This window comes from Lactuca serriola, chromosome 5 (assembly GCF_051521515.1).
Source record: "Lactuca serriola cultivar US96UC23 chromosome 5, Lser_US96UC23_V15, whole genome shotgun sequence".
Taxonomy (NCBI): Eukaryota; Viridiplantae; Streptophyta; class Magnoliopsida; order Asterales; family Asteraceae; genus Lactuca; species Lactuca serriola.
Genome location: NC_136412.1, coordinates 308627080 through 308699168, shown reverse-complemented (window position 1 = coordinate 308699168; position 72089 = coordinate 308627080). Strand labels below are relative to the sequence as shown.

General features: G+C 37.1%; 2 protein-coding genes and 1 long non-coding RNA gene across 8 annotated transcripts; 2 read left to right on the top strand and 1 right to left on the bottom strand.

The window, feature by feature from the left end:
* Positions 1–36079: 36079 nt before the first annotated feature.
* On the top strand, positions 36080–39589 carry LOC145054893 (uncharacterized). Of its 6 annotated transcripts, none has more exons than XR_013684998.1 (7): positions 36080–36287; positions 36361–36467; positions 36540–37047; positions 37209–37340; positions 37696–37820; positions 38598–38689; positions 39421–39589. It is a non-coding gene; the product is annotated as an uncharacterized LOC145054893 (long non-coding RNA). The 6 variants fall into 6 exon arrangements; XR_013684997.1 differs by having other exon boundaries at positions 36081–36287; positions 36571–37047; XR_013684994.1 differs by having other exon boundaries at positions 36081–36287; positions 36361–37047.
* A 6985-nt stretch (positions 39590–46574) lies between these two features.
* On the bottom strand, positions 46575–49158 carry LOC145054892 (putative receptor protein kinase ZmPK1). Its single transcript, XM_079003156.1, has one exon. It carries the CDS (start codon positions 49059–49061, stop codon positions 46686–46688), a length of 2376 nt encoding a protein of 791 aa, XP_078859282.1. The 5' UTR covers positions 49062–49158; the 3' UTR covers positions 46575–46685.
* Positions 49159–67213: 18055 nt separating this feature from the next.
* On the top strand, positions 67214–67837 carry LOC145050741 (uncharacterized). Its single transcript, XM_078998941.1, has 2 exons — positions 67214–67511; positions 67632–67837. The coding sequence occupies exons 1-2, from the start codon at positions 67214–67216 to the stop codon at positions 67835–67837; spliced, it is 504 nt and encodes a 167-aa protein (XP_078855067.1).
* The last annotated feature ends 4252 nt before the right edge of the window (positions 67838–72089 follow it).

Genomic DNA, 72089 nt, shown 5'->3' with positions numbered 1-72089 from the left:
ATGTCCGTATGGCAACCATGAGAGGGATGGAGTACACCGGTGAACACATCGTTCACAAACACCTACAAGTTGCGAGCCTGCCAGCGTTCCACTGGACTGTCTAGAAAAGTCTGTGGTCGTCATCTTTACTTCGCTAGATGACTAGAACAACAACAACAACATCGAGGCCTCTCATCATTTTATCACACATCAACTTATTTCATCTACTAATGTTATACCCAACATATTTGTAGATAATATATATATATATATATATATATATATATATATATATACACACACACACACACACATTTTAAATCATTTTAAACATGTATAAAAAATTCATTCAACATCACCTCAAATAAACATACAACATATATATACATAGCAAACATTTTATATAAAATACTTCATATCTATGTGTAATGTGAAAGTGACTACACACTCACTTGTTAAGACGATAATTGGGTAGCACCTTGTCTCTTAAAATAATCTTTTCAGATGAAACCGGGGTGTTTTCTCAAAAACCGGGATTCACGTGAGTAGAGTTTCGGCTTGAAAATATGATTTTCCCGGGAACTTCGGAGTGTCGGTACTTGCTTCGGGTGTCGGGGATGATACCGGGACCTCGGGGGTTAAAAGTAGCTAGAGAAGCAGTAGAGAGTGAGAGAGAATAGATTTTGTAAACAAAAACCCGGAGGTCTTGCTTTCTATTTATAGTTATTGAAACCCGAATTACGATGGGTGTAATCTTCAAGTATGCTGGGCGTACTGCTCTATTAGCCATTATGATGTACAACTCAGTACGCTGGGCGTACTGCTCTAATAGCTATTACGCTGGGCGTACCCTGATGCGTGGCATTAGACGTGTCGAACCTGTGTGATACGTGTTGATTGCGATGAATAGGCGATGTGGCCAATCTTGGACCGTGAACATGAGTACGTTGGGCGTACTCCCCCGGACCAACCTCAAAGTTTGTGCCGAAAACTTCAAAATTTTGTAACTTTCACATACGAACTCCGTTTTTGACGTTCTTTATATCCACGCGTAGGTGAAATTAAGCTCTACAACTTTCGTTTAGACTCTGTTGGCAAATTTTGAATTTATTTTTAAAGTTATATTTTTAACAGGCCAGGACAGGAAAAGTCTATTAAAAATTCATAACTTCTTCATCCGAAGTCCGTTTTCATCTGTCTTTTTACCATTGTACTACTATCAACAAGATCTTCGATTCTCGTTTAGGTTGTTTCGGCTAAAAATCACTCGATCTAAAATTCGAGTTTCGGGCTGCATATTGTTATGTCAAATCTTAGAAAATTCATAACTTCCTCATACGAAGTCAGATTTTGACATTTTTTTTATGCACGCTCTTGGTTTAACAAATACTACGACTTTCATTTAGATCGCTAAAGCTAAAAAGCACTTTATCGTAAATTCACTTTTTACATCACACAGCGTTGTGCCGGTTCTATCTCGAAACTTCGACAGGTCATAACTTCTTCGTTATAACTCGGATTTCGGTATTTTTTATATCTCTGTAATCCTTGTTTCAACCACTACAACTTCATTCTTAGATATCAAGACTATCTAATATTTATTTTTGACGGTTATTTTTATCCTTAATTCATTAAATCATAATAATTAAGTAAATAAGTACAAAATTCACATAATATTCACATAATTCCTCTTTATTACTTTAAAATGAGTTAAAAGGTTTACCTAGACTATTACATCATCATTTATGCTTTGGCCCAGAAACACGGACGTTACAATTCTCTCTCCCGTAGGATGATTCTGTCCCCAGAATCATACATCAACAAGCAAATATGGGTAGCGACTCATCATGTCACTCTCCATTTCCCAGGTGAGATTTGGTCCATTCACATGTTTCCATCGCACAAGCACTAATTTTACCATCTTGCGTCACAACTTCTTAGTCTTACGGTCAACAATTGCTTCTGGTTCTTCAATTAGCCTCTTGCTTTCATCCAACCTTAATTCAGAAATTGGAATTATGTCGGGAACTTCTCCCGTGAACTTTCTCAAATAACACACATGGAAAGTGTTATGAATACCATCTAGTTCTTCTTGTAGTTCTAGCTTGTAAGCTTGGTTCCCAATCCTCTGAAGAACTTTAAACGGTCCAATAAACCTTGGACTCAACTTTCCCCATTTACCAAATCTTATAAGTCCCTTCCACGGCGATACTTTAAGTAAAACTGAATCTCCAACTTTGAATGTTATCGGTTGTCTTTTCTTGTCAGCATATCTCTTTTGACGATCTCGAGTTGCTAACATCCTTTCCTTAATTACTTTCAACTTTTTAGCAGTCTGATGGACTATCTCGGGTCCCATAAACTGCTTTTCTCCAGCCTCAAGCCAACATGACGCCGTTCGACACTTTTTTCCATACAAATCTTGATAAGGTGCCATCTTAATGCTCGAGTGGAAACTATTATTATAGGAACATTCTACCAAAGGTAAATGTTCATCCCATCTACCTTGGAATTCCAGGGTACATGCTCTCAGCATATCCTCCAATGTTTGAATCGTTCGTTCACTCTGACCATCGATTTGCGGATGGTAAGCTGTACTTAAACACAATTTCGTACCCAATTCCTCTTGTAGACTTCTCCAAAACCTTGACGTGAATCGACTATCACGATCTGACACAATCAGTAGAGGAACACCATGAAGTCTTACTATTTCTTTCACGTAAGCATTAGCAAGCTTATCCATAGACCATTTCTCATTGGCTGCTATCAAATGTGCACTTTTTGTGTAACGACCCAATTTTCAAGTCCAAAAATTTCATTTTTAATTAATTGATTTATAAAAACGTTTATAAGAAAACACCATCTAGTAATAACTTTACATAAATCCACGACTCATGTCTGAAAACCATTCACAAAATAAAACAATGTCAGAGTACAATCCCAAGAAACTCTATGCGAAAAACCAACATGTGTGTGCATGATGTGCTGCTACCGCGCCAGCTCCTTCCCCTTCGCTGAAGAGGTACCTGAAACCAAAACTGTAAATTGTAAGCACGAAGCTTAGTGAGTTCCCCCATCGTACCACATACCATACAATCACATAACATACATATTGTCGGTCAATTCTGGGGTGCCGACCTACCCGTGTCAAGCAATTCTGGGGTGCTGACCTACCCATGTCAAGCCATTTTGGGGCGCTGACCTACCCGTCGGTCCTAACAACCGACCCTCGGGGACTATTCCACCCCTACTGCTACTGTTACATATATCATAACATAAACATACTATCAGACATATCTGGGGTGTCGGAACTACCCTTCAGTCCTAACAACCGAACTTGGGGACTATTCCCCTCCTATTACCGCTATCACATTTAACATATCATGTCAGCATATAAACATATAATCACATATTGTCAGACATATCTGGGGTGCCTGACCTACCCTTCGGTCCTAACAACCGAACTCTACCACTATCACATATATCAAATCATGCCAACATATAACATATCATGTAGTAGCAAACCTAGATGATATCACAAAGACAATCATCTAACATACAACTCCTACTGGTGGGCCAGCATTGTGGCCGTAGACCCACCGCTACTGGAAGGTAACTCACCTCGATCGAGTAGCTGCTGTCGAACTGTGTGGGAAGTCTCTTCCTGCTGCCGCTCCGAAAATCCTCCGGCTACAATCCCCACAAAACACTCAGTCAGAACTGATATCTACTCCTAGGGTAAAATGACTAATTTACCCCCAAACAAAGTCCAAGTCAAAGTCAACTTCAAGTTGACCCGACTCGCCGAGTTGGGCCGTCAACTCGCCGAGTCCCTCACCATTTACTCGTCCCTATCCACGTCCCGACTCATCGAGTTTGGCATCGCCTCGATGAGTTCCTCTCTTATATGAACATTGCATGAAACTCAACCGACTCGCCGAGTTGTATGAACAACTCGTCGAGTTCGCCTTCATCCGAAGAACAATTCTGACCTCCACTCGCCGAGTTGTATGAACAACTCGTCGAGTTCATCTTCAATCTTTAAGGAGATTGCCTTGGACTCGTCGAGTCTGTTCTAGCACTCGTCGAGTCCCATGAACTCCAAGTCTAAAACTAAGTTCAATGCATTAGGTCACCCTTTCTGAACTTCTACAGTCCTTCTAACACCCAACTAAGTTCTTTAGACCCTTAACAGATATGGGACTTCATGCCTTGGACTCGCCAAGTCCCAAGAACGGACTCGTCGAGTCCAATCTTGACCAATTCCATACAGTCGATTTAAATGAGATCTAACACACCAAAACCATAGATCTGGCCTCCTAATGTCCACTTTATACGTAAAGTTCCAAACTTGATGCACATGTATGGGGTTTTTAGCTCAAAAATCCATATAAAGTGTCCTACAATGTGCATGAGGCTCTCATGGCCCTAAAGTTGGCACCTTTATGCCATGAGACCCTTCTTTAGGTCCAGATTTGAAGTCAATACCCACTCAACACTTCCAAATCCGAAATATGACTTAGAAATCCAAATAGATCCTAAGTTAAAGATGAATAAACACATAGATGAGTCAAGACAGGGGCATTATACCTTGAAGCTGTTGAAAATGAAATAAAATCCCTGGATTTACTGGCCCCAACTCAAGTTCCAAGCTCCTTCCTTCCTTCCAAGTTTAACAACCACACATGAACACCAAAAATGGCCTCAACAAAGCACAAATGGCTAGGGTTTCAATGAGAAGTGTTTTGTGGAGCATAAGGGACGACATGGCCGTCATAACATTGCTTAAATCGGGTGCAAACCCTCAGATTAGGGTTTTAGTCCGAACAGTACCTACTCACCGAGTCCGGGACCCGACTCGCCAAGTCCATCACTTAAGTCCTGCATTCCATCCCGCTTCTACTCGGCGAGTTGGTCCTTCAACTCGCCGAGTCCAAGGCCAAAATTCAAAGTATATAAATAGCTAATGAAAGAAATACGTACCAAGAACCAGGTGCTACATTTTGTAAATCAATCAACGACCACCCAAATCATGTCTTGACCGTGTTTTGTTCTGGGCAGTTTAGTCACAAAATCCATGGTGATGTCTTCCCATTTACCCATGGGTACAAGTAAAGGTTCTAAGCTCCCATATGGTTTCTGATGTTGTGCCTTAACCCTCGCACATGTCACACACTCGGCCACATTCTTTGCAACATCAAGCTTCATCGTCGGCTACCAGTTGTAGGGTTTCAGATCCCTATACATTTTCGTGCTACTGGGATGAATTGAGTACATGGTCTTATGAGCTTCTTCCATCAGAAGATCTCTTATTCCTCCCGTTTTAGGTACCCAAATCCTATCTTGGAATACCTTCAGTCCTTGACCCTTTGTATCGAACACTAACGTTTTGCCCAAACGTTCTTCTTTTCGGTCATTCTTCTCTAAAGCTTCTATCTGAGCTTTCTTTATCCTTTCCACAATTGTCGAGACAACTTCAATTCTCAATGCTATTGACCTTTTCTTTTCAAGGTTTACCTTCCGACTGAGAGCATCAACGACAATATTTGCTTTACTAGGGTGGTAAAGTATCTCACAATCATAATCCTTAAGTAACTCTAGCCAGTGTCGTTGCCTCATGTTCAAATCCTTCTGATTAAAGAGATACTGATTGGAGAAAAAAGAGTTCCAGAGGCATCTTCTACTCATCTTTATTTTGGTTTTTTTGCACCATATTTTGATCTCCCTTTTCTTCGATCTAGAATTCCCAACAAATCCTTGACTCCTCGAATACAATGGGATTTCACACCTGGCGAATCTTTCACTCTACCTCCTCTTATTAAGACTATAGAATGTTCCTGCAAATTATGACCTTCCCTCGGAATGTGAACAAATATATCATGTCGATTGCTCAACCGTACTTTGGCTATCTTACGTGGAGCTGAATTTGGTTTTTTCGGTGTTCTCGTTGGTACACGCGGGTGTACCCTTGCTTATGGGGACATTGATCCGAATCTCGAGTATGGTCCGTGTGTCGTTTTTCTGAAAAGTTTGCACTTTGTGCCATAAAGATAATGCCTCCATATCTTTAGGGTGAATACTACCGCTGTCAACTCCAGATCATGAGTGGGGTATTCTTTTCATGTTCTTTCAATTGTCTCGATGCATATGCTATCACCTTATCCCTTTGGTTCAGAACACAACCTAACCCAATTCCAGATGCATCGCTATAAACTGCGAAGTCTTCAACTCCTTCGAGCAAAGAAAGAATCGGTGCTTCACATAATTTCTTCTTTAATTTCTTGAATGCTTCCTTATGCTTCTCACTCCATGTATCAGCATTTCCTTTGTGATTCAAAGCTATTAATGGAGCAGTTATCGAAGAAAATCCTTGGATAAACCTTCGGTAATATCCAGCTAATCCTAGAAAGCTTCGGATCTCCATGGGGCTTTTTGGTTGTTCCCACTTTGTTATAGCTTCAATATTAGCTGGGTCAACCATAATCCCTTCTTGGTTAACCACATGACCCAAAAATTGGACTTCTTGAATCCAAAAATCACATTTGGAGAACTTTACATACAACTTCTCTTTCTTTAATACTTTTAATACTTCTCGCAAGTTTCTACCATGCTCCTTTTGGCTTTTCAAGTAAATCAGAATGTCATCTATAAACACTATCATGAATTTATCGAGGAATGGTTTACAAACCCTGTTCATCAAATCCATGAATGTTGTTGGAGCATTGGTTAGTCCAAACGACATAACCAGGAACTCGTAGTGTCCATATCTTGTTCTGAATGCAGTCTTCTCAATATCCTGCTCTCTCACCTTTAGCTGATGATATCCTGACCTAAGATCGATCTTCGAGAAATAACTCGAACCTTGCAACTGATCAAACAGGTCATCAACCCTTGGTAATGAGTACTTGTTCTTTATTATTACCTTATTCAGCTCTCTATAATCTATGCACATTCTTATGCTCCCATATTTCTTCTTTACGAATAACATTGAAGCTCCCAAGGGCGATGAACTAGGTCTAGTGAAATCGTTGTCAAAAACTCCTAAAGTTATGCCATAAGCTCCTTCATCTCTGTTGGTGCTAATCGATATGGTGCTTTTGCTTAGCAGTTACTAATACCAATAGTCATTCCCATTCTAGCAGTATCCCCAAGGCTACAAGCATCACATATCAGGCCAATCTATCGCTGACTAATCAGCACCAGCATGTAAGCCTACTAGCTCGTACAACACACATACAAAGGCATCTCTCCTAGCCCTAACTAGCATGTGATTCACATATTCGTAAATCAAATCATATCAGATAACACATATGGGTATTTTGGGGTAAACTTACTTGAGCTCGACTGATTGCATACACCACACCCTTTTCAATCCTAACTTTGAGGGGGAGAATGTTAGGGTGCAAAGTTACGCTTGGAGAGTGTTAGGCTTACCCTCTTGTATGTGTAAATGGATTGAGTCTTTTCCTATAATTAGGAAGTGAGTGACTCCCATTATGTAAGGAACCATTTGGAGTGTTAGACTAGAGAGAGAATTTGTACAAAAACCACTTTGTATGTTCTTTCTAGATCTAATATGAGCTTAAACAAATTTATTTACTTGATGTGTTCTTGAGTTTGCATGATAATTCACTATATCTTTTCTTATTCCGCACATGACATCATAATCAACACCACTACATTTGGCATCAAAGCTAGTATTCTTGATTTGATCAAGAATTGATCCATGGTGGCAATCTAGATTTGGTGATTCATTTTTTGATCTTTGATCTTTATGTTTTAGAGAGTTTTTGGATTCTAGAAATCGAATTCATCTTTGATTCTATTCATAATTTGATTTTCTTCACTAGAATTCAAGTGATTATCACTTTCTCTCTCTAGAAAACCCAAGTTCGTATCGTTTGATTCGAAAGGAAAGAAGCAATTATGGAGAAATGGTTGATACATAATGAAACTTTTCTAGGTGAATACAATTTTGAATCTCTTCTTCATTGCTTGACTGTTGGATTGAAACGTGAAGATGAAATCGTTTTAAATGGAGAAAATAATGAAGTTGGAGAATTAATTAGTTGTCCAATTCATCAAACCAAAGATTTGTTAGATCAATTGGTTACAACGTATCAAGAGAGACGAAGAAATAGGAAAGAAGGTGAAGTCATAAAAGGAATTCCTCTTGTTGAATGTAAATATGGAAGCAATAAACTTGAATTTTATGCAAATTATCGTGAAGCTCGGGAACATGTTCTTGATGATGATCATCGTGTTCTTGAAGTTCATGACAAGAAGATTCAAGTTGATTCTCATGAAGATGATTTTTTTTGCTCAATTTGAGTTCAAACCAATGATATTTTGTGTTCTTGTGATTCGTTTGAAGGAATGATTCCTTATCGGAAGCCGGTGATCCAAGAAATTCACAAGTATCAAACTCCAAAAGATATGATTCAAATTCAAAACGTTGAAGTTGTGGAAAGTGAGTTTATTCACGAAATCAAGTCTTCAAGATGCAAAAAGATGAGAAAGAAAAAGAAGAAGAAGATTAAACGTAAAAACAAGCGGGTTTATTCACAAAAATCATCAAGTGTTATTGTGAAACAAATTTGGGTTCCAAAGCAACAATCTCCAATGTTGTATTGAATTTGAAGTCAAAACCCAAAAGTGTCGGTGGTTCTTTTGAAGATGTTCTTGGATCATTGAAGAACACGAATAACGAGTTGTACTTCACGCATAATGGGTGGTACAATGTTCAAATTGGAGATATTCTCGTTCCAACAAAAGAACCAAGATCTTCTAAATTTGATTCGTTTGTTGAAAATGGAACTTGATTCGTCAAAATGGTATCTCAAATTCTCAAATGGATTCCAAAACGTCCATGATTTTGATTCATGTGTTTCGTTTTTATTTTTTGATTGTTTTGAGTCAATTGGATCAAATTTGTTTCAAGCCCAATTGTAGATCCAGTCTATATCAAGCCCAAACCAAGTTCAAAATCATTTGGTTAAACATTTTTCTTGAAAAGAATTTTTTTTAGCCCAAATTTTAATTCTTGTTGTTCATAACCACATGTTCGAGTCCAATCATCAAATTTGTTACTGATCATAAGATTTGAGCCCAAACAAACATTTGTACACTGTTCATCGATCCATCTTATAGTACACATTCTTTAAACCTGATCCATTATTGATTTCTCCTCATATTTTTCTTTTTCGCATTGATACACAACTCAGTTGTGGAATTTGTTTTGAAGTCAATCTCAAAGTCGAAAGCCATATAATAAAATGTGTTTTTGAGTTCACAATAAAAAACGAAAATTGTTTTTAGTTTTGGTTTGATGTCGAATGTCAATTGATTGAAGTCTGCACTGAATTTGAAGTTAAGATTTGAGTCGATTTCGATTGTATACTGTATCGACGGTAGTTTGGGGTTAAATGATTAAAAGTTATTGAAATCGATAATGATTTTCATTTTGAACTTACTCGGAATTGAATGATTCAACTCATGATGTTGTTCTTCGTTCGAAGTCACGAACTTGTTCTTAATTCGAATCAAATTTGATTTTGACTATGTATAGAATCGAGTCGAACTTGATATTTTGGTTTCGGTGGTCAAGGAAAGAAATTCAAAACATTATTTCTGGTCAAAATTGGTGTTCCTAATTGCCGGTTTGAAGAACAGTTGGGTGTTCGAAGTCGATTTTGGAGGTTGTTATCAAAGGTTTAATCTTTGATATGTTGCTTCTGAGTCTCAATTGAGTTCGGATATGAAGACGATTGGGTTTGGAATTTCCCTATGGTAAGGTTTAGGATTCAATTATCTATGTCAACGATTGAGAATTGAGATCGAGGGTAGAGAACTTGAAGTTGGGCTGTGAATCGATATTGAAATTAAAGCGATAATGTCGATGGGTATTTCCTGTAAAACGAAACGAACAAGTGAAGAAGTGAGCTTTTGATGTTCGATGTGTGGGTATCAGGTTGTTTGATGAAGGATTGGTTTTGATGTCTAATTGAATGGAAGTCGACTGGGAAAGAGGCAAATTTCGAAGGGTTGGAATTGGTATCAATGGTCGATGACGATTTGTGTAAATCGATGATTTGGTTTCGATGTCTGAAAAGCGAACCACTGATTTTGATAACAAAGAGTTGATTTTGGTATCGACAATTTTTTTGCAAAAAGCGAGTCGTTGTTGATGATGTAGCTTCGAAGGCCTGTTGGTTGAAGGGTCTTAAAACTTTGATGTCGATGTGATGAAAAAGCGAAGAGCGAAGGGTTGATTGGTGTAACGAAATTGTTGGGTATCGATATTATGAAGACTTCGTTATTGACCGATTGTAGAATTAAAAGCGAATGGTCGTTTTGTTCGTGCTTCGTTATTAAGCATGTAGATGAAAAGCGAAGTGGTGATACTTTGTTGTCTATATAACGAACTGGGAAGAAGAAGAAAACATAAGTTTCGAATTTGGTCTCTCAACTTTCAACGAAGCGGCAGAAAAGGTCCAACTTCGACATTGGAGTAAAAAATTTGTGAAGATGGCAGAATTTCTCTTTTAGCCCCTGCAGTTTCGAAATGTTGGCAGAAATTACCCAACTTCGAAATTGGGCTAGCAAAGCTGAGAAATTGAAGATTTTACAAGTTTAGTCCCTGCAGTTGGTGCGAACTTTCACTTTATGCCCAATTTCACAAATGAGGGAGTGTTTCGCATCTTTAGCTGTTTTTGGCGCAACAGGTCCCTGTAGAATTTAGAAAATGACTACTGTTAAATAGATTTTGGAAAATCTTTCAACTCCCACCCAAAAGTCAAAAAATTTCACAAATTGGAAATTTTTTCGAGGCTTTTTCGTGATTGTTTTTCCGTGCAAGATTTTAAAGGTTTCATTTTTGGCATACATCAAAGGGAGTATTGTGAAGTTCATTCCTCAGGCGCTTCTCACCCTTAATGAGTTTTATAATCATTTTTTTATTATAAAAGGGGGTAGAATGATGGGTATTCGAAGCGAGTTTTTTTGGGTATTCATTTACGGATTTGAAGACCAGTGTTACTTCGAGGGGGAGTTTGGTCTTGATCGCGCGAGTTCGTTGGATATTAAAGTCGGGACATCCAATCCTAACTTTGAGGGGGAGAATGTTAGGGTGCAAAGTCATGCTTTGATGTAGAGTGTTAGGCTTACTGTAACGTCTGATTCCTGGTACACATTTAAATAATAATTCTTTCATTTTTATAAAGCAACTCGACGAGTTGGTAGCCCCAAACTCGTCGAGTAGAGACTAGAAAGGGACGCGGGTTTTAAGTAAACTACTCGACAAGTTAAGAGCCCTCAACTCAATGAGTAGGTCTGCCATAATGAAACTCTAATTTCGGGGTTTTGCACCATATTTAAGCATCTTAATCCCCACTTGTTGGCCTCATTTCCAACCTCCAAGTCCCAAACCCTAGATTCAGATAACCTAATGCAAATTTGAATTTGTGAGCCTTTTGTGAGTGAAACTTTGTGTGTTTTGAAGCTTGTGAAGGAAGGAGAAGCTTATGGATTCAAGAAGAAGATTGTAGATCTAGAGACTTCATTTCTACCTCTTCCTATTATGTTAAGAAAGTCTCAAACTTGCCTAATAGAATCTTAGATCTCTTTATCACCATTTTATGGGGTTTTGTTCCAAGAATCTTGATCCTTGGGACATGGACGTCCCAAGTGAGTATACTTTCAGATCTGGAATCATTAAGGGTTTTCATGGCATAAAGGTGCAAAATTTATGACCATTAAAGCCCCATGCAAGCCATAGGGTGTTATTTTGGCCTTTTAAGCTCCAAAAGGTTATGCATGGAGTGAAAGGTGGAAGCTTTACGTGTTCATGGAGTGTTTAGGGTCTAGATCTCTGTTTGTATACGTTAGTTGGGTGTATGAATGAGTTTTGGACCAAGATCTAGGTCTTAAAGGGTTTGAGCTAACCCATGAAATAGAGATATTAACGGGTAAAGTTGGAAACTTTACCCTTAAAAGGACTTTTTTCAGAGTGTATGAGAGATAAGAAGCTTAGATTTGAAGAGTAGGGGATTAATCCATTAAGAAGGCCCAAACAAGATGAGGAAATCGTCGAGTCCATGGAGGAACTCGACGAGTTGAGTCGATTGTCCCAATTCTGTATCAGGTACAACTCGGCGAGTCCGAGGAGGGACTTAACGAGTTGAATCGCTTTATCACGTCTATGAGTAGCAAGGGAACTCGGCGAGTCAGGGGAAAGACTCGATGAGTTGGATTGTGTGACATCCCCATTTTCACGGCCAGAAAATACTGATTTTGTTTATGCTTTATAAAAATCAGAGTATCTCTTTTAATAAAAACGTTGCGGAATTTGTTCCCAGAAAAACATGATAAATACGTTATCAAATCTTTTCCGAAGAAATGTATTTTTATTCATTTTAAAACATTTGGGATGTCATCGCCAATAAAGAAACTTAAGCATAAACAGAACTTACATTCATTATCACTAGTGGTTTATATCTCCTTAATCTCTCAGTGTAATGTGACTTTGTACCAACACCTGTGATATAAATAAACTGAGTGGGTCAGGTTGGGAAACCTGGTGAGTACATAGGGTTCTCAACCCATAATAATATAATTATTATGTTTAAACATCAAACAATCAAACCAATTAGTCATCCCCATTATCTACCTTACTCTTAAGGGTCTACCCTAAGAGTCATCTATCCTACATTTGTTCATTTCGAAGTCCGTTGCTTCCAGGGTTTATAAAGCAGACACTAATTCCATAGCTGCCAATGCACTAAATCCATAGTTGCTAAAGTTCATTCGTCGGGTACTAAATCCATAGCTACCAGTGTAGGTACTAAGTCCATAGCTACCAACGTTTATCTAACAGACACTATGTCCATAGCTACCAGGTACTAAGCCCATAACTACCACCACCTAACGGGTACTAAGTCCATAGCCACCTGTGTTTACCTAATAGGTACTAAGTCCATAGCTACCAGTGTTTGTCCAATATGCACTAAGTCCATAGTTGCCGATGTTATTTATTAGTCACTAAGTCTATAGCTGTCAATGTTTACTCACATCATCTTTTATCTCTCATTATTCATCTACCCATGTCATACCCAACAAATTTGTAGATACAATATACATATACAGTTTAAATAATTTAAAACATGTATAAAATCGTTCATCCAACATAGATAGCAAATATACAGATAGTATGCACACGTAGCACGTAGTTTATATAAAATACTTCATATCTATGTGTAAGATGAAAGTAACTATGCACTCACAGCACGTAATTTATATTAAATACTTCATATCTATGTGTAAGATCAAAGATACCATCCACTCACCTGGTAAGGTGGTGAGTCGGCACTCGGACAGCACTTCGTTACTCTTAAAACAATTATCCATTGATGAAACCTAGTATCATTACCACTAGAGTTTAGTCTAACGTTTGACGAGACTAATTAATAGTCTGGATATTATTACTATTATATAAGCGTTAAACAATACTTATATAACCCATAATAATAACCCAAATACTCCTTATAAGATCCTAATAACATTACTATATTGAAACATAAGCTATACTAAAGATAGGGTAGGCATAGCTCACTTTACAGCGGGGTTTTCTCGAAAACCGGGCTTCGCTGGAGCAGCGTTCCCGAGCTGAAAGGCTCTTTTCTCAGGGCTTCAGGAGACTCAGGGCTTCCTTCGGGTGCTAGGGGGTTCACCTAGGCTTTTAGGGGGGGGGGGTTAGGGAGCTTAGAGAGAGAGAGAGAGAGTATAGAGAGAGAAAGAAGAGGGTTGAGGGGTGAGGAAATGAGGGAACCTGACACTCCTATTTATAGGGTGAAATCCTAATGGACTCGCCGATTCGGTTCACGGACTCGCCAAGTCGGTGCCATGTGTCATCACCTGATGGCTTTTCTTGGGGAGAAAGCCTTGGCCCATATTCAGCCACGTCACCCCGTTTGGAGCAGCACCCTTCCGACTTCTAAACCCCGTAACTTTCGCATACGAGCTCTGTTTTTGATGTTCTTTTTTTCCATGCATAGGTAAAAAAAGATCTACAAATTTCATTTAGACTCCATCGGCTAATTCTCGATTGATATTAAATTTAACAGTATGAGGAGATTAGACTGTTAAGTGACCACGAAGAATTCATAACTCCTTCATACGGACTCCGTTTTCGTCTATCTTTTTACCGTTGAGTTAATATTAATGAGATATTCAACTTTCATTAAGGTTGCATAAGCCAAAAACCGCTCGAACTAAAATTCGAGTTTCGGGTCGTGCACTGCTAAACCGAATCTTAGAAAAATCATAACTTCCTCATACGAAGTCAGATTTGGGCGTTCTTTTTTTGTATGTTATGGTTTAATGTATACTACAAATTTTGTTTAGATCACTAAGGCTAAAAATTACTCTATCATAAATTTACTATCTACGTCTCCCGGTGTCATGCCGGTTTTGCCGAAAAACTTCGACGGGCCATAACTTCTTCGTTATAACTCGGATTTCGGCGTTCTTTATATGTACGGAACCCTTGAGACATATACTACAACTTGGTTAAGATTATTTATTCTAAATAATCTTTTGTCGAAAAGTCATTTTCGACGCCTATTATCTTTAAATTGACTGGCTCGGATCTACGGGCGTTACAGATCGCGACTTTAGGATTTCTGATTTATAGAACTCGGCAAGTTGATGGGTCAACTCGGCGAGTAGATTCAACCAAGAACGTTGACTTTGACCAGAATGTTGACTTTGACTAGGGGTAAAGTAGTCATTATACCCTAAGAAGGATTATTGGATTTTAACTGTATGATTTTGTGATAATGATAGCCAGAGAGCTGTTGGAGCAGCCGCTAGAGATTCCTTGTGCGAGATTTCACAGTTAGCTTTGCGAGGTGAGTTTTCTCCTGGTGTGAACGGGTCGAAGTCACCAAGGCCAGCATGTATATGTTATATGTATGCTTAGTATATGAGTGTGGTCGGGCCCCGTATCTCATCATTAGCCGAGTGTGGGCGGGGCCCGTATCTCATAGAATTATTTGAGTATGGATATAGCACTGATTGATAGACTTGATTATACTTGTTGTCTGTGTGATACTTGTATGTATGCTTAGCATCCGAGTGTGGGCGGGGCCCGTATCTCATAGTTAGCTAAGTGTGGGCGGGGCCCGTATCTCGTAATCAGCGGAGTGTGGGTGGGGCCCGTATCTCGTAATCAGCAGAGTGTGGGCGAGGCCCGTATCTCCTAGTCAGTAGAGTGTGGGCAGGGACCGTATCTCCTAGTTAACGGAGTGTGGGCGGAGCCGGTATCTCTTAGTAGTATGATTATATGTATGGTATGTGGTAGTTTGGGGAGACTCACTAAGCCTCGTGCTTACATTTTTTAGTTTTGGTTTCAGGTATTTCCGGTAGCAAGAGCAAAAGTTCAAGATAATTGCAGTGCACACACCATTTGTTTTGTAGCACCTGATTCCTGATACGTAAAATTTATCTTAGTAATTGTCATTTTAGCCTTGGACTCGGCGAGTTGTAGGTCCGACTCGCCGAGTAGGGACGCGGTCCGATGGCACGTTTAAGTTGGCGACTCGGCGAGTCCATATTCTGGACTCGGCGAGTCATCGCTGTCTGTTGAAACCCTAAATTTCAAGGGTTTGCACCCTATTTAAACACTCATTTCTGCCCCAACCTCGCCCCCATTCACCCTCAGAGCTCCCAACATCGTCTTTGCCCTTTTCCTTGTGAGATTGAAGTGTTTTGGGTGTGTTTTTGAAGTTTTTTGAGGAGAAAGAAGAGTAGATCAAGAAGAGGAGAAGGAGGCCAAGCATTTTTGTGACATCTCAACGTTTTCCTTGAGGTATAGCTCGTTTCCACTCTGTTTTCAAGCTTGTAGTCCCTAATAGCTTCATGAAAGTCCTTTTTGAGCCATTCTTCAAGTTTGTTTGTGCTTGGTGGGTTGTAATAAGTTGTTAGCCTTTAGATCTAGGCATGATTTAGTCCCTGGAGCTTGGATCTACTGCCTTTATGGAGTCATATTGCACGAAAGTCCTAGATCTACCCCTTTTGGTGCTCTTGGAGCCCTAAAACCTTCATTGGTGATTATCTACATGTAAAGTTGGAAACTTTACGTGTAAACCAGGCCCTAGGAACCCAGATCTATGAATGGCATGGACTGGATTCAAGCAAAATCGTGTGTATAGTTTTTGCATGAGGCAGACTCGGCGAGTCGTTCATCTGACTCGGCGAGTCGGGTCGCGAGTCCCCGGGTTGTTCCCCTTTTTGTGTTGCGAGTTGGAGTGGTGAGTCATAGGGTATGACTCAGTGGGTTGGAAGCCAGACTCACTCATGAAGTCACTCGGCGAGTCATTACAGCGACTCGGCGAGTTCACGGCAATCTCCTTGTCTCAAGAACAACTCAGCGAGTCACAGCTTAGAGTGTTCTTTGGATGAAGATGAACTCGGCGAGTTGTTCATACAACTCGGCGAGTAGGATGAAGGACTATTGGCCTTGGGTATAGAAGGAAGACTCGTCGAGTCTACGCTTAACTCGATGAGTAGAGACGGACTTATGGTCAGACTAAAGGAATGGGACTCGGCGAGTTGGCTAGCCAACTCGGCGAGTCTGGTCAACTGGCAGTTGACTGTGACTTGACTCATGACTTGTTAAGGGTAAATGGACAATTTACCCTGAGGGCGGTTAGCAGTAATTGATTAAGTGTTTGGTGGGAATTACAGTCGGAGGATTTCCAAAGCAGCAGCAGACAGACCATTCCCACACAGATCAACAGCTACTTCGAGGTGAGTTACCTTCCAGTAGCGGTGGGTCTAAGGCCACAATGCCGGCCCACCAGTAGGAAATGTATGATAGATGATTGTCTTTGTGATATCATCTAGGTTTGCTACTACCTGATATGTTATATGCTAGCATGATATATTACGTGTGATAGTAATAGAGTTCGGTTGTTTGGACCGAAGGGTAGTCAGACACCCCAGATACGTCTGACAGTATATGATGATATGTTTGCATGCTGGCTTTTTACGTTATATGCGATAGAGGTAGTAGGAGGGGACTAGTCCCCGAGTTCGGTTGCTAGGACCGAAGGGTAGTTCAGGCACCCCATATATGTCTGATAATATGTTATGTTATGATATATGTGATAGTAGCAGTAGGGGTGAAATAGTTCCCGAGGTTCGGTCGTCAGGACCGAAGGGTAGTAAGCACCCCAGAACGGTGTGACATGGGTAGTCAGCACCCCAGAATGGCTTGACACGGATAGGTCAACACCCCATAATGGCCGTACCGGGTAGGTCGGGCACCCCAGAAATGCCTGGCAATATGTATGATATGTGATTGTATGGTTTGTGGTACGATTGGGGAACTCACTAAGCTTCGTGCTTACAGCTTTCAGTTTTGGTTTCAGGTACCTCTTCTTCGAAGGGGAAGGAGCTGGCGCGGTAGCAGCCCATCACACACATGTTTCGTATTCCGCATCACGAGACCTTCCTGGGGATTTGTACTCTGACGTTTTTATGTTATTGAAATGTTTTTCCAGACATGCGATATCTTTATAAAATGCTATGATCAGTAAACGTTTTATTCGAATGTTTTGCTAAATATATGTTTTCAAAAACGAAATTTTTGCCTCGTATTTTGGGGTGTTACAAGTTGGTATCAGAGCCCTGGTTTGAGGGATTCGGACACACCTTCGGGGGTGTTTGGACTCAAATCGAGGGATTAAAAGATTTTGGAAAGAGAAAATGTTTTCTAAAAGGCTAAGTAAAAGGGTTTTAAGAAAGAACAAAGTGTGTGATGTGCGCGACCAGCCGAGCTCAAGTAAGTATTCCCCAATGTACCCATACAAGTTTATATATGTTTATCAGTTTCTATAGAACAACATGCTAGAATAGGACTAAGGATCTAGGAGTGATGTCTTATGTGCCTGCTTTCTGTGCTTCGGTATATGAAGAGGTTGCATGCTAGAATTGAGTAGACAGTAGTAGGATAGCATGTTTAGGTTATTCTTGATAGTACGAGTTTATCATTGTATGCTAGTCCAGTTTTTCTCTACGAGGATAGAGCTGCTTGAAATTGTTTCCTTTATGTCCAAATGTTGTTGCTTTGTGCTATGTGGGCTTTGAAGTGATGGGAGTTAGCTGTTAGGTGAATACGTTAAAGTCACATATGACCAGGGTTGAATAATCTCAGAGTGTTGGATTTGACCCTATTGCGTAGCTCTTGTTTGAGTCCAAACCGTGGTAGGGATGAGTCCCTCACTCGAAGGATTATCCGAGCCTCGTCACATGTGATTGTATTCAGGTGGTAGCTAACTGGCATCACCAAGAGGCCTTCAGCAGTTGAGGACTGGTTTGGGTGGAGTCAGAGGTTTCCTAGGGTAAGCCTAGGATAAGAGTAGCAGATAATAGTGGTAGTGAAAGGGACCTGGTGGAGTCATGGCAGTCCTTGGAGAAGGTACGGATAGACGTGGAAGGTAGTATGGGCCCGTACTACTGAAAGCAGAGGATCCATACCGAAATCGAGGAATGCCAAGATAAGACCAGGGGACTTGTAGTAGGTGTGATCCATCCAGAGGTATCAGTATCACTAACAATTGTTATTTCTTTTGTATTTCAGAATGGTGGTACTACGTTCGAGGCCAACAGTTGGCAGTACAGGAGAGGGATCGGGTTCGGGATCAGGTTTCGAGCCAGTAGATGAGGGGCTACGCGAGTTCATCGCGTCAGAGATCACCAGAGGCATCCTTGAGTCGACCCCCATTATCTTCGGGTCAATCAAGGAAGGGATATTGGAGATGATGGAGGATCACCTCCGGGCATTCAGGAGTGACATGGCATCTAGCCAGTCAGGATCCCGCACACTGTCCTTCAAGGACTTTCGGGGCAGTGGTGCGCGGATTTTCATGGGGCGAAGGACCCCATGGCTGCCAGACGATGGATTGCAGACATTGAGTCTGCACAGACGATTTGCTTCTGCCCTGAGGGGTCGAAGGTGAGATTTGCAGCAGGATATTTGAGAGATCGAGCTAGGGATTGGTGGGAGTCCGTCGGTGACTCATTGGGAGCCTCGGCTGTCGAGGCTATGACCTGGTCGGACTTCGTGACCAGGTTCAGGGCAGAGTTTGCGCCGGCTGTCGAGCTTCAACAGCTGGCCAGGGAGTTCCTAGATATGAGACAGACGACGGAGACTGTGGCGGAGATCACCGCCAAGTTCTGGGAGAGGGCATTATTAGTGCCCCAGTATGCGGGTGATGAGGACATGAGGAGGACCCGCTACCATGACATGCTCCGAGCTGATATTTGAGAGCATGTCAGTTTTTCAGCTTGCCCTACCTTGGACTCTATGATTGCCAGGGCGAGGGAGAGAGAGATAGATCTGGAGCACGTCCAGAGAGGAAGACGGAGGAGGGATAGACAGGAGGGGCTTCGGGGAAGAAGCCCAAGGGATCAGATGGTAGGCCGAAAGGCCATTCAGGACCGAGCCGCTGCAGGAAATGCGGCAGGTCTCATGAGGGAGCATGTAGATTGGGATCGTCGGGCTGTTATAAGTGCGGCAAGACGGGGCATTTCAGTAGGGATTGTACCGCCCCTGCACCTGTGATTCAGACGTCAGAGTTGCTGCGTTTTCACTACAACCAGAGGGGCCACAAGAAGGCCAATTGCCCCCAGTTGACATCATCAGCGCCGGTTAAGGTGCCAGCTCCAGCCACCCTGCGGATTATAGATGGCCGGCAGGGCAAGGCAGAGGCTCTAGTGGTGAGGAGCCGGGTGTTTCAGCTGACTGCAGAAGAGGCACGCACCGCACCCGATGTGGTGACGGGTATGATTCTTTCTCTCTATTTTATTTTATGATGTTATGTTATTGATTTGTGCTCTCTGTATATGCATTAGGATCGTTCCATGTGAACGGTATTCCGGTTCAAGTGTTGTTCGACTCGGGTGCCACCCGATCATTTGTTTCCCTTGTGCTTAGCAAGAGGTTTACTGAGTCCTCGGGCATGTTGGATTACCCTTTAGAGGTAGAGATTGTCGATGATCGATCGGTGCGAGCATCAGCAGTGTTCAGGGATTGTGTTTTGAGGTTATTTGAGGAGCGTTATTTGGTGGATTTGGTTCCCATACCGTTGCGGGGGAACAAGGTGATTATAGGCATGGATTGGTTGAGCCCTAATGGGGTGGTGATAGATTGCGCATAACAGCTAGTGTGGGTCAGGACCCCAAGCGGGGGAGAGTTGGTGATCCACGACGAGAGGCTACCGCGTGGACCTATAGTATGTTCAGCAGCGAGAGCTAGGAGCTACCTTCAGCAAGGATGCGTGGGGTATGTCGCGTATGTTATGGATACCCGGGAGACGGGTAAGGCGACGGTGAGCGAGGTTCCAGTGGTACGAGACTACGCTGATGTGTTCCCGGAGGAGCTTCCTGGAATACCTCCAGAGCGCCAGGTAGAGTTCAGGATCGACCTAGTTTCTGGTGCAGCTCCGATAGCCAAGGCACCCTATCGGTTGGCTCCTCCCGAGATGCAGGAGTTGTCTACGCAGCTGCAGGAGCTGCTGGACAAGGGATTTATTCGTCTGAGTAGTTCACCCTGGGGAGCCTAGATCATGTTTGGGAAGAAGAAGGATGGGTCGCATCAGATGTGCATAGATTATCGAGAGTTGAATAAGGTAACGGTGAAGAACCGTTACCCACTCCCGAGGATTGATGATCTCTTTGATCAGTTGCAGGGAGCATCTTGGTTCTCCAAGATCGATTTGCGTTCAGGCTATCATCAGATGAGGGTTAGAGAGGAGGATTTACAGAAGACCGCGTTTCGGACGCGTTATGGCCATTATGAGTTCGTGGTGATGTCGTTTGGGCTCACCAATGCTCCTGCCTTGTTCATGGACCTCATGAACCGCGTGTGCAGGCCGATGCTGGATCGGTCTGTGATAGTTTTCATTGATGACATCTTGGTTTATTCCAAGACACAGGAGGAGCACGAGGAGCATTTGAGAGAGGTTTGGAGACCCTGAGGAGGGAGAGCTTGTACACCAAGTTCTCAAAATGCAAGTTTTGGTTGCGTGAGGTGCAGTTCCTTGGGCACCTCGTCAACCAGAACGGGATTTCAGTAGACCCGGCCAAGGTGGAGGCCGTGATGAGGTGGGAGGTCCCGAAGTCTCCATCTGAGATTCGGAGTTTCTGAGGATTAGCAGGCTACTATCGGAGGTTCATTCAGGATTTCTCCAAGATAGCCGTACCCCTGACACGGTTGACTAGGAAGGCCATGGTCTTTCGATGGGGGCCTGAGCAGCAGGCAGCGTTCGAGACTCTGAGGCAGAGATTGTGCGAGGCGCCGATCTTAGCCTTGCCCGAGGGCGTGGAGGATTTTGTGGTATATTGCGATGCGTCGATCTCAGGTTTAGGCGCAGTGTTGATGCAGAAGGGGCATGTCATTGCTTATGCCTCGAGGCAGCTGAAGTCTCACGAGGCGAACTACCCGACGCACGATATAGAGTTGGGGGCGGTGGTCTTCGCCCTCAAGATATGGCGGCATTACTTTTACGGGGTTTGTTGTACCATTTACACGGACCACAAGAGTTTGTGGTACCTCATGGATCAGCCGAATCTAAACATGAGGCAGCGTCGGTGGTTGGACGTGGTGAAGGATTATGATTGCGAGATCCTTTACCACCCCGGGAAGGCCAATGTGGTGGCCGATGCGCTTAGCCGCAAGGCGGCGCCGATCAGGGATGTTTGCATGAGAATGACTGTGGTGACTCCCCTGTTGGAGCAGATTCGGGAGGCTCAACAGGAGGCTATGAAGGAGGAGCATCGGAAGAGTGAGCGAATAGTGGGTCAAGTCACCTCCTTTGATTATGATAGCCGGGGGTTGTTGACGCTACACCGTAGGGTGTGGGTTCCGTATCATGGAGGCGTGCGCCAAATCTTGATGGAGGAGGCGCACAAATCCCAATTCTCTATTCATCCAGGGGCAACGAAGATGTATCGGGATCTTCGCCTGGACTATTGGTGGCCCTGCATGAAGCGGGATGTGGCGTGGTACGTCGAGCGGTGTTTCACCTGCAGGAAGGTCAAGGTCGAGCATCAGAGACCGCACAACAAGATGCATCCGTTGGACATCCCGTTGTGGAAATGGAAGGATATTACGATGGATTTTATCACGAAGCTTCCACAAACGGCGCGAGGAGTAGATTCGATTTGGGTCATCGTGGATCGGTTGACCAAGAGCGCCCATTTTATTTCGATTCCGGAGAGTATCTCGGCCGAAAAGTTGGCCGATATCTATATCAGCGAGATAGTGGCGTGGCACGGGGTGCCAATGTCAGTTATATCAGATCGAGATGTGCGGTTCACTTCCAGGTTTTGGAAGAGGTTTCATGATGAATTGGGCACTCATCTGCATTTTAGCACCGCTTTTCACCCGAAGACGGATGGTCAGAGTGAGCGGACCATCCAGACTTTGGAGGATATGTTGCGGGCGTGCGTGTTAGATTTCGGTGGTAGCTGGGATACCTATCTTCCTTTGGCTGAGTTCTCATACAACAACAGCTATCACGCGAGTATTGATCGTCCCCCATTCGAGATGTTGTACGGTCGGAGGTGTAGGAACCCGATATGTTGGGGTGAAGTTGGCCAGAGGGTCATGGGGAGCACCGAGGTGGTGCTCAAGATGACCGAGAGAATCCAGTAGGTTCGGAGCAGGCTTCAGACTACGCAGAGTCGGCAGAAAAGTTACGCCGACAAGCGTCGATCCGACCTGGAGTTCCAGGTCGGGGATATGGTTCTCTTGAAGGTGTCGCCTTGGAAAGGCGTCGTTCGATTCAGGAAGCGGGGCAAGTTGGGCCCGAGATTCATTGGACCGTTCAGGGTTGTAGCCCGGGTGGGCAAGGTGGCATATAGGTTGGATCTGCCAGCCGAGCTCAGCCAGATCCACAGCAGCTTCCATGTCTCCCAGATGCGAAAGTGTCTCGTGGATGATTCAGCGGTGGTGCCATTAGAGGATATACAAGTTGATGACAGCCTGAATTACATTGAGCGCCTAGTCGCAATTCTCGATCGGAAGTCAAAGGATCTAAGGAACAAGAGGGTGGAGCTAGTGAAAGTGCAATGGCAACACCGCAAGGGTTCAGAATGGACTTGGGAGCCGGTGGAAGAAATGATGGAGCATTACCCCGAGCTGTTTCAGGATCGAGCGGCAGACTTCGAAGACGAAGTCTAAAATAAGTGGGGGAGATTTGTAGCACCTGGTTCTTGGTACGTAAAATGTATCTTAGTAATTGTCATTTTAGCCTTGGACTCGGCGAGTTGTAGGTCCGACTCGCCGAGTAGGGACGCGGTCCGGGGGCACGTTTAAGTTGGCGACTCAGCGAGTCCATATTCTGGACTCGGTGAGTCACCGCTGTCTGTTGAAACCCTAAATTTCAAGGGTTTGCACCCTATTTAAACACTCATTTCCGCCCCAACCTCGCCCCTATTCACCCTCAGAGCTCCCAACATCGTCTTTGCCCTTTTCCTTGTGAGATTGAAGTGTTTTGGGTGTGTTCTTGAAGTTTTTTGAGGAGAAAGAAGAGTAGATCAAGAAGAGGAGAAGGAGGCCAAGCATTTTTGTGACATCTCAACGTTTTCCTTGAGGTATAGCTCGCTTCCCCTCTGTTTTCAAGCTTGTAGTCCCTAATAGCTTCATGATAGTCCTTTTGAGCCATTCTTCAAGTTTGTTTGTGCTTGGTGGGTTTTAATAAGTTGTTAGCCTTTAGATCTAGGCATGATTTAGTCCCTGGAGCTTGGATCTACTGCCTTTATGGAGTCATATTGCATGAAAGTCCTAGATCTACCCCTTTTGGTGCACTTGGAGTCCTAAAACCTTCATTGGTGATTATCTACACATAAAGTTGGAAACTTTACGTGTAAACCAGGCCCTAGGAGCCCAGATCTATGAATGGCATGGACTGGATTCAAGTAAAATCGCGTGTATAGTTTTTGCATGAGGCAGACTCAACGAGTCGTTCATCTGACTCGGCGAGTCGGGTCGCGAGTCCCCAAGTTGTTCCCCTTTTTGTGTTGCGAGTTGGAGTGGTGAGTCATAGGGTATGACTCAGTGGGTTGGAAGCCAGACTCACTCATGAAGTCACTCGGCGAGTCATTGCAGCGACTCGGCGAGTTCACGACAATCTCCTTACTCGGCGAGTTGTTCATACTGTTGGGTTTTGAGCATTCTAACTCTCTTAAGTGTACATGCAACCCTAAATACCTTGGATCTATGTTTTCTCTATTATACATACAAATATGAACATCCAAGGTATTATCCTAATCTAGCATATAAAATAATGAATATAACAAGATAGAATACATACCTCTTTCATGTAGAAAGTCTTCATGAAGCTTGAGTGCCAAGTGCCTCAAGTGTGACACCTCAAATGGTTCACACAACACCAAATACACATGGAATAACTTGAGAGAAATCTACACTTCATGAAAATCGGCTAGCCCTTCTATTACTCACACTAAGTGGCCGATTTTGTCAAGAATAAGATCTTTATATAGTGTTACAATTAGGGTAAACCCTAATTGTCATGACTTTCCATTTCCTTGGATCCATGGGTTCAAATACACCATGGATCATCCATGGACCATCCTATGGATTTTAGTCCAACTTGATTATCCATGGAGCATTAGCCCACTATACAAGTATGGATGATTTACACAATCAACCCATATATTTAATTAGTCTTCTTTTGATCACTTAATTAATCCTAGATTAATTCTTGATCAATACTAATTAAATAATCTTATTATTCTTATTATTAATATACTAGAACTTATAATATATTAATAACCATAAGTGTCTTATTTCTCTCATTATAGTCTATCCAAGTGCATGATGCCATGCAACCCAAATGGACCATGCCGGGTCGGGTCAAGTCTTACCAATTATAGTTATGGACTTAGACATTAATCTAATAGTCTCCCACTTGGATAACTCTAAAACTAATATTGCGTATGACTTCAGGAACCGACTGGCAATCGTAGCTCTGAAAAGCTTCTGTCGAACTCTGAACTTTGTCAGTGACTTGTCCATTAGATAAGGGATCATATATTCCTCCATTCTAGATATCATATGGACTGAGACATGGATTATGATCATTCTCTCTGTCCATTTGTTGTTTCCCGATTTCCGATTTATGACGACTGACTAATTGAACAAATCAAATCAGTCCTGGCCTGTCCGAGCACTTCTATTTGTCATCATCAAATCATTGAGGGGCCCACAAATATCACTTTTATCCCGAAGGTAAAAGGAATGGATAAACTTCGACTCGTATGGCTTGTTCTACTACTTGTTGAATCATACACAAAGGCACGTTTTATAGCACTGAGTTACCGAATGCGTTTTCGTGCAATCAATGTACAACCAACTCATAGTAACAACTCATATCTCTAGGTTTCAAGAATATAAGATATTATCGTCTCATGATCACTCGTGATAAAATCCATGAAGTGATTCCAATGAGCGCGGGTTGAATCCAATACTCAGAACTTATGAGCACTCATGAGTGTTGTAGCCCTTTGTCCAACACCTTAGACCTCTACAAGCCAACCCATGACAGTCTTAATTCATATCTACTTCCAACAAATGACCGACTGTGGATGGTTTGAATAACTTAGTCATTCCGGAAGAATAACCTAGTTTATTCGGGAAGTCAAAATATGCAAAGTGAAACACAATAATAATTGAATCCAATATGGTATCAAAACCTATGAACATAAATAAAACACCTTTTATTTATCACCATATGATTACACATTATTCATTGTATACTGTTTCAGCTATCAACTTTATTCTTGAATTTAAAACAATAGTTGTCCCATGCTCCAAGCATGTACACTATGTTTTTCTAAACACTAGTCATGCCACACACCAAGTATGCATACTATGTTTGTCTATGATCTTTACTTTGTGAACTAGATCAATCGAACATAACTTCAATGATTCTCTTTTCACACTCCCAAATCCTTACTACAAATGCAAGAATTCCAAATTCATGCAATTTACTGAAATCTGTTAGATTCTAAACTTATATGCATTGAACCTCGTGTAATGATTATGCACAAAGTCAGAAGGACTTGACAACAATCATTACAGAGCATTCCAAAGGATATCAGCTCCTTGGGAACATCCTTCTTGTATTAAGTTTCCTAATCTTAAACAGATTGAAAATTCTAACTTTGAAACATTTCTAGATTCCATTTTGACTATCACTTCTGAACAAGAGTTGCCTCCTTCTAGATTATGTCAATATGGTCCTTCCAGAATTATCACTATACTTCCAACTGTCCTTGAGCAACCAATCTTTGGTGAACCTTAGATTGTCCTCGACAATTGTTTAATCCTTTTAGTCATATCCAGTTCTAAACCTTTTCCCTTCTTAATGCCCCAGGCATTTGGAAAATTTTAGAAAGGATGAATATAGCACATGTAATCGATCCTATATCCGAAGCATATGGGACACAATTCGTGATGTCTCACATAAAGACTAAACCAGTCTTTTTCTATAACATTTCCATTTCAATTTGCCAAATTCTCATAATTCAGATTATGAAAAGGGATGCCATAATCATAATAGAATTTTAGAACACAAATAATGGACCCATATACAAAATTTCCTTATGTTGAGCCATTCCAACATGAAATTCATATATATATCCTTGACTAAATGATTAAACCTCACGATCTAAGCTTATAGATTTGAGATGAAGTATAATTTCCTCTCCCTTAATTATAGCAAAACAACTTTTCCCAATTGAAACCTTTTGTTTTCTAAAATTAACATTGCTAACTTGCAATACTTATCGTAATTATCATGCTCCCACTAACATGATGATTATTAGCATAACACTTATGCTCCCACTAGCTTTGACAAGTACTCAGAAATGAGCAGGACTTCTAGAAATCAATACTTCATTGACTTTCTTACCAAAGTTCAGATTTCTGATGCTAGATTGTTTTGATAAAACTTTATCAAAATCATACACCTTCCCTTAGATAGCATACTTGTGTATCTAAACAATTATGAAGAGGGATGTCGTAATCATAATGGTTAGACCTTTTTGCCACTTCTCACAAGTCCAGGTTAGTGTGCCGGTAAACCACACATGCTCCACTAACGACTTTAAGAATGCAAATATCACAATTGCTATCTAACTAAAATCTACTTAGTGAAAGTGTTTCCTCACCATCATTTTCATGAATCGGAGAGAAACCTTATGACACTTAGATTTAATGGTGTATTTTTCTTATCCATGTGAATTTTTCAAAACCATAGTCACAAGACAAGGATAATGACAAATCCAAACTCATATGGATTGAACTCAATCTTAATTTCTTGCCACCTGGCAGCTCAAGGGCCTGCCATTGCTTCCATGTTGTTATGCAACCAATTGAGAACTCTAAGAACTCATATACAAAGCCAACTTTAACTGGAATGGGCACAGAATATGTCAGTACGATAGGTTATAAACCTCGAGTCATGTGCTAGTGAAGAACTTCAGGTTTTATTCTTGATTAGTTCTTGAGACTTTCAAGACCTTTAAGACTCCCACTGTCCTATTGACATATAAGACTCCCTTGTCAAACATCCAAGAGATAGTGCGGATTCTAATCAAGACAAACACTTCACACAATTGGCCTTAGTTGGTCTTTGTTTTATCCAAAACATCACAACTTACCAATTTCAAATGTACAAGAGTAGAAAACTTTTACTCTTACATTTAACAAGTGTTTTAAACCTTCTTTAAGACATGTCACTCAAGTTACAATCTTGGAGTATGACTCTAAGAATTGTTTTTGGAACGAAGTATGAATCATCTTTTTGATTTAACCATTTCAACAATTCAAGTTCCTCTTCTTAGTCATAAGAATGCCCTAAGATTTCCTTAGAGAACTAATTTTTGATATGGTTTCTTAATCATTAAGATGATCACAAAACCTGATACTAAAGTACTCTCCCATCTTTTCAGATTTGAGAAACTTTTATCTTTCTGCCTAAGTTGATTCTTCCTATTCGCTCTGCCTTACATTGGAACCTTTTCCAATGTCTTAGAGTTACACTTAAGCTTGTAAGTATAATCATATTTACTAAGCTTTAGTAAACTATGACGAATAGTCTTATCGATCTTTTATGGTGGACTTGACCAGTGCACAAGAATGTGTACTCAATCCCTTAGTCCTTCACATTACTCACACATCCATGTGAAAACTAATTTGTCTTAATTTTCCAATACTTGAAAGTTCTCATTCATCATGCTATACAACTTGCATGATTCCAAGTTCCGGTCCAATTGAAACTTGGGTGATGAGAATCTTTCCTTATTTGGTAAATTTAGACATTACCACAAATGAAAGAATCAATTTCATACTTCTACTCTTGCTATTAATGGAATCTTATAAGCAACAAAAATTTCCACAGATGCCATTGTAAGGATATTTTAAAATAAATAAAATCAAAATTTTCCTTTTATTTTAAAAAACTTTGCGGAAGAAATTGTCCTTACAATCCATATGAAAACTTGTTGTTATCTATTCCTAAGCAATATCTCATAACTCCTAAGAAGTAGCTCAAGAATCCAATCTTCAAACTATGCGATAGAAATCCATCTACGCGATCAGATTCAACATATTCTTTCTTTAAGTTGCTTTACTTTTCTTTGATTCTTAAAACATCTCTATGTGACCCAGTCACATCATGTATCAAGAATCTCAGAATAGAAACTTAGCAGAGTTAGATAGTGGAATTTTTACCTGAAGTAGAGTCAAACTTATTGACTTTAACACCCTTAGGTAAATTGGCAGCTTCGCAACCAATGCCCCTTCCTTTGGCAATATAAACATATGGACCCTTTGGTAATGGTACACAGGACTATCACAGACTTAGCTTTTCTCTTTACCATTTGGTCAACCGAGTTGACTATGGCCGATCCCTTTCCATTGGGAAGAGAGAGCTTTACTAGATATCCAATGTCATCATTGTCAATGTCCATAAAGTTTTAGGAAGTTGATCTTATCAAATAGATAATATCATTAAGGGTCTTGTCATAGTCTATTTCATAGGAATCCCAAAAGAACTCACTATATGACTTAGATGGTGATTGAGCCACCAACTTTCTCAAGACTTTGACACCCAACTCTCCCGGCTTGTCAATATGTTACTACATCTCCAAGATGTGATCACACCTAGACCTTGCCTTGCCAATTGGGCTTGAGTGACCTTGAACTTGTGGGTTAGGGAGAATAATTGGAGGAGGTTAAAGAAGTATGATTTCCAAAGGACATCATCTTCATTTAGGAAACCTTGTTTCAAGAGATTTGGGAAGATCACAGATGTCTAAACCAGACATCTTTTGGGAGATATTCAAGATAGTTGATCTTAAGTCCTTAATATGACACCCAATATGAAATATTAAGGCTAGGACCCAACAAACTATTTTATAACTTAGAAGAGGTATGCCGTAATCCAAGCTATAAAATATTTGAAGGTAGGTGAATGACGATTCACCAATTTCCACCAAGATAAACGAAATGTATTATTTGGTTTTAATTGGTTTTGAAGCTCCTAGATCTTTTGAGATTCATTGAACTGTTCAATGGCATGTTTCAATCTCGAGCGTGCCCTTCAGGTTTTGTGACTGGGATGCCGAGGATCACAAAACAAGGTGTGAAGTAACCATGCAAATTACTTGGTACCCTTAAGTGTTTACCCCTCGATCGATGTGCCGGTTAACCACACACACTCCATCAATACTATGATAAACATTAAGTTACCCTTTGCATACCTTGTTAAATATGAATTAGTGTGCCGGTTAACCACACACGCTCCACTAACCGACTTAAACAAAGTGCAAAGTGTAATTTCATGGATTAGCACCTTATTCACATTTTCCTAAGTAACTAAGATTGGGTATTTATAAAAGGTTTAGTTACTTAGTATTTATCATTAATACTTTTAATGAAGGGAGAATTATAGTCCTGTCAAACCCGTTCGGCTAACGACCCTCCACCAGTCAAGCAAGCGGTGGGTGAGAGTAGACACTCATTAAGTTGCCATTTTATAGGCAACAACCTTATACCCACCTTATAGACCAGCTTCGTGAATGAGGCGTACTAGCGGTAAGACTAACTTTACTCTTATACATATATATATATATATATATATATATATATATATATATATTATTAACTTATAATATTATAAAGTATAAGGGTTGAATTTTAACTTTTAAAATTCTAAGGGCTAACTTGGAATTAAAGTATTCATAAGAGAAAACTTTACAAATTCCAAAACTTGAGGGCAAGTTTTGAAACTATTCAAAATTAATTAGTTCCATAACTTATGTGTTTAAAGTAGTTTTAATCCAAAAACTCTTCAAGTTCCATAACTTGAGGACAAGTTATGGAAGACTTTAAACTAATAAAAGAATTAACTTTTCTTTATCTTATAACTTATGGAATTAATTAAGGTTACACTTTTTATTTATTTATTATTTAATGAAGAGACTCTTGGTCCTCCATAACTTGAGGACAAATTATGGAGTCGTAACACCATTTAATTAGAACTAGACTCTTCATTTTGTAACATTTGCCAACTTTGTATGACTTTTATGAAACTTAAATGTGACTTTTCATATAACTTGAGGACAAGTTACAAAAACACATTTTAGAATCAACTCTTAGATTAATTTGGATTGAAAACAACTATTTCACTCAACTTTTCTATTAATCTAAGCAACTCATAAGAACAAGATAATTCAAATCAAACTTTTTCATGGAATTAGTCTAAACCTTAAACTAATACAAAACATGAATCTATTGACAATTATCTTTGAAATTGGATTAGCATGAACATTACCACATCAAAAACAAGTTTATAAGTTCAAAAACATCTTAGGGTAATGTTCCTAGTCCAATTCCAGCCAAAAAGTCGAATTTATGCTGTCTGGGGGTCCAACTTGTCGAGTGCACGAACCAACTCGGTGAGTTGGATGCTTTTTGCCTTGGACTCGGCGAGTCTGCTGGGCAGACAGCATCAAAACTCGATTTTCCAGCTTCTTTTGCAAGTATAACAAGAAAACAAGCCTAGGCTCTGATACCACTGTAGGGTTTTGAGCATTCTAACACTCCTAAGTGTACATGCAACCCTAAATACCTTGGATCTATGTTTTCTCTATTATACATACAAATATGAACATCCAAGGTATTATCCTAATCTAGCATATAAAATAATGAATATAACAAGATAGAATACATACCTCTTTCATGTAGAAAGTCTTCATGAAGCTTGAGTGCCAAGTGCTTCAAGTGTGACACCTCAAATGGTTCACACAACACCAAATACACATGGAATAACTTGAGAAAAATCTACACTTCATGAAAATCGGCTAGCCCTTCTATTACTCACACTAAGTGGCCGATTTTGTCAAGAATAAGATCTTTATATAGTGTTACAATTAGGATAAACCCTAATTGTCATGACTTTCCATTTCCTTGGATCCATGGGTTCAAATACACCATGGAGCATCCATGGACCATCCTATGGGTTTTAGCCCAACTTATTATCCATGGAGCATTAGCCCACTATACAAGTATGGATGATTTACACAATCAACCCATATATTTAATTAGTCTTCTTTTGATCACTTAATTAATCCTAATTAATTCTTGATCAATACTAATTAAATAATCTTATTATTCTTATTATTAATATACTAGAACTTATAATATATTAATAACCATAAGTGTCTTATTTCTCTCATTATAGTCTATCCAAGTGCATGATGCCATGCAACCCAAATGGACCATGTCGGGTCGGGTCAAGTCTTACCAATTAATCAATTATAGTTATGGACTTAGACATTAATCCAACACATACAACTCGGCGAGTCACAGCTTAGAGTGTTCTTCGGATGAAGATGAACTCGGCGAATTGTTCATACAACTCGGCGAGTAGGATGAAGGACTATTGGCCTTGGGTATAGAAGGAAGACTCGTCGAGTCTACGCTTAACTCGACGAGTAGAGACGGACTTATGGTCAGACTAAAGGAAAGGAACTCGGCGAGTTGGCTAGCCAACTCGGCGAGTCTGGTCAACTGGCAGTTGACTGTGACTTGACTCATGACTTGTTAAGGGTAAATGGACAATTTACCCTGAGGGCAATTAGCAGTAATTGATTAAGTGTTTGGTGGGAATTACAGTCGGAGGATTTCCGAAGCAGCAGCAGACAGACCATTCCCACACAGATCAGCAGCTACTTCGAGGTGAGTTACCTTCTAGTAGCGGTGGGTCTAAGGCCACAATGCCGGCCCACCAGTAGGAAATGCATGATAGATGATTGTCTTTGTGATATCATCTAGGTTTGCTACTACCTGATATGTTATATGCTAGCATGATATATTACGTGTGATAGTAATAGAGTTCAGTTGTTAGGACCGAAGGGTAGTCAGACACCCCAGATACGTCTGACAGTATATGATGATATGTTTGCATGCTGGCTTTTTACGTTATATGCGATAGAGGTAGTAGGAGGGGACTAGTCCCCGAGTGCGGTTGCTAGGACCGAAGGGTAGTTCAGGCACCCCAGATATGTCTGATAATATGTTATGTTATGATATATGTGATAGCAGCAGTAGGGGTGAAATAGTCCCTGAGGTTCGGTCGTCAGGACCGAAGGGTAGTCAGCACCCCAGAACGGTGTGACATGGGTAGTCAGCACCCCATAATGGCTTGACACGGGTAGGTCGGCACCCCAGAATGGCCGTACCGGGTAGGTCGGGCACCCCAGAAATGCCTGACAATATGTATGATATGTGATTGTATGGTTTGTGGTACGATGGAGGAACTCACTAAGCTTCGTGCTTACAGTTTTCAGTTTTGGTTTCAGGTACCTCTTCTTCGAAGGGGAAGGAGCTGGCGCGGTAGCAGCCCATCACACACATGTTTCGTATTCCGCATCACGAGACCTTCCTGGGGATTTGTACTCTGACATTTTTATGTTATTGAAATGTTTTTTCAGACATGCGATATCTTTATAAAATGCTATGATCAGTAAACGTTTTATTCGAATGTTTTGCTAAATATATGTTTTCAAAAATGAAATTTTTGGCTCGTATTTTGGGGTGTTACATGTTTAGTTTGGGATGTTATACTCTGATATATATTTTGGTAGATGTTATGATATTTTGTGATACACCGCTTATGATTTTTATATGATAAATGATATTTATGGTTTTATTAATGATTTGAAAATGAAAATTTTGGACTGTATTTTTAGGATGTTTCACTTACCCTCTTGTATGTGTAAATGGTTTTAGTATTTTCCTATAATTAGGAAGTGAGTGACTCTCATTATGTAAGGAACCATTTGGAGTGTTAGGCTAGAGAGAGAATTTGTACAAAACCCACTATGTATGTTCTTTCTAGATCTTATATGTGCTTAACAAGATTTATTTACTTGATGTGTTCTTGAGTTTACATGAGGATTCACTAGATCTTTTCTTATTCCGCACATGCCATCAGAATCAACACCACTACAACTGATACATAACAAAGTATAATAATTTCCAACTGCTAAAGAGTCTATGAGATTATCACCTTATAACTTCCATCTGTCAAAAAATTTTCTATGTTCAACAATAATTTCCATCAGCCAAAAAAATAAGCATAACAGTTCCCCTATCTATATAAACATCCTTCTTGGTCCAAGAATATCGATATCTAGCAGAAAATCTAACCATATGTACCAAGTCTATTAACAATAACCCAATAATAGGAACCAAAAATGCTATAAACCAATTCTCACCAATACAATTACCTCACCCTCTCACCCATCATTTATAAGATTGAAAAAAACTAACAAGGGTAAAATTATCCATCTAGCCTAATATCCAAATTATTGGATAAATATCCCCCGAAACAAGTGTCAACAAACGTGTGAACTCCAAATGCTTCAATGAAAGTGGATGTGTATCTTATGAAACACATATTTACCAAATATTATCAACTTTTGAAAAATATAAGGCAAATTCTACCAATCAAATTTGTGATAAAGTAAAGGAAAGTGGAAGTAATGATTTCATGTTAACATTTTGCACAAACTTTTCTACTTATGTTTAAAAAAATATGAATTACCTACATCAGATGCAAACTCATAATAGAGAGTTATACAATCATGCGAACCAAAAGTTTAGCAATTAAGACAACTTTGATTTTCTAACTTTACAGATTAAAAATAATAACAAACTCCCTAACCCAACCACCATTTCATTTATAGTAATCCTAATTCATATTCACATTGTCTATAAACTCCAATCACACCTGAACATATGTCACTATTCCAACCTTTTAAATTTTCATAGAAAAGTTCAAACATACATATAGACATTATATTAAACAGATAGGGTGCCTAAACTAAAAGTAAAAAAGAAAGACCAAATTACCCTTAGTCCATAATTTCTTCCCATTTCCGTTCTTGAACATTCATCTTCAACAAACGACCATGTAAGGGTGATATGATGCTTGTTAATTAATGCTTTTTTGGAACTCTACAATAACCAATTTTTTTTATCAATAATGAGAGAAATAAATGTCAAAGTAGAAGACACGTGGTTTTTAAAAAGCTAATTATAAGGACAAACCAGTTGCAATTACTATGAGCTCCAGTTATGCTAATGTTTATAATAAAAGCATCATAAAGAATGAAGACCTAATATCATTAATGACTTGTCTGGTGTCAATTTTAAAGAGAAGAAGAGTCGTATAGTCTTTCTGGTGGGCTAATGGTCGATTTTCGGTGAGTAGAAGAGGCGGGTGAGGAGGTGAGGAAATAGAAAGGAATGTATTCAGAGACAGAGGAAAAATTAGGGTTCGTTGATGGAGAGTGAGGTTTCCTACCATTCCAAGAACCACCACATACATAAGAAGATCCAAAAAATCAATTTTGTTGGAAATCAAGGGTGTCTAGGTAAAAAATGTTACCTAGAAGTGAACCAATGAAAACACTTTCTAGACATATCTGGAACAACGGAAATCTGATCATGCAAATGTTACAAAATAAACCAAAAAATCACAAACAAATTGAGCATATGTTTAAATGGAGAAGAGATACACAAAATCTTGAAGTTCTACCATTTGATATGTAGTAACTAACAACTCTAACACAGTTTTGTGTCCGGTGATGGTGAGTGGTCCAGTAGGTGGTTGTGTCGGTTCCTTATCTTTGAAATTTAGTTGTTAAACATAAACACACACACACAGTAAACATATTTTATATACACACCTGATCTTTTATGTAAAATGAATAGACGAAAAGAAAAAGGAAACGCATACCAAATTTATTTTTTCTCTGAACTGGGATTTTGGGCTTGTTTCGGAAGAGTGATGGTGCCATCACTGCTGTCATCATACCCACCACAAAAACCACCTTATACCACCACCATCACAACCCGCCTTAATCACCACCAACCACAACCCATTACAACCTCTACTTGCAATTCTCTAAGCAATAGAGAGAGAGAGAGAGAGAGAGGGAGAGAGAGAGAGAGAGTATACCTAGATTTTATCAAAGCAAGCTATAGAGGACGATAGAGTTAGAAGCCCCATACAGATCCACTTCTTTGTCTTCTTCATTATCTTGATGAATCGACTCGCTTGTGGAATACATGCAATCAGTAGAGTAAAAAGAGCACACAAAGATTGAGTAGAGAGAAAGAGTAAAGTATTGAGACCTTAGCGAAGAAAACGGCGATTTCATCCATCTGTGTTTTAGGTCTCCAAATGAGAGAATGTGTAGAATCCTTGGGGGTGTTTGACGAAGCTTAAAAATAGAGTTTTTTGGTTCCACACCAGTATAAGCTAAAAAGGGTGTTTGGATAAAAATAGCTTATATCAGTGCCATACCGGTAATAGTCAAAATCAATAAACAAGAGACCCCTAACTTATCAACTTATAAACTACAATGAAATAGCTGTCTTTTTGGCAAAAATAGTCCTTCTTTTATGGGGCATGGATTTTTTTGGCATTTGTTTCCCGATTTTGTGTTCTGGGGTTTATGCCATTTGAACGATTATTGATGCTCCGTGTTTTTCGCCTGTTCTCTTCACCGCTTTTCCACCCAATCACTTTTCGATTGTTGGCATTTTTTTCAATCTTTATTTTGACGAATTTGCTTTTCTTGCTCCGTTTCGATCTATCGTTACGTTCCTTTTCTTCCTTCTCCGTTTCCTTTTCTAATTGCAGGTGAGAATGTTCCACTATCTTTTCATGAACCCTAGATGAATGTTGATATTTCTGCTCTAAATTGATGTTGCAGGTTCACGATTGATGTGGTTGTCGGGTTCGGTGGTGTCACCGCCATTAGCTCCAGCATCCTCTACCTTCTACTTCTTCATTTTATCCCTTCTTAATCGCCGGTGTCAGGTCTAATTTTTGCCTGTCCATATCTCCTCTATCATCCTATTTGCTTTTTTACATAGCTTCTCCACCGTCCAGATTCTCCGATCTCGATCGATTTTTCTTATAGGTTTCATCAGAGATAAGAGGTGGGATTCGATCCCTATAAACACCATGCAGTGACAAATGACGACCATTGCCGGTTGGTTTCAGGTGAAACATCGACTTTCTATATGCCTCTCTTTCTACCGGCTTTCTGTACGTCCTCTTTCCATAATCGACATTTTCTTGGAAGAGGAAGCCCTCGATTTCCCGTCGTAGGCGTTAGGGCTTTTGGGTGTTCCTTGATTTTGCGTCTTCCCTTCCTACTGATTTCCTCCATTTTGTGTCTTCCACGATCTCTTCGTGGATGGAATGTGTAACTCCTTGATTTCCCATCACCGACATCAGCTCCCTAACTTTTGTTCCTCTTCAGTTACTCTTCTAAAAAGCCCTAAAATCGGTAACTGTCTCTTCAAACGTTTCCAGGATTTTGCTCATCAGTTTTTTCTCTCAGAATCGCATTCATCTGTTCCTCCACTTATATCCTCCAATGGTTTTCAACCAGGTATGTAACATTTCAATAGGTTTGCATCTATCACCACTGGCAGTTGCGCTGGTAGTGGTGGGTGTGGAGAATTTATGCATCGAACATAAAAAAATTAATGTTTTTACTTAGATTAGTAGTTAAAACATACAACCAACCAGTGTCTGTAACTTTGCTTTTAGCGAGAGAAGGGTTGAACGACGAGGAAGATAAATTTCTGAAGTCGGGTGGTTCTGATTTGAAGTTCACAAAGCTTGCACTTGGAGCTTTCTCATGAGGCCGTACCAGTTATTGGAACAATTTCAAATAGGATGGTAAGTTTGATTAAATATTGAAAATTTAAGTTTGATTAAATATTGAAAAATTGTCCACCAGGTGTTCGTGAAAAGTCCCCAGTGAACTTTTTTAAGCTTATGTGCTCTATTATCTATTGGTTTTTGACTGAAAATGATATTGGGACCTGGTTTCTCCTCTGGCGATTGCATATAGGAAAATGAAAGCTTGTAAGAACGCACTTGATGCAAGTGTAGATAATGCTATAACTTGGTTCCATCCTGCTGAGTTTTATGGCTCGAGGCTACGAATAAATTGCATTATTATCCTCATTTTCTTGATTTGTTTTCATGAAAAACTCTACGTTACTAAAACTTCAAACTTCTGTGTTTTCAGTTCTCATTTGGTACAAAAAATTCTGAAGCACTACTAGGAAGGTAGTAGGATTTCCTGCAAGATTTTAAGTCAGAGTTTAATATTTATGAGGATGTTATGCTTCAAAAGATCAAAGGTTTGATAAGGTAATGGCTGATTATTGTAATGATTGACTTTTCTTATTTTTGGTTTCCTATTTTTTTGGCTCAAATTAATCTGTTAACATGTATTTTGGGTTTCACATAGCTTTTCTTTCCTGTTGCATATCTATTTGCTACCAGTGGAGTTGTTTCGATTTGCTAAATATAATATGATGGTATGTGGTATATTGGAATCAAGGAAGGAATTGAATGGTTTATTCCATCGGAATGTTGGAAGGAATGGAATAGGCTGTTCCGATTCCTTTTGTTTTGTTACTTTCATTCCTTAGCCAATGTTTTTCTTTTTCATTCCTTCATGGAATGAAAAATTGGGATATAAACTATTTTTATTTATGTCTGTCATTGTTGAATTACATTCCAAGTTGAGCTTTTGAAAGAATATGACAACGTATGCACACCCCGAGCTCTCTACCAGGAAGTGGGGAATGTTTGGTAAAGTAGCTTACTATCATGATATTTGTGTTATATGTACGATGTGAATAGTAGCTGTGATTATTCATCTTTCACTAATGGACCTATGGTAATGACCATTTTACCCTTCTTTCTTTTAAGTGTTTTGTATGGATCATTTGATTTTTTGGTAAAAAAAACAATTACATTCATGGCTTGACCCTCCCTGATAAACTTTTTAGGCTATCCGATGGTTATGATGAAATCTAAAAGTAGATTTCAGACCATGATGCTGAAAAGTTATGCGTTCTTTGACATCCATTTTACATTTTTTATTATTTAGTTTTTACTTATAATGATCTAAAATTGCAGCCATCAGATTCGGGTGATGACGAAGATGTTGAGTCGACTGTTCCAACTATTCAAAGCCCTGATTAAAAGGGTTCATGGAAACTCATATTAAGGTAATTTTAAGGTCATATAATATTGAATAATCAGATTACTTGAACAATGTAACTATTTCTTCTTCTCCCAAAAGCCATAATAATATTTTCCAATTTGATGGTTTGTTGTAATCTCTCACTCTGAGTTGTAGGACCGGGCCAAGAACGTCATTTGGAGGCCGTAAAAACATATTACAAAATTAATACTATTTCCAAAAAAAAAAAATATCAAAATCGATTAATAGTTTTCTGAATAAATTTGCAAAAACAAAAATGAAATTATTTAGTATTGGGCCATGTGGTCATACTTTGTATTGTCATAACTAATTTTTTTATAATGCTTACATAAAACTTTTAAATTCTTCATAACAATAATTTAGAGTTGTTTATATTTTCCTCATTAAATTTCAAATATATTTACTTGATTTGTTTAAGATGAAATTTATAATACAACGTGTTTTGGTTTTTGGTAAAAATATAAATAAATTGCAAGAAACAAAAACAAAAAAAACGTAAGCTCAAAGTACAGTGCTATTTAGTATATATATATACCACCTAAATATGAAAAAATATAACAAATAGCAATGTGCTTTTGTTTTTGGTAAAAAAAAGTCAAATAAATTGCTGAGAACAAAATTCAAAAGGTGTATACTGAAAATACATTGTTAATATGAGATATTAGGAAACACCTTCTCACAAAAGTCACATGAATATTATGATAGCTTCCATTAATGCATATATTTTTTTTGTAGGGTATCTTGTGTTAGAAGGTGTGGATTTAGAGGAGAGATGGTTAATGTCAAGCTTTAGGTCTTTAGTCAACTATCTAAAGTACCATTTGCATTGTTTTTTACAAATTACTTATTTATTTGTGGATACTAATATTTTTAAACTTTAATCTACGTATATAATCATATTTCATATTGTTAATATACAACAATGGAAATTAACTTTTCATTGAAGGCTTCGAACCCCCGCAATGCGGGGCACTTCTCTAGTTTGTAATATATTCATATCATAATAAATAATTGAAAATGAATGTAGCACAAGATACTTTGCTGAATCGATTGCATCATCGAAAACCACTTTACTCTTTGAGTCTATTCACTTTGAGGTGAAACCTTTCTTTCTAGACAACTTATTGTATGTATTTAGTTAGATGAATTTATACATCCTTATTTTTGAATACCAAGTGACTATGGGTCATGTTAATTAGGCACACGATGCAATTGTCCATAGAGACATATACGAGACAACAAATGTAGTTTATGAACTGTTGTTGCGTCACGTCCATCAACATTTTTAACGTCACGATGTAATTATTCATAGAGGTAGATATTGGTGATATTAGTATTAATTAGGTATATCATCTTATCTTATTTTTTTATCTTAATTAACTTGGGTGTTTTGTGACATGCATTTTTTTTTGTTGTACCCTCCAATGGGGGAGTTTTTGATCCTATAGCCTGATGCAAAAGTTTCCCCAAGTCACGAGCTTCTCCTAAGAGAATGTGGATTGTATGTTTTGAGGTGTGAATGTGATGATGCAAACAAGCAAACAATGGCTGACCCTTTAGAAATTCAAAGAGACTAATGCACGTATGGGTTGGAGGGAGAAATTTAGCTTGATCATGACATCGAGAACTACCTAATATCCGTTCATAGTGTCATATGTCAGGAGGAGGCAAGAACTTGTTTGGTGGCAACTTGTGGGGGTGAATCAATGTGTAGTTTGTATGCGACTTTTAAAGAATTTCAAATTTGGTAGTAGGTTTTGCTAAACAATTGTAGTATAAGTTATTTTAATTGTTATAAGAGTTCATGATTTTTTTAATGTTTTTGTAGTTATTTTATTTTATTATTTTTTTTTTTTTGAGAAAACTGAAAAAATAAACAAAGATCGACACTCTAGCGAATGAGGCAAAGATCTTTACCGTGAAGTCATTATTGAACATCTATGAGAAGTTTCTATATGCCTGGTTGTGGGACAACATGTCGTCGTTATATGTACATCTATGAGGACAAAATGGTGCCTGCATAGGTCCAACTCTATATACTTTATTTAATATTTTTTTTTTTTAAATTTTGTAAAGACAAACTCACGAACCAACAACGATGATATGTTGTCTCAAAAAGAATACCTATGGTGACGAAAAAATTATCAATTGTGACAAGGCTATGGAGATGACTTTTCGTCGCGGACACATGTAGGGACGATATTTGAACTTACGGTGACCACAAATGTCATCTCTATAAGTAGTTTATTATAGTGAATACTTATGATAATAAAAGTTATTTTATTGACACATGACATGTTTTATGTATAATGATGACACATGTCATTATTTAGTATTTTTTTTTTTAATTCCTAAAAATCCCAAATTTTAAGGAGTTTAAAATTGAATGTCATATGTTTTCCATATATTTTTCATAAAAAGTTTTATTTTGTTATTATTTTTATAATGCTTTTAAATTCATTTGATATATACCTTAAATTGAAGAAGTTTACTATTGAATAAGAATTTATTCTAAGTATTCATCATACAATGATTTATACATATTTAAAAATAAAAAATTTTAATATATAATATATAAATCCCTATATACAAAGAATTAGTTTCATATTTATAATTTATATATAACATTTTTTTATTATTAAACTTTTTTTTGTATGCATCTCATCCGTATAACCTAATATAATAATAAAATTGAACAAACAATTTATTTTCTATGAGAAATTAAATATCCTTTTATTTTTATTCACAATTATCCTTGTATCTATATGAATAATAACAATCGTTTCATAAAATATTACTTAAATTTATCAAAATATAACACTTATGATAATTTTACTTTGTACGAGGAAAAAAAAGGTACAAAGATATTTAATTTCTCTTCCTATAATTGTGAGACACTTTAAAATTTTTTATTTTCTTATAAAATTTTGGAAAACCGAAAAAACCAAAAAAATTCGAAATTTTTCTAGAAAACTGAAAAATTTTCCACAACCAAATGCACCTTAAATCCTTAATTATTCTAGGGTTTCATTTTTCTACGGATTGTATACATATGTACTGTTTAATTTTGGGAATTCGATGAATTGATGGGAATGTATTTATATTTTCTCTTTCAAATTGTTTAGGAAAAAATCCATTTATGTTAAATGAACCCTATAACTATTGGACTCACTGCATTCGACAATTTTGCTTTAATCTTTGTGGGTATTGCTTAATTGTGCATTTTTTACGGTATCACCATAATTGTTAAGAAATTAGATGGATTTTTAATCTTTAAATTATGAGATGATTGAATTCCAGACATGATTTCAAGTTGTATGCTTATTTTGTTAGGGTTTAGAAACTTGTGGATAATGGGTGTTTGGGTGTACTTTTCAAACTGATAACCATGACAATAATCAGTATAATAATTAGATTATAAGATGATTAAAGTCACTAATCTTACGGTTATCTCAATAATCTATCTTATCGCCTCTTTGTTTTGATTTTTTATCCTTAGACCAAAAAATCCATTTTCTGTCTTCTATTAGTTCAATGGTGAATAACAATGGATGGGTGATGCTACAATTTTCTGCAAGATACGTAACTGCAGGTATTCTCCAAGTTTCTTCTTTAATTTGTTAGAATTTGATATGTACTTTTATACATTGATTTTTGAGTATGGATTCCTTAATATCTCCTTCTTTCAAAAAAGGTAAATTGAAAATGAACAATTACATTGGTAAGCTAGCATAGTGTCAAGGGAGCAAAAAGGGAAAACTATATTGAATTTGACTTGATTAAATTTTACCTAAAAAAGGGGAAACTATATTGAATTTGAGTTGAACTATTCCATTGGTAAGAGATTTTGTTCATTGTTAGGTTATAGAGGATAAAAAACGGTAACCTTTTTTTTTTATTCATTCAGACAAAGAACTTTCAAAGAAACTAGTCACTCAAGAATCCAAAATCAGGAAACCATAATAAAATAAGCCAAAGCTACAAGTAATATTACTGCCACTTCACACATTCTTATTTACATTTTTTTTGTGGTTGCTTCTGCCCAAAATGAATCCATCGACTGTAGTGAGTTGTTGAGTAGGTTCTTTTTTGAGTTGATTGTCTTTGAAAAAGATCTATATTTCAGGCCTAATCAACTTGGAAGGTAAAACCCTAACATCTCTTCGGTTATGGTTATCATTATAGTCTACCTTAATTACAAATGAAACTATTGTGAATTGCGGTTTATTTTTGCACAACATAATTTAGTCATATTTTAAGTTTTATTTTAATTAATAATATGTCATGTGTGCAATTTGTAAGGTAGTGAGATTATTTGCTCTTCGTTTACAAGAAAATCAAATAATATGTATTGGAAAAGTTGACCTTCAATCTCAAGTTGTTTAAGGTGATTGAATGGTGTGTGAGAAACTACAAAGGTGGATGTGATACAGACCTCAATAGTGATGCGTGCTGGTGCTTCGAGAGTCTGTTCTTACTTCCTTAGAACAATCGGGTATGTAATTTATACATTTCATAACATTCCCTTATGTCTTTTCAACTTTTATTTAATACACATTAGCGAACTAGGATTAAACAATTGGAAAAGTAGGTTGATATTTCAATAACTTAACCCTAATAATTCATCTATATTGTTGCTAATGTGCAAGGAGTCCAAGATGTTATTAGTTTCATGAATATGGTACTTCCCAACTTCCCATTCAAGTCATATTCATTTATGTTAACTCCATGAATTGAGATTTATTATTTAATAGATAAAAAAGGATTATGAATTTTTGTTCAACTGGGACAAATCGAGTTGAAGAGAGAATTGCCAATTCTTAATGTTGCCTAAGGTACCGTTTAGCAGAAGAACTAAGTGGAACATAAGACATAACTGGACTGGACTGTACTGTACTCAACTGAATTAGATTGGACAAAAAATTTGCATAGCGTTTGGTAAGAATGGAACAGAGCATAACAAGTTGTCTAAAACTGTTTGGTAACAATAGAACGAGACAAAATAAAATGTAAAAATGACCATACTACCCTTTTGCAAAAAAATATTCATAATAACTCTAATTAACATACATAACTTCAAAATAAATATTTTTATTAAAAAAATTATTTAAAATTCTCAAATTAAAGCAATTTCTAATACCAAATAATCAAAATTGATTTAAAATTAACAAAGTTCTAAACCAATACGGTTTCTAAAATCCATAGTTTTAAATAAAAAAATAACAAACCTCAGTTGTCTTCTTCCAATATAGTTTTCGCAAAAAGTAGTTTGGTAACTGCATCCTAGCTATTCCATATCAGTAACAAATTCAGGTTTTCTGTAAACTTTAAACAAACTCGCATGATTTTTGAAGATGACAACTCCATGGTCTTCAAGTCTTCATGTATATTTTTTTAACTCCGTGAGGTCATTAGTAGAAGACGTAACTTCGGATTTCCTCAGATATGGTAGCTATATTGAATTAGATGTGATACTTCTTCAGATGCCGCTTTTCTTTTTTTATTTTGCACCGAGTCTTTGGGATTTGGATCGGAGGAAGTTGCAGTGTTTTGAGGATTAGACATAGACGATGAAAAACTTTCTCCTTCATCGTTATTAATATTTTGAGTTTTTGCCACATCAGCCGACGATTCAGCCATACCACCTGTAGTAGCTCGATCTTTACCAAAAACATTTGTTAGTCGCTTGTATCCAGGGAATGGTTTGATCGCGACATAGTTTTTTGATTGGATGATTCTAGTAAAACAAACAAAGTTACATGTGAAATCATATATTTAATACTTAGATATGAAAACTATATATATATATATATATATATATATATATATGTATATATATATATATATATATATATATATATATATATAATATATATATATATATATATATATATATATATATATATATATATATATATATATATATATGGTAAAGTGAATATACCTAACAACCTTATATAAGCTTAGGTACCTAACCTCATCAAACTACGTCATTTTGCATTAAATTTTCATTGCAATCATCCAAGGTTCTTAAAGTTTATCCCTAAACTTGATTTACTTCAAAAAATTTTGGAAATTCTTCATTATATTTCTCATACATCCTTTCATTTGTAGCGGTAGGATATGAAGCCCATCAGATGGTATTCAATAAAAAGACGTGATGTAAAAGTAAGATATTGTTGAAAATCCAAAGATTTTGGAAGTAATCAAGTTATAGGATTGAAGGTTAAGAACCTTAGGCAATTACAATGTAAATATGATACAAACTGATGTAGTATTATTGAGTTAGGTACCTAAGCTTATATAAGGTTGTTAGGTATATTCACTTTACCCATATATATATATATATATATATATATATATATATATATATATATATATATATATATATATATAATCACTAACATTTAGATATTTCTCTAATATCTCAGAAGAATCAACTACTACACATTTGCGAGCATCGTCCCAACCAAACCCACTTGAATTTTGCATATCATATGCAGTAAAAAATTCATCCTTCAAATATTTGATTTTGTTTCGTATGTGCTTTGCTATTATATTAATACCGACGATCTTTTCCCTCAACTTTAGAAATCTTAATCATAGATTTCAGGCCTAAAGCTTCTATTATCACATCTACCACCGATAACTATAACTGGAAACTTATGACCCTATGAGTTCACATTAATATGCCTTTGAATCTTTGATGCATCCCTATTTGTCTCATTCCTTTTTAATTCTTCTTCACCAGCTTACATTATCTCACTAATTCATATAAATACAACTTTTAACGTTTAAAAATAATATAAAATCAATACAAATCTTTCATTAATAAGGCATGATCAAATTGAAGAAAAAGAACGGGTCAAAAGTGATAACATAAAATTCCATAATGGTTGTTGGTTAGTAAATATTTAAATTTACTCGTCGAGTAATCAAAGTATGAAAGTAATTTTTCACTTATATAAATCGAATAAGGAATTTCAATTTTATCAATTATGCATTCTAGAAGTTCACTTGTTAGTTGTTACAACCTAAAAAATTGGAATTCGCCATCTATACTAACCTCATAAGAATTATAACCACCAAATAAAACAAAAGGATTTTTGTACACATAATTATAAAGTAATCAAGAAGGATTCAAGAAATCAAGTAATTAAAGAAGGCAAAACACATAATTAAAGAAACATATGCAGATGCACTTAATGAAAGGTAGATAAAGAATAAAAAAAATCAGAATCGGATTTTCATTATATAGAAAACTTCAAGCCAATCAAATTTAATACATATATCTAAGAACAAATAGATGTAGCTGGTAAGGTTAGGAGAGAAATAATCAATAATTTGTTCAAGTTAATCAACAAATTACGATACTACTGAAGTTTGAAAAGGAGTTATACATTGGGATGTTAAGCACAGACGACACATATGAGATTGTGGATGGCTTCAGAGTTCATATGACACTAAAATTGATAATCATTAATCTAAAATGAGTTTTTTTGTGCAATTAATATAGGAAGTCGATGATATCTATTTGAAGAACCCGATAATTCCATAAGACTATGAGAATGGTGGAGACGCAAGCTAAGACCCGTTCTAAGGGTTAATTTCGTCAGATTAAAAAAAAATGAAATACGTGTTCCATTGAGTTCCATCTTTTTGGATGTGACTATTTGTTTAGTGAATTGTCCCATTGCACTTGGTTAAATCTTGTTCCAAGTATGCAAACACTCTCTAAAAAATTATAGCTCTAGTAACAAATATTTACCCTTTTGTATATTTAGAAAAATGAAACAACCACAAAATACCATATGGAAAAATTTTAATTCAAATATCCATAAAATGATATATAACCAAATCAATAAGAAGGTGAGAAGTCCCAAAAAAAATTTTAGAAGTGAAAGAAGAATGTAACAAGAAAGTAAAATAAATTTATTGTTTTTACATAACACTGGTTTCAAAGTGTGAAGAGCTCGATCTAATTAATATACACTTGAAAGTCAGACATGGAGAAGCACATCGACTACCTGTCTCATTGAGGGTCTTGCCTCTCTATCTTCCTCAACACATTGTAGTGCAATTCTAACCAGATTCTCCATCACAGTCTCATCATTATATTGATCCCTTATCCAAGGATCCACAATTTCATCAAACCCTTGACTCCTATCTCTCACCCTATTTATTAGGGCATGCTTAATCTCCTCATTTTCATTCTCGCTTGCTGGACTTCTTCCTGTTATCATCTCCAATATCACCACCCCATAGCTAAACACATCAACTTTTGAGGTAATCGGAAGGTTTAAAACCCATTCAGGAGCCATATAACCTCGAGTCCCTCGCATCACGGAGAAGTTCCATTCGCTGATACCACTTCTTCTGTCCAACAATCTGGAAAGACCAAAATCTGCGACTTTAGGGTTGTAATTCGCATCCAACAATATGTTATGGGGTTTCACATCACAATGTAGAACCCATTCCAAGCATTCTTCATGTAAGTAAGCTAACCCTTTTGCAATACCTTTCGCTATATCAAACCTAGTCGCCCAATCAAGTTTATGACCAGAGCTTAAATTTTCAGCCAATGATCCTTTCTCCATATACTCATATACCACAAGCCTATGCTTTCCTTCAGCACAATAACCCCATGTCTGTATCAAATTCATGTGATTCAGTCTCCCAATCGTGCTTATTTCAGCTTGAAACTCAGCTTCTCCTTGGCGATTAGTGTTCGTGAGCCTTTTAATTGCTGCGATCCTGTTGTCTGCTAACCTGCCTTTATACACGATTGAAGCACCACCTCTCCCAATCTCATCACTGAAATTGCGTGATGCCTTTTTCAATTCGCTGTATGTGAATTTCCGAAAATCTGTAGCAGCTGGAAAATAAGTTTTCTCTGTTGCGGATGGGTGTTTACTGCTACAATACATGAATATCACTACACAAACGATCTCAATGAACCCTATCATGCATCCGAACACTAGCACGAACTCAAGCAACTTCGAATTCATATCATGTTTTGTCTTGTAAGTCCTCATGATGGGGGAGAGCACAGCGTCTGGACAACTGAAGCTTGATTGGATGATGGGTTTCTGAGTAAAAGATGATACTAATCTCTTTGGTAGTTTGATATACATCAAATAATCGACTCCCATTTGATACCCATTATGCAAAGAAGTTTTTATGAAGCAATAAGGGATGTCATTCCTCCATCCGAGTTGAAACCCCCTGCAAGTGTCATCCTTTAAGCAATCCTTCTTGCAAGCATCAAGAGTGCAGTTGATGATCAATCGAATATCATAGCCGTAGAATTCTACATGACGAAGCTCAATGAAATCATCACACCCATCTTGCGTGCATAGCTGGAATTCTGGTTCGCACCCATAACTCCAATCATTAGAATCCACCTTCTTGTATCCATGTAAACAAGCGCATGTTCTTCCGAAATCTGGAGAATAAGAACAGAGACTGTTTGGACCACAAGCACCATGAATCTGGCAAGGGTGAGAAAGAGCTTGCCATTGAACTTCCCATCTCAATCTTCTTTCATCGAAGCTGTAAACTCTTAAGTTACCATCTGTATCGATCTTCATAATTCTTTGCGTTCTCATTCCAAAATCAGAAGATCTGAAACTAAAACCATCAGATGAGTTGAATTCACCATTGGAGTCAAGGCTTGCTCTTCGAATATCAATATACTGGAATCTCCCAACTTCCCAAGTTCTTAAACTCGGATGAGGCCAGAAAACAGTAGTTGTTTGTGGGCCATCATAAAGAAGTCGAAGAATGCTATCGTTATCAAAAAAGAGTTTATAGAACCCTGAAGAGTAATTAGTGAAACTTCTTGAAGAAACAAGTTGGGTTTTCTTAGTGAAGAGTTGATTTGGAAGAAGGGTATCGGTGGGATGATCAAAGCTTTGCCAAAGAGGGTTTTCTTCTCCTCCATGGAGCACAAGGTTACCTGTGTTATGTAGTTGTAGTTGCACTAAAGAAGATGTTGACTTCGCCTTTGTTGACCAAATGACGTTTTGATGATCACCAGCATCTGTCAAAACGAGATTCCCATCTTCCGATATGAACAGCGTCGAGTGTTTTCCGTTTACGGGTGCATCTCGATTAGCCATCCAGACCACTGTACGACTCCGGGATGCGGGTTGCTCCGAGAACCAGACAGCAAAGCCATAAGCATTCTCTCCGACTTGATGGAAACCGGCGGTGAAAATTCCGTTGGGTGAAACTAAAATGTCATCGTCGTTATCAACAGATAGAGATGATCCTCGAGTTAAGAAAGAAGAAGAAGAAGATGATGATGATATTGGTATCTGGGAAAGCGTTGATATTGTAAGAACAAGAACATGAAAATGAAAAGGTACAGCCATGATTTCAGCTGTTGGAATAAGTAGAAGCAAATGTTCTAGCTTGATAAATTTTCAGAAAGATATTGGGTTTTTGTACTATAAATAAAATAAAATATTTTGTTGACGCAAATAACGACTTTAAACATGATTTCAATTTTCAGCTGTTAGAATAACACTGTTACATATTTGTATATAACGTGGGCAACTAATTTCTATATTTGAAAGGGCAAGAAAATAAGTGGCTCTAAATTATTGGTATTAATTGTTTTTTTTTTTTTAATTTTCTTATTATATTTCAAAGGGGACAACATTTGTAGTTGCTATAGGTTCAAATGTTGTCACCATAGGTGGCTGCAACAAAAAGTCATCCCCATAGCCTTGTCTCCATAGCCTAGTCACAATGAATACTTTTGTGGTTATATGTAATCTTTTTGGTTGAACGGTGTCATAATGGTTTTACTGTCGACATTCCTAGGTGGCATATATTACCAGCCCCTTGGTCCATTTTTTTCCGGTGGCAATATGTTATGGTCAGAATATTTTTGCCGATGAAAACAATGTGTGTGCATTATGAAGCCGCATTAAAGTGTTGTACATGTATACATTAGAAAAAAAATATAAGAGTTGTATATGGTTATGGTTTGGAAATAATTTTATAGGCAAAAATATTAGCACATCCTATCATATGTAATCCTATCATATGTAGAGGTTGGTAAGAAAAACAAATACTTACCCAACGCTTATGTGATTCATTTTTACCATTAACAAAAAATATCACACTCTTTAGCCTTAGAGACAACATATTATCGTTGTTGGTTTGTGGCTATATATCTTTAAAAAATTAAACGAATATTAAATAAAGTACATCATAGCCAAACCTATAGCAATGAAATATCCTTCCTATAGATATATAAAATTTACATTTTGTTCCAATTTTTTTATAGTTTTTTTCAAACAAAAAAGAAAAACAATAAATTTAACTACAAAAACATTAAAACATCATACAATTTCAAAACATTTACAACATATTATCTTATAGAGTTGTTTACCAGAACATACTATGTAATTTAAAATTGTTGTAAAGTTTTGTACAAATTATACATTCATTCACACTCATAAGTTGCCACCAAACATGTTCTCACTTCCTCCTAACACTGTTAAGATCTTGTCGGATAACACACTGAATGGATATTAGGTAGGTATCCATGTCATGATCATGCTGAATTCTTTCCTCTAAACCATATATACACCAGTCTCTTATAAATTCTAGAGGGTGTGTAGCATTTAAGAAAACAGATTGTGCAACCATTTTTTGCTTGGGTTGATGTGGGGATGAGTGCTCCCTTTGCTTAAGATGAGGCTTATAATAGAAGAAGAAATGGGTAGGCACAAATCAAATTAAACATCTCCTCTAGTACGCAAAACCAACCACCTTACCACTAAGCTCAAACTACTTGTGCGTATGTGCGTGTGTGTGTGTTTATATATGTGTGTGTGTCTGTATATACAGAGAGAGACAGAGAGAGAGAGAGACAAAAAAACACGGACAATTAATTGTTAGATGTTAAATTCACCAAGTTAGTCAATTCGTCTATGTCTGGTTTGAAAATAATGTATAATCTTGATTACTAGTATATGCCTCAACCTTTAAATATAATGTATAATCTTGATTACTACTACTATTATTTTGATTTTGATTTTGATATCCATCTTGATCTTTATTATTATTATTATTATTATTATTATTATTATTATTATTATTATTATTATTATTATTATTATTATTATCTAATTTTATTATATATGCTATATTTTTTTTAAATGTATAACAATATTTTAAAGCTAAAAAGTATATTTTCAAATGTATAAATATATATTTATGGTATTTATTTGTTTTAAAAAAGTATTCATACATTTAAGTATGTATTTAAATTTTATATATTTGAAAGCATAATCATACTAATACTTTTAAAAAATCTTATTTATTTGTATTTAATAGGTATGAATATGTATTTATTTCATATAAAAAATAATATATTCATATAAATATGAAAAACACCTATTAATATGGTTTATATAGTATTAAAAAACATTTATACGTGTACAATACTTATTTATACATAAATATTTGTATGATAAAATATATGTAAAACTTATGTTGTTTAAACAATATAATTCATATTAATAAGTATTTTTCATATCTATATTTTATTCGGCATATATATATAATATATATATATATATATATATATATATATATATATATATATATATATACCTATTAATTACAAATAAATACAATTTTTAACATAAAAATAACCTTTTGAATGTGTAAATATGTTTTTAGTGGTATACATATGTTTTTTAAATATATAAATATGCAGTTAAATATATAAATATGTTTTTTAAACATATAAATACCTTTAAAATATATTTGTACATTTAAAAAGTATTTTTAGCTTTAAAATATATATTTATACATTTAAAAATATATGCAATACATTCATAAAATATATAATAAGAAGAACAAATATTTATAATAATAATAATAATAATAACAATAATAATAATAATTATAATAATAATAATTATTATTATTATTATAACAACAACAACAACAACAACAACAACAACAACAATAATAATAATAATAATAATAATAATAATAATAATAATAATAATAATAATGTAGTGTTATGGACATTGTATATTAAAGTCCATGAATGTATACAAAAAAATTCTTTTTAGCTTAGCGATAAAGTTTTTGCTTTGTGTATCGATGGCAGGGGTTTTGAATCCTGCCACTCCCTTTTGACTTTTTTTAAGTAATGAAAAAAAATATTTGTCATATCAGCGGCTGTAACATCCTAAAATCCTAGACTAGGTTCTTAAATTAATAAATTAAATAATTGAAATATGATCTATATAATTTAATAATTATGGGTTAGTCATATCATTAACTGATATGAAGTTTAGAAATTTGAAAGTGAAAATGATAACATATTAAAAGTTTAAGGGCCAAAAGTGTCAAATTGGCAAAGTGAGTTGACCAAATGGTTGACTCAATTAGTGCAAAGGACTACCAAAGTTATAAAAATGGATGAAAGAGGACTCTACATGTCAAAACTAAAGTTAAAAACACCAAATATGAGTTTGGGGTGGAAATGGACAAAATAAGCAAACTTGAGGGGCCAAAAGTGAAAGAGTTAGGAAATAAGATGCACATGATCCTCTCTATTCTCTTCAAATCGTGTTTTGTATCCAGTGGACTTATTCAATGGTGATCCTTCATCTTTTTCCCATCTAAGGTTCGATTCATGAGGGGAATTGAGCAGTCAAGTAAAGAAGAGAAGGAAGAAAGGCTTACAAGTTAGAATCTTTTCTCACTTAACCTAGACATTCAAATTTGTGAAGTGGGTTTAACCCCAATATTGATTTTAGCTTGTCATGAATGTTAGGATTTGGTTTTCTAACCTCCCTTAAGTATTTTTGATGATTCTAACCTCAAACCAGTCACTATATTAGTGGATTACTGGATTAGATGATTTTGGTGAAAACCCTCATAAACCCTAGAAAACCCACATTGGGGATATTGCAATAGATGATGAAATTAGATTGGATTCTATGACCTAGATGATATTTAATAGCAACAAATCCAAGTGGAGTGCTCAAATTCATCCACGATGGTATAATCAAGCATAAGCTGGTTTTGGGGAAAATTCATGATGAAAACGATAGAATCCTTTGCATATGAGCATTTAATGAGTAAATGATACTCATAAACATGAGTTGATACTAATGATATGATTTGAATGCAATACCATGAAGGTTTGAGTGATATATAGTTAAATTAATGGAATAATTGGTCATAAGAGCATTATGGGAAATCTAGGGATAACTAAATGATGATTGACATATTAGAAGCAAATGGCATTCATGAATACGAGTTGATACTCTAGAGATGATATTGGAACATAAACATGAAGGAATGTTAGTGAAGTTATAACTCTAGTGATTCTTTTAACCCAAAGGGCAATTTAGGAAATATAGAATGGAATTGAGGATTCCATAGCTGGATTAAGTATTTACAATGAGATTAATTATGGTTTTATGTACTTGACAACACCCAATAATATATTAAATGATTTGGGAATAAGGCATATTGGTTAAAGAGTGTTTTTGAGTAACTTGAGCTCTTAATCCTTTCATTTGATTATTTGCAAGCATTATGAACTTATCATTTTGATTCAGGACTTAATGAATTAAGTTGAATGTTTTGACATGATAAAACATCCTCTAGTAGTGCTTTGAAACCTTTAAAAGTGTTACAATTGGTTACCTAAAAGACCAAAATCATCCAAACAAGTTTAAGACTAAAAGAATGCGTTTTTTGGGGGTGTTTGGGCTGCTACGGGATGCCATCCGTGTGGTCAGGCATGCGACACATGCACAAACATCAAAGTGCCCAGTTAGACCAAAAATGTAAACTTTAGTATTTTTCTGATAACTTTTGCATGCGTACTCGGATTTACATGCAGTTTTCGCCTACGTTCATAGTTTTTCATAAGGAATGAGTTAAAGTAATAAAATTTAGTAATGGAATCTTTGATGGGTATTTTGGTCATTTTGATTGACCTTTACTTACGTGTTATGTAACACCCCGAAGTTGAGGTCATTTCAATTTTAGCCATTTTTATGAATAAATATTGCATTTTAGTCCTTAAGTATAAGAAAGAGTGCAAAATGACCCATAGTGGAATTTTGGTGATTTTGGGCAATGGGGTAGTACGTTGAGTGTACTAGGGCGAACTTTAGTACGTTGGGCGTACACTTGGTACGCATGGTGTACGTGGAGAAACTCCAAACCCTAATTTTTAGAGTTTGGTCCATATAAAAGCATCCTTATGGCCTCATTTATCACTCCCTCATCAGCCTCCATCTGAGAAAAACTGTCACACCCCCGGCTACTGGCGGAAATGCCGAGGTGCGCGACGTAAATTAGTGATCATAGTTATTGAACATACATTGAACCGTACAAATATACTCTTCTGTTATTACCAAAATAGAAATTACATTGAAAATAACTATCGTTAAATCGCGACACACGCCTAACAACCGACGTTTACAAAGGTGTAATAAAACAATGGAAAGTATTCTATCAAAATCCTTCCAACTTGCTAATAAACCTGAGAACACATGCATTAAGATACGTCAACAAAATTGTTGGTGAGTTCTACAGGTTTTGACACAAAGTATTTTTGTAACCAAAAGTGTTTTATAAAATTATTTTGATCACCCAGCTTTTATAAATACGTACTTTTCTATCAAAATTATAAAATAATTGAGTTATAAAAATGTATTTGGACTCATTTATAAATACCATTTGTTCAAGTCTAAAACTACAAATTTTGACAAAATACACATAAGTAAAACAAACTTATATCAAACTTTACGGTTCCCATTACCAAAATGTATTTTAAATAAGGATTTTGAATATCAATTTATATAAAGTAAAGTCATATCACCCATTGTGAAATCATAAAATGTCAAATTTTACTCATGAACCCTTGTACAAGCGTTCATATAGTTTATAGGTAAAACTCATAAGTTTCGAATTTATAAACTTTGTAAAATCGTACGTAGTATTAATTGAGTGTTATCTACTGTGACATCCCCAAAATCTCGGCCAGAAAAGACCGATTTTCATTTATGCTTTTAAATATTTTCAGAGTAAATCCTTTTGATTTGAAAGAGTTGCGGAATTTGTTCCCAAAACAAAACATGATAAAATAATATTTATCAAAGCATTTCATCAAGAGATGCATTTCATTATATAATCAAAACTTGGGATGTTATGTTCCGATACAGACCATAAAGCATAAACGATAAACATTACAAGTCATTCAACAAATATATACATATACAGACTTGTAAACAAAACAACAAGATGATCCATCCATCTTACGCCCTTGTGCCACTTCCTGTAATACAAATAAAACTGAGTGGGTCAGGCTTGGGAGCCTGGTGAGCATATAGGGTTTTCAACCCACAATAAATAAGTTATATTTAATTTCACCAACCAATCACTATCCCGATTACCCATTCCCGTTATCCTCACTTTACGTCCCTAAAACAACTATCTCAAGGGACCTAATCTAGGATTTTCATCGGGACGGACATCACTGCGAAGGGGTTTCCTCAACAATAGATATCCTAAAGGCAACCATGAGGGGGATAGAGTACACCGGTGAACACATCGTTCACAACACCTATAGGTTATGAACCTGCTAGCGTTCCACTGGACTGTCTAGAAAGAGTCCGTGGTCGTTATCCATACTCCGCTGAATAACTAGATCAACAACAACAACAACATCGAGGCCTCTCATCTGTTTATTACACACTAACTATCTACCCATGTTCTACCCAACATATTAGTAGATAAAATATATATTTTCATACGTAGTTTAAAGAAAACCTGTATAGCATGCTTTAATCAACACATATATCACATAACAGATGAGGCACACACACACATAACACCTATCTCATAAAGAAATAAGCAGATCTATAAGATAGAAGAGAGTGAATACTCATTCACACATAACACAACCAAATATATACACATAGCACGTGTTTTTATATAAAATACTTCGTATTATTGTATTAGAAGAAAATAACTACACACTCACTTGATCAGAAGACGATCCGACAGCACTACGGCTTATAGAAGTAGTAATCCACAGCAAATCTGGAAGATCTCCTCGAAAATCAAACTTCTCGCGGGCAGAGCTTCGACTCGGGAACCGCGCTTCTCGGGATCTTCGGGATCTCGGGACTTGCCTCGGGGCTAGAGTATGATACCGGGACTTCGGGGTAGCTTCGGCACGAAAAACGATGCAAAAGACTAGAGAGAAGAGAAGAAAATGAACAAGAATTATGGCTGCCTTCGGATCCCCTTTTATAGAGGCTGGAGCCTCGGAGTACGCGGGGCGTACTGCGTTACGCGGGGCGTACTGCCCAAAACGTCATTGCTTACGTATCCGAAGTGCTCGAGTGCGAGTGTCGACATCCCTCGGAGTACGCGGGGCGTACCTCGGATCAGATCGGTGACTCCTTCGGATAATGCTTCCGAATTTTGATTTAAATTTAAATACAAAATGATTAATAAACTTCGGAAATTCATAACTTCTTCATACGAACTCTGTTCTCGCCTAACTTTTTATCGCTTCGATACCAACAACGAGATCTTCGATTCTCATTTAGATTGCTTCGGCTAACAACCGCTCGATCTCAATTCGAGTATTTCAGGCTGTATACCGCTAAGCCGGAACTTCGATAAATCATAACTTCCTCATACGAAGTCAGATTTGGGCGTTCTATATATATTCGGAAACCTCGTTCCGACTACTACAACATTAACCAAAGATATTAAGTTTATTTTACACTTAAATTTTGACGCTTATTTTTATTCTTAATTAATCAGACCACATAATTAAGCAATTAAGCACAAAACACATAATACTCAAATAATACATTCTTATTATTTCAAAACGGGTTACAAAGGTTAACCTAGACTATTATATTGCTAAATATGGCAAGCCCGGAAACACAGGCGTTACAATTCTCTCCACCTTAGAATGATTCCGTCCCCGGAATCACACATCAACAAACAAATGCGGATAGCGACTCAACATGTCACTCTCCGTCTCCCAGGTGAGATTCAGCCCATTCGTGTGTTTCCATCGGACAAGCACTAACCCAACCATCTTGCGTCGCAATTTCTTAGTCTTTCGGTCAACAATTGCCTCTGGTTCTTCAATCAACCTTTTGTTCTCATCAATTCTCAATTCAGAAATTGGAATTATGTTGGGAACTTCTCCTGTGAACTTCCTCAAATAACACACATGAAAAGTGTTGTGAATTCCATTCAGTTCTTCGGGTAATTCGAGCTTGTAAGCTTGGTTCCCAATCCTCTGAAGAACTTTAAACGGTCCAATAAACCTTGGACTCAACTTTCCCCTTTTACCAAATCTTATAAGTCCCTTCCACGGCGAGACTTTAAGCAAAACCGAATCCCCAACCTCAAAAGTTATCGGTCTCCGCTTCTTGTCAGCATAGCTCTTTTGACGATCCTGAGCCGCTAACATTCTTTCCCTAATTATTTTCAACTTTTCAGCAGTTGGATGAACCAACTCCGGTCCCATAAACTGCTTTTCCCCAGCCTCGAGTACGCGGGGCGTACCTCGGATCAGCTCGGTGACTCCTTCGGATAATGCTTCCGAATTTTGATTTAAATTTAAATACAAAATGATTAATAAACTTCGGAAATTCATAACTTCTTCATACGAACTCCGTTCTCGCCTAACTTTTTATCGCTTCGATACCAACAACGAGATCTTCGATTCTCATTTAGATTGCTTCGGCTAACAACCGCTCGATCTCAATTCGAGTATTTCAGGCTGTATACCGCTAAGCCGGAACTTCGATAAATCATAACTTCCTCATACGAAGTCAGATTTGGGCGTTCTATATATATTCGGAAACCTCGTTCCGACTACTACAACATTAACCAAAGATATTAAGTTTATTTTACACTTAAATTTTGACGCTTATTTTTATTCTTAATTAATCAGACCACATAATTAAGCAATTAAGCACAAAACACATAATACTCAAATAATACATTCTTATTATTTCAAAACGGGTTACAAAGGTTAACCTAGACTATTATATTGCTAAATATGGCAAGCCCGGAAACACAGGCGTTACAATTCTCTCCACCTTAGAATGATTTCGTCCCCGGAATCACACATCAACAAACAAATGCGGATAGCGACTCAACATGTCACTCTCCGTCTCCCAGGTGAGATTCAGCCCATTCGTGTGTTTCCATCGGACAAGCACTAACCCAACCATCTTGCGTCGCAATTTCTTAGTCTTTCGGTCAACAATTGCCTCTGGTTCTTCAATCAACCTTTTGTTCTCATCAATTCTCAATTCAGAAATTGGAATTATGTTGGGAACTTCTCCCGTGAACTTCCTCAAATAACACACATGAAAAGTGTTGTGAATTCCATTCAGTTCTTCGGGTAATTCGAGCTTGTAAGCTTGGTTCCCAATCCTCTGAAGAACTTTAAACGGTCCAATAAACCTTGGACTCAACTTTCCCCTTTTACCAAATCTTATAAGTCCCTTCCACGGCGAGACTTTAAGCAAAACCGAATCCCCAACCTTAAAAGTTATCGGTCTCCGCTTCTTGTCAGCATAGCTCTTTTGACGATCCTGAGCCGCTAACATTCTTTCCCTAATTATTTTTAACTTTTCAGCAGTTTGATGAACCAACTCCGGTCCCATAAACTGCTTTTCCCCAGCCTCAAGCCAACAAGACGGCGTACGACACTTCTGTCCATACAAAGCTTGGTAAGGTGTCATCTTAATGCTCGAGTGGAAACTATTATTATAGGAAAATTCTACCAACGGTAAATGTTCATCCCAATTACCTAGGAATTCCAGAGTACATGCTCTCAGCATATCTTCAAGTGTTTGTATCGTTCGTTCGCTCTGACCATCAGTCTGCGGATGGTAAGCTGTACTTAAACACAACTTGGTACCCAATTCTTCTTGTAGACTTTTCCAAAACCTCGATGTGAAACGGCTATCACGATCCGACACAATCGTTAATGGAACACCGTGAAGCCTCATAATTTCCTTCACGTAAGAATTCACAAGCTTCTCCATAGACCATTTCTCCCTGGCCGCTATGAAATGCGCACTCTTAGTGAATCGATCAACGACCACCCAAATCATGTCGTGACCATTCTTTGTTCTGGGCAGTTTAGTGACAAAATCCATAGCAATGTCTTCCCACTTACCCATAGGCACAGGCAATGGTTCTAAACTCCCGTAAGGTTTCTGATGTTGTGTCTTGACTCTCGCACAAGTCACACACTCGGCCACATACTTTGCAACATCAAGCTTCATCGTCGGCCACCAGTAGTAGGGTTTCAGGTCCCTATACATTTTAGTGCTACCGGGATGAATCGAGTACATGGTTTTGTGAGCTTCTTCCATCAGAAGATCTCTGACTCCTCCTGTCTTAGGTATCCAAATCCGATCTTGGAACACCTTCAGTCCATGACTGTTTACACCGAACACCAACGTTTTGCCCAAACGTTCCTCCTTTCTGTCATTCTTCTCAGAAGCTTCGCTCTGAGCTTTCTTTATACTTTCCAAAATAGTCGAGACAACTTCAATTCTCAACGCTCTTGGCCTTTTCCTATCAAGATTGACTTTCCGACTGAGAGCATCAGCAACAACATTTGCTTTACCGGGGTGGTAAAGTATCTCGCAGTCGTAGTCTTTAAGTAATTCTAGCCAGCGTCGTTGCCTCATATTCAATTCCTTCTGATTAAAGAGATATTGGAGACTCTTATGATCAGTGAAAAGTTTACACTTCGTGCCATAGAGGTAATGCCTCCATATTTTCAGAGCGAAAACTACCGCTACCAACTCCAAATCATGAGTCGGGTAATTCTTTTCATGCTCTTTCAGCTGTCGAGACGCATATGCTATCACCTTTTCTCTCTGGGTCAAAACACAACCCAATCCAACACCAGACGCATCGCTATAGACAGCGAAGTCTTCAACTCCATCGGGTAGAGAAAGTATCGGTGCCTCGCATAGCTTCTTCTTTAGCTTCTCGAATGCTTCTCATCCCAAGCATAAGTAGCTCCTTTGTGGGTCAAAGCTGTCAACAGAGTAGCAATCGAAGAAAAGCCTTGGATAAACCTTCGGTAATACCCGGCTAATCCTAAAAAGCTTCGGATCTCCGTGGGACTTTTCGGTCGTTCCCACTTTGTTACAGCTTCGATCTTCGCTGGATCAACCATTATCCCTTCTTGGTTGACCACGTGACCCAAGAATTGGACTTCACGAATCCAAAAATCACATTTGGAGAACTTTGCATACAACTTCTCCTTCTTCAAGACTTCTAACACTTCTCGCAAGTGTCTGCCATGCTCCTCCTGGCTTTTCGAGTAAATCAGAATGTCGTCTATGAACACTATCACGGATTTATCAAGGAACGGGTTACAAACCCTATTCATCAAATCCATGAACGCTGCTGGAGCATTGGTTAGTCCAAACGACATAACCAAGAACTCGTAGTGTCCATATCTAGTTCTGAATGCAGTCTTCTCGATATCTTGCTCTCTTACTTTTAGCTGATGATATCCTGACCTAAGATCGATCTTCGAGAAATAGCTCGAACCTTGCAATTGATCAAACAGGTCATCAATCCTCGGCAACGGATATCTATTCTTTATTGTTGCCTTGTTCAGCTCTCTGTAATCGATGCACATTCTCATACTTCCATCTTTCTTCTTCACAAATAACACCGGAGCTCCCCAGGGCGATGAACTAGGTCTAATGAAACCTTTGTCCAACAACTCCTGAAGTTGCATCATTAGCTCCTTCATCTCCGTCGGTGCTAATCGATAAGGTGCTTTTGCTATTGGTGTGGTTCCTGGTAACAAGTCTATTCTGAACTCCACTTGTCTATCAGGTGGTAATCCAGGAAGATCTTCGGGAAATACTTCCGGATAATCACACACCACTGGAATGCTCTGCATCACCTTCTTTTCCTTCTTAGCATCAATCACAAATGCTAAATATGATGTACATCCCTTGGTCAAACACTTTCTGGCTTTCATTAGAGAAATGATCCCAGAATTCACTCGTCGTTTGTCCCCATACACCATAAACGAATCTTTTCCAGGCGGGTTTACTTTAACTATCTTTTTCTTGCATAAAATTTCGGCATCATTGACGCTAAGCCAATCCATTCCTAACACGATGTCGAAACCATTTAGTTCGATAGGCAATAATTCCTTGTGAAACTTATTCCCATTCAGATCAATTAAGATGTTTTTCATGCGATAGCTAACAGGTACAAACTTGCCACTAGCAACTTCGACTAATAAAGCATTATCTAGTCTAACAACAGGAAAAGCTAGCTTTCTACCAAATTCATGCGATATAAAGGAGTAATTGGCTCCAGAATCAAATAAAATTTGGGCAGGCAATTCGTTAGCGAGAAAGGTACCTGAAGCGACATCAGCTTCATCTTTAGCAGCTTCCAGTGTCATCTGGAATGCTCTCGCCTTTGGCTTTGGCGGAATGTTGGGTCTAGCTGCCTCCTTCTTCTTCGGGCAGTCCCTCGACATATGACCCTCCTCACCACAACCATAGCAAACTTTCTTTGTGAGGTTACACTCATTGGCATAGTGCCTTGGCTTTCCACACTTGTAGCATGTGTTCGCCACCTCACATTTTCCATGATGCTTCTTCTTACATTTGTCGCACCATTTCGCTTCACCTCCACCTCCCCTCGAACCAGACTTCGAGAACTTGATTTTCTTGTTGGACCCTGAAGTTCCATCAAACTTCCTCTTCTCACCAACATCTATTCTTTCCAGACCCTTTTCCTTCTGCTGGGCCTCCACATTCTTAGCTGCACGAACAGCCGTTTTCAGAGTGGTTGCCATTTTGACTGTCGGGCCAAAGTCCGCAGGCAGTCCGTTAGCAAACCTCTCAATCTTGGAGAGTTCCGTCGGCACTAGGTACGGAAACAACTTCATCTTCTCAGTAAATGCAGTAGCATAGTCATCTATGCTCATCTTCCCTTTCTTCAAGTTTTGGAACTCATTGTTCAGATCAATCAAATCTATCTCTGAACAATACTGCACCCTCAGCTGTTCCAAGAACTCCTCCCATGACATTTTCAGGGCTTCTCCTCGTGGCATAGTATCTGCCAACAACTTCCACCAACTCAAGACCCCAGTCTTCAGTTGTCTAACCGCAAAGACGGTTTTCTGTTTGTTGCTACAGTCGCAACTTTCAAATACCATCTCCATTTCGGAGATCCAATCCATTATCTCAACAGGCTTTGGGCTCCCAGAAAGACTTGGCGGTTTGGCGCCCAAGAAGTTCTTGTACATACGCCCATCCTTGTTGTTTCTCCTTTCTGGATCGTTCCTTCGTTCCTCTTGAGTCCCAACTTGACTCACCATGCGACTATTGTTCCCTTCCTCCGATTGCTCGGGAATCAATTTCGGTTCCTCAATAGGTATGATAGGTTCATCCCTATTATTATGCAACATTTGTCGCATCTCCTCCCTTTGTTCGGCTAGCATAGCCCGAATCATGGCTTGCACCGCAGCCATTGTTATTGGTTCTGGTGCTGCTGCTACAACAGGTATCTGCTCAATCACTGGCGGTTGATTCCTGTTTTCATCCGCGTTTCCAACGCCACTCCTTGTTCTCACCATTTTTGATCTACACACCGAATAAGGTGAAATTAGATCCTCATTCACGATAGATATTCAAATCATCCTTATCACTCCGAAACGTTTACATGCTAGTTCTAATAACGTAGGCATACGCTTAGAATCCTACACACATAAGGTTTCCAGATCTGGTCGGCAACAGACCGTAGATCCAAACAAATAATATCATATATGGCAACATATAACATTTAGCACATAAAAGCATTTTAGGCAACTTTCCTAAAATAAACTAGTGCTCGTGTCTAAAATCCAACAGACACACATCTCAAAATTCCACTTAGCATTCTAAGTTTAAGTCTAGAAATCCTTCAAATTCCTAGTTCGCTTAAACTAATGATCTGATACCAACTGTGACATCCCCAAAATCTCGGGCAGAAAAGACCGATTTTCATTTATGCTTTTAAATATTTTCAGAGTAAATCCTTTTGATTTGAAAGAGTTGCGGAATTTGTTCCCAAAACAAAACATGATAAAATAATATTTATCAAAGCATTTCATCAAGAGATGCATTTCATTATATAATCAAAACTTGGGATGTTATGTTCCGATACAGACCATAAAGCATAAACGATAAACATTACAAGTCATTCAACAAATATATACATATACAGACTTGTAAACAAAACAACAAGATGATCCATCCATCTTACGCCCTTGTGCCACTTCCTGTAATACAAATAAAACTGAGTGGGTCAGGCTTGGGAGCCTGGTGAGCATATAGGGTTTTCAACCCACAATAAATAAGTTATATTTAATTTCACCAACCAATCACTATCCCGATTACCCATTCCCGTTATCCTCACTTTACGTCCCTAAAACAACTATCTCAAGGGACCTAATCTAGGATTTTCATCGGGACGGACATCACTGCGAAGGGGTTTCCTCAACAATAGATATCCTAAAGGCAACCATGAGGGGGATAGAGTACACCGGTGAACACATCGTTCACAACACCTATAGGTTATGAACCTGCTAGCGTTCCACTGGACTGTCTAGAAAGAGTCCGTGGTCGTTATCCATACTCCGCTGAATAACTAGATCAACAACAACAACAACATCGAGGCCTCTCATCTGTTTATTACACACTAACTATCTACCCATGTTCTACCCAACATATTAGTAGATAAAATATATATTTTCATACGTAGTTTAAAGAAAACCTGTATAGCATGCTTTAATCAACACATATATCACATAACAGATGAGGCACACACACACATAACACCTATCTCATAAAGAAATAAGCAGATCTATAAGATAGAAGAGAGTGAATACTCATTCACACATAACACAACCAAATATATACACATAGCACGTGTTTTTATATAAAATACTTCGTATTATTGTATTAGAAGAAAATAACTACACACTCACTTGATCAGAAGACGATCCGACAGCACTACGGCTTATAGAAGTAGTAATCCACAGCAAATCTGGAAGATCTCCTCGAAAATCAAACTTCTCGCGGGCAGAGCTTCGACTCGGGAACCGCGCTTCTCGGGATCTTCGGGATCTCGGGACTTGCCTCGGGGCTAGAGTATGATACCGGGACTTCGGGGTAGCTTCGGCACGAAAAACGATGCAAAAGACTAGAGAGAAGAGAAGAAAATGAACAAGAATTATGGCTGCCTTCGGATCCCCTTTTATAGAGGCTGGAGCCTCGGAGTACGCGGGGCGTACTGCGTTACGCGGGGCGTACTGCCCAAAACGTCATTGCTTACGTATCCGAAGTGCTCGAGTGCGAGTGTCGACATCCCTCGGAGTACGCGGGGCGTACTCGAGTACGCGGGGCGTACCTCGGATCAGATCGGTGACTCCTTCGGATAATGCTTCCGAATTTTGATTTAAATTTAAATACAAAATGATTAATAAACTTCGGAAATTCATAACTTCTTCATACGAACTCTGTTCTCGCCTAACTTTTTATCGCTTCGATACCAACAACGAGATCTTCGATTCTCATTTAGATTGCTTCGGCTAACAACCGCTCGATCTCAATTCGAGTATTTCAGGCTGTATACCGCTAAGCCGGAACTTCGATAAATCATAACTTCCTCATACGAAGTCAGATTTGGGCGTTCTATATATATTCGGAAACCTCGTTCCGACTACTACAACATTAACCAAAGATATTAAGTTTATTTTACACTTAAATTTTGACGCTTATTTTTATTCTTAATTAATCAGACCACATAATTAAACAATTAAGCACAAAACACATAATACTCAAATAATACATTCTTATTATTTCAAAACGGGTTACAAAGGTTAACCTAGACTATTATATTGCTAAATATGGCAAGCCCGGAAACACAGGCGTTACATCTACTTAACTTGCGAACCGACACTTAACCAGTGAGGTGAACTCCTCCCACATAACTATGGTATTTTCGTATAAAAACAAAGGGTTTATATAAATAACTTATTAATTGTAAGTTATTAAACCTTAATCAATCGTGTCATGATATTAATTAAGTGTTATACTACTTAATTTCTGGTATTAACACTTATCGTTTTGAGTCACGACCTATCCAACTACATATAGTCTCTTTCAATGAGTATAAGGGAACACAAATCAGTTGTAATCCCAATATCAATTCTATACGGTAACAAGGCAAATACGGGATCTATAATGAGCTCATAATCGAACTATGACGAACACCTCTGCACCAACACTGAAAGACTGTGTTGAAAGCCCACACCACGTTTTTGATGACATGATGAAATAATTAGTGAAGGAAACGCCAATTCCCTTACTCGACTCGTCAATCGATAGTTTTAGCTAGCAACCGATAGCGAGATGTCAACTCGTATAAGTATGTGATCTAGAACTTATACCCGACGTTCCTCGTTCCATACGAATTAACGGTTATGATACATAGGGATTTTTTCTAAGATGTACGGTCTTAGTGTGATTACAAACATTGCCCATGGAGCATAGGAAATGAACCTAACTCATAAAGCTTTTAGAAACAAACGTAGCTCATATAGAACGTCTTGTGGGTGTGATGGATCCTAACAATATGTGTTGGCATCCTAATCCTAAACTTTATGATACAAGACTCTTGAATACTTATAATTCTTTGATGGTTATGAATGCTTTTGATTAAAGTCTTTTAGTATTTGGGATTCATAAGACTTAATGGATTTCCAAATTTCTTATTATCTGTTATGACGAAATTTGGACAGCAAAACGGTTGCTTATATAATATTTTCCAAGTTTCAACAAATGTGAAACCAACAATTCGCATAATATTCAATAAGTTTCATAACTGATACGATATATAATTTTATTTGGTAACGTTCTCAAAATTCGAGAATCAATTATGTTATCATATATGACAGATTTCATATTGTAGTAAAAATGATTTATATTTTTATAATAATTATAAAATAAAACAAATCATTTATTTAAAATCATTTCTACGTGATGAATGAGAGTAACATAATAATAATTGATTTTTGGTATATTTTCAATTGATTGTTACGAATTTGTTCAAATGTCGTTTATCAACATTTTAAGTTAATGTACATTTGTTTTGTACATTATTAATTTGAATAGCGTATTTGTTTGTATTATAATGTCTATTCATGTTTTCGTAACATATTTTAGCATATATACAAGAAGACCTCCAATTTAAGATTCATCAAATATACTAATATCTTTACCGCGATCTACTTAAATAATGTGGTTTTTATTAATATTAACCAATATTTCACAACAAAGTAAAAACATATTATATATTAGCAATCTACTTTAACTTGATGAATTAATTAATGATATATAGCATTTTAGGTGGCTATTTCGTAAACATTTGACCAATAACAAGTATGATTCATTTTAATGTATAAAAATTTGTAAATCATCAAAACTTAATTAGACACGCAATATTCTTCCCAAATATTAAAGTAGGGACCATTTGTAAATTTTTCTAAAAAAAATTGTTTTTTTACATATACTATATAGTTATGGTGGTACACCCTTTTAAGTGGGGCAATGCACCCCACTAAAAGTGGTTTCATCCGACACAAAAGCACAATCAATTATATATGTATATACAGAAAAACTTTTATATTATTTTTATATTCATAAAAAATTTTATATTAATAGTTACCATTCAAAAAAGACCAAAATACAGGCTTTTAAGAGAAATTGATAACTAAAAATCCAATGTCGCTCACATTTTTGTTTTTAACACGACATTGATTTTAATTAGGATAAAAAAATTTAGTTAAGGATGGAAAAATCAATCGTATAGAGAATACAATCGAGTGAAAGTAATCGAAATGTATTTCAATTTGACATGCTTTCACATATAATCGAAGAAATATAAGGGATAGCTATATCATGTCATACTTTTAGTCGGTCATTTCTCTTAAAATTCACAATATGGTTTTATTTGAAAGGCAAATAATATAAGAATTTTTCTGAACATAAAAATAGTATAAATGTTTTTCTGCATATACATGTATAATTGGTTGGGCTTTTCCGCATTTGTCCCTTTCAAAATATACAAATTAACAAATTAAATTAAGTATATATAATATGTTAAAAGTTAAAAATTATAAATAGTAACAGATGTTATTTTAATATTAAAGTTTAGTTAATTTAGCGATCTCAAAAGAATGTTTTTTTTGCTAAAAAAATGTGTTTCAACGGATAGTCAATGCATTGGAAAGAAGGTATCATAAATACACTTTTTATATAATTGTTTTTTAGATAACATAAATTCACACTTTTATACAAATTAAATATATGTTTAGGTATGAAATTTTCCAAATGAGGTATGATGCGAGAGGCAAACGAGGTTTTACAGGGTTGCGAAAATGTGTTGCTGCAAAAATGTGTCGCCTGATTTTATTGATGACTCTATGAGAATGTCAGAGCGAACTGCACGAGAAAGTTTGTATAGATTGGCGAGAGGTGTTGTTGAAACCTTCAGTGACAAATACTTCCTCAAACCTTCATTGAATGACATGAAACAACTATATGTGGCGTTTGAAGAACGACATGATTTTTCGGGTATGCTTGGAAGCATTGATTGCACAAAGTGGATATGGAGAAATTGTCCTGTGGCGTGGAAAGATCAATACACAAGTGGTCATCTTGGATCGCCTTTTGTTGGTACTAGAGGTTGTTGCTTCACAATACTTATGGATTTGACATATTTTTTCGGAGTTGCGAGTTCTAACAACGACGTAAACATTCTTGATCAGTCACCAATATTTTAGGACCGTTTGTCAGGAAAGGCATTGGATGCTCCTTTCACAGTGAATGTAAATGAATATAAGTTTGGGCATTGCCTCACGGATATAATATATCCATCATATTCCATGTTTGTGAAGGCGTTTCGACACCCAATAAAACCAATAGACAAAATTTCCAAGAGAAGACAAGAAGGAGCACGTAAGGACGTGGAACGTGCTTTCGGAGTTTTGAAAACAAAATGACACATAATTGAACATGCGACACAACCCTATCACTTGGACAATCTACGGGATATTATGTATGCATGTATCATAACGGATAACATGGTGATTGAAGATAAATGACGAAACATTACGGAGTATTCGTCTATGAAACCTACACACATTCAATTTCAACCAGGGACATCGGAATACTTACATAGAGTCGCTGATATTCAAGACCAGCGTAAACACAAACAACTTCGAGAGTACTTGACAGATCATATCTATGATGGTACTGAAGATAAATAATTTAGGGGAAAAAATGTAATTTTTGTCATCTTTTATTGTTTTTTAGGCTTTGTCCTTTGTTGTAATTTTTTTAATGTTATTTTTATTTTAGGTTTTATTAATATTTTAGTTTTAGTTTTTAAATGTTATTTTTAATTTATATGATAATTATAAATATTACGAGATAAATAAAAATAAAACAAATTGGAAAAATAGAAATTAAAAACATCAAAAAAAATAATAATAAGGGGTGTTATCACATGTTATTTGGTGTTATCAATTTCCACAATGTGTATTATAACACCAATATATGTAGGATGATGAGCGACATTTTTTGGATGTGATAAAATAACATATTATCTACACCTAATAGCCTAAAGTATTTTTACATAAATATCATTTATATAACTTTTTCATATTCATGGAGTAAGGAACATTACTTAATTACACATAAACTATTTTTATAAGTCTGTTATGTTTAAAGACGATCATGTAATTTGTTTTTAAATAGGACCCATTTATGTAAAAACACTATACAAACCAAAATTATAAATCATGCAAATTAAAACTATAAGAACCAAAACCATAAAATATTAAATCATGCAAATTAAAATTATAGGAACCAAAAATCTCATTTATACAAAATTTTGGAATTAGAAGGATATATAATTAGGTTTTTCATTTTGAATAACCTATGAAAATGTCTTTTTAGTTGTTGTGAATGTGAACACAAAAGTAGTTTGTTAGAGGCGAACATAACGACTTTTCTGTGGGAGAAGTCATATAATTACTATATCACCACCTACAAGTCTTTTTATATTATAAGATAAATGACCATACTATTCATCAAAATAATCATATATTAAACTAATATGTTTCTATAAAATCATTTTTTTCTCAAGATATAAGAAAATAACCATGAAAGTTGTAGTTTTCACTTCGCTAATCTCATGCTATAGCTTATTTTTACAAAAGTTTAATAACTCCTAGACCTGGAAATCACTTCCTTCACTAGGTTTTATTCCTTCTACATTTTCATATGGTAACAACAATAATGTAATGGGGCCTCGCTAAAGAGTTATGGTATGCATTTGTTACACCCGAGATATCAAGTTTACCGTATTCCCCGTATTCCTCAAGTTACAGAATTCAAAAATAAAAGACATTGTTATTGACTATCAGCCTTCTTGACTATTCGCGGGTGTTGAACTAACATCTATTTAAGTTCCAAAATTAATCGTGATATTCTCATATTTAGATAACCTCGATAAAAAAAAAAGGAAGATAAAGTGATTCTAACTTTCTTAAAGGAGAATGGTATTAACTCAATAAATAGGTACTACTCCAGAAATGACTGCTACTCAACGTTACCAAGTATAAGTATCACTCGTGGTGATCGGGCGAAACAATATTGTTGAGAACAATGATTCAGGCTTAATTGCTCGATTTAACCATTTTCAAGACGGTTTGTATTCATTAGTGGTTATTTTGAATGACATAGAATCAGAACAATCTAAATGCTAGGAACTTGAACACTCACAATGGTCTGTAAATACGAGGAGATGATGATGAGACTTGTAAGTTGGATTATGCACCAATGATGTTTCATTCTCCTTTAAGACACCAAAAGCCTAAGAACTCAACAATTGAGGTTAGGGTTCGTTCAAAGGGTTGGAGGCTAAAGAGAATGCCCTAAAACTTGATTTTAGGGGCTTAAATATGGAATAGACCCTAAAAAGATCATGGGCATGGGTTGCAGCTACCGTCACGCTGTGACCCTCCCCTTGGCATGTTGTGACAGCCATCAGAAGCACATCTTCTTCATTTGGCATACCACGTCGTGACACTCCATGTGTCACGTCGTGGCATTTGGTTTTCTTCAAAAACCATGCATTTGACTCATTTATATCATCAACCAATCCATTATGGGAAGCGGGTGTTATCTCTCTCTCTCTCTCTCTCTCTCTCTCTCTCTCACACACACACACAATTTGTTTATTTTTTTAGTTTGTGTTATGTAATATTTTTTAATATGATTGCTACTATTTGTTTTATAATATTTTTATTTCTTAATTTAGTAAAATGTATCTATAAATTATCCTAATAACAATTTAATTCAATTTGTATTTAAAAAATATTGTATCTAATTACAAATAAAAGCATAATCTAATACTTTTATTATTATTTATTCATAGTTTATGATTATAATATATATATATATATATATATATATATATATATATATATATATAAAAAGAATATTAGTTTAAATCATTTCAAACACATATCTATTTTGCACATTAGAATTCTCCTGAAAACAATCTCACACCAAATACATCTTTATTCTTTTTTTTTTTTAAAGCTTATCGAATATTATAAAAATAAAACCTAAAAATTATTTTTTTTCTTCGTAAAATAGTCCTATCGAAGGTAGTAAAAATAAAATAAATTAGATCAATACATGTTTTCAATAATATGTTATATAAGATGATATGGATAATATTTAATTAAATCTAGCTCTTCTAATAAATGAATCTTAAATTGTCACGTGTCAATTTTTTAATACCTTTAAATGCCACATGTCCTCTTCATATTCCCCACTCCAATTTCATCCATATTGTTATATTATGCAAGATGCAAGATTATACCATAATTTGAAATTGATTATATCCATCACTGTGATTGTAGCATAAATATACGATTTTTCATCTACTAATCAAATTCAGATGCTCCCATTTTCTCTCAAACCCTAATCTACATTCAAATTTAAAACCATCTCCACCTTTCTCTTGCTCTACACTAACTGGAGCCAAAATCCAACCGTCCTCTCTCTTTCTTTCTTCATGGACACGATGCTTAAAATCGAAAGCTCACTTCCCATGATTATATTTGAGGTCACGATTTTATTTCTTTTGTCTATGATTTCAATTTCTTTATGACTTTGGTTTCTTGAAGGTGTCCCAATGAACCATAGGTGAAAGCGCCTTGAAGAATTTTGGGAATTCTTTCACAACATTTTGAGGTTTTGTTATTGTACTTTACATCTATACGAAAGTTTGCTTTCAAGCTTTTTTTTATTTTTTTGATTTCCTATTATGTGTTCAGGATTTTTATTTTATTCTCGATTTTATGGTCATGGATATTCATGTGCCAACCAAGCATGTAATAATTTGCTTTCTTGATGAGAATGAGAGACACATTGTAACATCCCAAAATTTAAGACCAAAAATTTCATTTATGATTAATTAATTCATAAAACATTCATTACGAAATATTGTATAAGCACGTCATCTCAAAACCAAGTATCATGTCTAAAACCCACAACCATGAATAAATGATATATCAGAGTACAATCCCAAAAAACACTGTGCGGAAATCATATGTGAGTGTGTGTGATGCCATGCTACGTCGTCGGCTCCTTCCCTTTGGATGAAGAGGTACCTGAAACCAAAAAATGAAACCGTAAGCACAAAGCTTAGTGAGTTCCCCCATCATACCACATACCATACAATACCATCGGTATCTTTCAACCGGTAATCATCATCGGTATCTTTCAACCGGTAACTGGGGACTATTCCACCCCCTACCACTAGCATACAATAGCAAGATATAAGCACACATTCAGACATATTCGGGTACTGACCTACCCCTTGGTCCTACGGACCACTATCAGAGAATCTATCCCTATCATGCAAGATATCATACAAATACAACACATAACCAAAGGCATACCAAACCAAGATAGATTATCACAAAGAAATTTATCTTTTAAATACTCCTCAATGGTTGGTCGGCATTGTGGCCTTAGACCCACCCCTACTGGAAGGGAACTCACCTCGTATCTGTTGAACTGTGCGGGAATCCTCTGACTGTTGTCGCGGCTGCTCCGGAAGTCCTCCGGCTAAAATTCCCACAAAACACTTAGTCAGAAACTGACATCTACCCTTTGGGTAAAATGACCATTTTACCCCTTGACCAAGTCAAATTCAAAGTCAACTTCTAGTTG

What these genes read in the sequence shown, in the direction of transcription:
- LOC145054892 (XM_079003156.1), bottom strand. Translation starts at nt 49,061, where the DNA reads ATGGCTGTACCTTTTCATTTTCATGTTCTTGTTCTTACAATATCAACG.
- LOC145050741 (XM_078998941.1), top strand. Translation starts at nt 67,214, where the DNA reads ATGTGTTGCTGCAAAAATGTGTCGCCTGATTTTATTGATGACTCTATG. An exon ending in TCTTGGATCGCCTTTTGTTG is followed by an intron (nt 67,512 to 67,631) that starts GTACTAGAGGTT and finishes ACCGTTTGTCAG; the next exon opens with GAAAGGCATTGGATGCTCCT.